Source organism: Cupressus sempervirens, chromosome 3 (assembly GCF_028749045.1).
Source record: "Cupressus sempervirens isolate cs-2001-9-10 chromosome 3, ASM2874904v1, whole genome shotgun sequence".
Taxonomy (NCBI): Eukaryota; Viridiplantae; Streptophyta; class Pinopsida; order Cupressales; family Cupressaceae; genus Cupressus; species Cupressus sempervirens.
In genome coordinates this window covers 547,846,470-547,918,558 of record NC_143120.1, presented here as the reverse complement: position 1 = coordinate 547,918,558, position 72,089 = coordinate 547,846,470, and the positions used below count along the sequence as shown (strand labels likewise).

At 35.0% G+C, this 72,089-nt stretch overlaps 1 protein-coding gene across 5 annotated transcripts; it reads left to right on the top strand.

Annotated features, from left to right (window-relative positions):
* The first annotated feature begins 22,411 nt into the window (after positions 1–22,411).
* On the top strand, positions 22,412–61,837 carry LOC149567589 (FAM63A-like protein (DUF544)). Of its 5 annotated transcripts, none has more exons than XM_089820829.1 (13): positions 22,412–22,951; positions 23,736–23,854; positions 23,969–24,075; positions 24,278–24,365; positions 30,695–31,811; positions 31,903–31,969; positions 32,081–32,162; positions 32,281–32,361; positions 32,753–32,857; positions 32,957–33,006; positions 35,264–35,405; positions 60,763–60,860; positions 61,374–61,837. In XM_089820829.1, exons 1-12 carry the CDS (start codon positions 22,807–22,809, stop codon positions 60,829–60,831), a joined length of 2,172 nt encoding a protein of 723 aa, XP_089676955.1. In that variant the 5' UTR covers positions 22,412–22,806; the 3' UTR covers positions 60,832–60,860; positions 61,374–61,837. The 5 variants fall into 5 exon arrangements, with proteins under 5 accessions (XP_089676955.1, XP_089676958.1, XP_089676956.1 ...); XM_089820832.1 differs by having other exon boundaries at positions 31,915–31,969; positions 61,374–61,708; XM_089820830.1 differs by having other exon boundaries at positions 61,476–61,708.
* Positions 61,838–72,089: the final 10,252 nt, after the last annotated feature.

Genomic DNA, 72,089 nt, shown 5'->3' with positions numbered 1-72,089 from the left:
TATTCAAAAAGCTTATGATATATTTGACTAGAGATTCCTTTGTAAATGCTTAGAAGCTTTTGGTCTCTCTTGGTGATGGATAAACAATATCTTCAATTGCATCTCCACACCTAAGATTTCGTTGTTAATCAAAAACACCCCAGAAGGATTCCTTAACATATCTAGAGGAATTTGGCAAGGAGACCCCTTATCACCCTTCCTTTTTATCAATATGGCTAAAGCCTTTGGAAGGTGAATCCAAAAGGCCCAAGCAGATGCCAAAATTAAAGGGGTTATAGTGACAGAAAACATCTCTAATATTACACATCAACATTTTGTTGATGATACCATCCTCCCTAGTGTCAGCACCAAGGAATAAACTTTAGCCTTTAAACAATTGATTCACAACTATTCTGCAACATCTGGCCAAAAAATTAATGGAGAAAAGTCAAAAATTAAAAATTCCTAAATACAACAAACAAAATGGAAGACTATATATGTAATCAAATGGGTTATAAGAAAGGTATCTTCCCATGTAAATACCTAAGAATTCATTTAGAAAAAAGAGTGAGAAATAAAAAAAGATTGGATAATATACTTAATAAAATTGATAAAAAAATGGAATCATGGAAAGGCAAGTGGTTAACCAAGGTAGGTAGAGCAACTAAAATTAGATCTATTCTTTCTGCCATTCCTACCTACCAACTTTCTTGTCTACCTTTACCCATAAATATCAACAAAAAATTGGAAGGAAAACTCATAATTTATTTATTTTGGAGTGGTATAGAAGACAAGAAGAAAAGGCACTTATAAAATGAGATAAGATCTGCTGCCCGAAAGAGCAAGGGGGGCTATGAATTAAAATTTTTCAGTTGGCAAAATGAGGCATTGGGTGCAAAACTAGTATGGAGAATATATCAAGAAAGGGAAACAAATGGGCAAAAATTATTTATAACAAATATCTAAATCCTAATGATCCAACATCAATATTCAAAATTAGGAACCCGCCAGAAGGTTATGAAACTTGGAATTTCATGGTAAAATGTAGGCCCTTAATTAACAAACATTTAACCTAGGACCTAGGTAGAGGGGAAGAGGTGCTCTTTTGGAAAGATTCTTGGGATGGGAAACTGCCTCTCCTCAATTCAAACATTCCCCTACATGTCATAGATAAGCTTACAAGCTTATGGGGTTCAAAGGTATCTGATTATAAAACTTTTAACAAGATCAAAGGGGTAGATGCATGGGAATGGAAAATCCTAGAGACTGTAGACATCTCTCCTATAAACAAAGTAAATCTAGTAAATATTCTTGAGGAATCAATGGTTAACCATAAAGCTAGAGAAGACAAACTTATCTGGGGTACATCCAAAGATGGAAATACAAAGTAAAGTTAGGTTATCATATCATAATCAATTCAAATAGATGGGACAATCTTAAAATTCATCTAGATCTATGTTGGGATGTAGCCTATCTACCAAAGGTTGGCATCTTCTTATGGGCAGCCTCGAAACCAAATCTTAATTGCAGATAATTTTACAAAAATGGGTTTTGAAGGACTTTCCAAATGTTGTTTATGTAAAGAAAATTTTAAAACCTCTGAGCATCTCCTTTTTTAATGTTCATTCGCTCAAAAAGTATTGGCTTAAAAATAAGCTCGATTGTACCTCTCCTCTGTCTAAAGACCTCACTAATCATCTCAATGGTTGGCCAACTAAGAAAAAAAATAATATTTATGACAAAATGTGGAGTATTGCTCTAGCCATCCTATTGTGGGAAATTTGGAAAGAGAGAAATAAACATATTTTTAGCAACTTTGAATTAAGTATGACATCCCTATTTAATAAAATCAAAGCATTTGTAATAGAAGTAATGAATAGTTATCTTAGAAAATGATTAAATTAGAAGGATCCTTCTCTGAATGGGATGGAATTATAAAAAAGAAATGGAAACACCTTATCAATCCACCATTATTTATGAGAAAAAGGACCTTAAATCTAGGAAAGAATGCATATGGAAACCCCCCACACCCCCCCCCCCCCCCCCCCCCCCCGAAAGGGATGGGCAAAATTAAATTTTGATGGAGCATCTAGAGGGAATCCAGGGAAGGTTGGAGTAAAATGCATAATTAGATCAGATTCTAGCTAATGGCTTATCAAGAAAGCCAAACCCCTAGGAATCATCTCAAACAATATAACAGAATTAGAAGCTCTTCAATAAGGCCTACAACTAATCTTAAAAAAAAAACTCACAAGGTTAAGTCTAATAGATCAGCTTGAAGAAACTAGGTTTCAACATATTTATCATAAAGGCAATATAGAGGTGGATGAACTAGCTAACAAAGGAGTAGAGGGAGAAGATTTCACCTATCTTTTCTCTATGTCTTCCTAGTTCGACACTAGCTCCATAAAATTTTAGCCTACACTTCTTATACAAGATATATTATCTATACATGACAACTTTATAGGATTTTGGCACTCATTTGACTAATACATAGAATATGAGGCACATTATTAAATTTCAATGTAGAGTTTTGCAATATGGTAAATTAAGAATAGGTAGGAAACAAAATCATAAGTTTGTTGTTTGGTTTCGAAGAGCTTCCCAAGTTTGTTGTTTGGTTTCTAATTCTTCCTTTTCATATTTATTGTCACTTTTATTCTAGTTACTAATCTGCAATTGGAAGTTAGCCATGTTTTGTCATGCAAATGTTGATCAGATCTCTACTCATAAGCAGGTCTTTCAATTCTTTGAGCCTGTTCTCTAATCCTTCCCTGAGCATTATGTTCCCCTTGCTAAGAATGTATCTTTGTCTTATATTGATTCATCAAATTTGTATAAATATGTAACAAAGAACTTATATATATTGGGGTATGCCCCTTTTGAAATGTATAATATAGGACTTCGGTCTCGAGCAAGACTGGAGGTTTTCTTACTTCGTTCTTTCCTACCAGTGCCCGTTTGAATAGAGAATTCTATAAACTCAATTTTATTTATCTAATATAATACAAGGTTTCAGCCATTTACTGATCAAAAATAAAATTAAAATAAAGTTAACTTAATAGCATTATTTAAATGCCAGTAAATTTTAAATCTTTATTAATTAAATAATAATACTATACAATATTTAAAGTTTAATATTTAATATTTAATATTTAAATCCTTTCAATTAGTTTTTTAAATCAGTTTTTTTATTTAAAACTTTTAACTTAACTAAATTTCCATATAAATCCAATAATTTCAATAATGAAAAATTATCCTATTTTTAACATTTTTCCATTTTAAAATTAAATAGCATTTAATAATTCAATATCAACGATCCATCCAAGAATCATTAATAAGTATTCTATCAGGAAAATCACAAAGTCAAACCACATGAACTACACAAATAAATCAACCAAAGTGAAAATCAAACTACACAAGCACATAAATACTCATGAGTTTAAAGAGGGTAGACAATCTGTTATGAGTCCTCCTTGTAGGACAAGTATTTAGGCTATGTCTAGGATTGGACTTGATCATTATCTTTCCATTCTCACCATTTGAGTATTGTAATAGGGTGTTTTGCTTCACAATAGGTGTGTGATAATCATGCTCAAGGCCTTACTTAGGAATAGTATATTCAATGGAAAGATTATTCTCCCCACCATGAGGTGCATTTAATTTGTCAACCCAAGGACGTATACTTGAAATGGTCAACATGGTATGTACACTAAGTTTCTTAAAGAGTCATTATGCTTATGCTGCAGGAAAGTAAAATGTAAAGAAAGAACCTACACTAGTACTGCAGGAAATTAACACACTTAACTCTTCACGGAAATGAATGTTGGAAATGCAATTAAATGCTAACTTATATTCCAACTCAGACCATCCAATATAACTATTCTCGCAAATGTTGCAGGAACACTCATAGTATGATGTTGTAGGAAGAAACTTACAACTTCTACTTGAAATACTAGAAATGTTTGAAGTAAATCTACACTACTCTAGTATAATCCACCTCCCAAGTGGGCCCCCTTGGTCGGCTTCTGCTAATCTACTAACATAGAATGTAAACCAAGAATTATTTCATTATATTCCAAAATTCCTTACATAAGAACAATACATAATATTGTAAAATAATTCACTATGAGAGTCAACAGTTTCTTTTCATAAACTTTCTTCCAACCTTCAAAAACTATCGAACCAATCCCTATAAATAGAGGATCGACACTTATTCTAAAATAGGAAAGAAAACAAACTAACTACAAATCTACCAGAGAAAAAGAAGTAACAGTTCACAGTACAAAAAATAAAGTCTGGATAACCAATTCGACACAATAGTAAATGCAAAGGGAATATAACAACTTTTCATCCCTTCATTCCTACAATAATAGCTCCTCCTTTGTAGTGGTCATGTCTCCTGATACCATTATGGTTCTTCCACCGCGACTGGACTTTAATGTTCCTCCTTTGAATGTTGTCGACCATCTCTAGCTTCTTCCCTATTAGGTTAGTTATGATGCAGAAATATTTGTAAATAATCATAATCAAATCAAATCCAAATATTAGAACACACATTTTGATGGTTATATGAAATATTGCATTATATGTATAATATTGGCAAAATATGACATATTATCTACCCATAGGTTAACGGTTCTATCTAGACTTAATCATAAGTTCAACTAAACATAAGTTCATAAATATCTTGGTAGTGTTAAAATAGAGTATTTAAAATTATCATAAAATAGAGGCAATAATTAGCCTCATCATCTGCCCCCTAGCAATTTTGATGCTTGTCCTCAAGCATTGCATCTTCTACTCATTGATCAGAAATCTCCAACTTCAGTCCTCCCTCTCCTACTACTTTTGAAGGTGTAGTAGAATCCTTGTGTTCTCTCCCAAACTTCCCTTCTATGGTCCTCCTACAACCTATCAAGTCATTCAGAATTGATATCATACAAGGGCCACATGAGCATTGCTGGTTGCATTATTAGTGGGCACCACAGTTTTGATCTAGTCTGCCTTCCCAACTGTATGTATTTTGGAGCTTGGTGAAGGGTTGCCTCTAAGTTGACAGGGTTTTTTGGCTCCAATCTTTTGAGTCCTTTAGGTAGTCTCCCCCATCTACTTCTAACACCAACCATTGCTCTCTAAAAGGTAAAGTAAGGTAGGTTATCATATTCTGCATATGCCTTTGTCCTGGCCTCAAAGACTCATTTTCTTATCTCCTTGTGCTTATCCCCATAGGTCATTCTAAACCAATCCCTAAGGATTTCTTCTGGTTTATCACTTTCAGCTTTTAATGATAGGGGTTCTATTCTTTCCTCATCTTTGTAATTGCTCAATTTTCTATCATAAATAGCTTCATTGTGCATCCAAGACAATAGGGCCCTTAGATGTATATCTGCTATGTAAGGTAAAGGATTCCATTGAGTTTCTACAAAGATAATGAAATTGTGCACATACAATTCATAAAGTAAATTTTGTTATCAGGATGGAAGAGTTTGGTATAAACCATAGAATTCCTGAGCTAGCTTGAATTTTGCATTTATGTCTTTGAGGGTCAGCATAAGTTGGAATAAAAGAAATTGTTCTTTTAAACAAATAGCATAGTGTACACTCAAAAGTGTCCCACTCTAAACCCTTCTATCCAAATAATTCCATGAGTTTGGAATGCTTGGATGCTGGCTTAAAGCTCCCTATCCACGGAGTACAAGAGAGTGTATTTCAAGTTCAAGGGCTCTCAGTTGAGCCTTCAAAATACTCTTCTTGCTAGTAAACCATGCAATGGGAGGTTCCAAAGACAAGATGCAAGAATGCAAATGTCCCAAGGAGTTCCTCAAGAATGCAATGCAAATGAAGATTAAGCTAGAATGAGATGCAAAGTGTAGCTATGCTAAGCATGTATGAGAGTGTTACAATACCGTTATTTAAACTATGTGAGATAGAACATTACAAGAAAATAACTAAACTAGCATGTAAGTATGAATCTAAACTAGTGTGCAATGGTAATGAGAGAATGAGACAAGAAATGAGAAGTTCTCCACAAAGCTCCAAAGAAACCTGTTAGAAAACCTATAGCATAACAATATTCAAAAGATGGATGGATCCTTTGAGGGGGAAAGCTCTCTCCCTTTTAAATTCGTACGGATGGTAGAGATCAAGATGAAGATGGTGGATGATCAACGGTGGAATTTGAAAAGAGGAGTGATCCATGTGCACACACAAGTCGACCAATAGAATATAAGTTGACTTGTCATATAAGACAAAAGTCACAAAGCCTTTTCTTTTAATTGCAAAATAGAAAAAGGACTTTATGTATACACTTTAAGTGGGTTACAAGAATGGAGTCTTTTATTTAATTAAAAGGGGACATATTCTTTTAATCAAATAATGAACTTAGGATAGCATAGTCAAACTATAGGTTATAATCAAATAAATTGATTATTAGCAATTTGGTCTAGGTAAATGATTAAATTAATTTAGCCAAAATGTTGAGAAGGGGGCTAATAGTCTAGATGACCATTTTTAGGTGATTACACATAGAACCTAGGTGGTGGTTTGCAAGCAATTATTTGATCACTCAATTTGAGGGAATGATCCATCTTCTATTTATATTTTTCCAATTGCTCTCTCAATTCTGCAAATTCACCTTGATATGCTATGACTTCTTCATCTCCTTTTTCTCCTCTTTCCATAGGGTTGCTATCAACACATGTTTATTATACAACCGAAAAAGAAGCATTTGTAGGATAATTGGTTCACTTTCTTCCTCATAGTTATTTTTCTTCCTCTATTCTCTCCATGATTGTTCTTAGAAATTTGTAAACCATGTTCACTTATAGGGAACTAGGCCATTTTTTTGAATAAGTTAACTAATGCATTATTAGGGCTTTTTCATCTTTATAGCGTGGAGTATCTCGTTGGCCTACTGGGGAATTATTTTAGCTTTCATTCACCTCAACCCTACATTCCTCATCAAGATTTTGAGGAATGTTTGGACTTTCAAGTTGATTGGTGGAATCATCCAGGACAACTTGTAATGGGGATTCCTCATTAGATGGTTAGGGTGAAGTAGACTGAGTTTCTACTGAGACTTTAGAAGTTTGTCCTTTCATTCTAGGGCTTCTTCACACAGGGGTCTCCTTAAGCACCATGACCTTCTTCCTACTACCTCTTTTTGGTGTCTTTGCTGCAAGAGTGATTGTTGCAGGACCTGACTTTGTTTTCTTTTTCTTTGAGACTGTAGGGTTTTGTTTTTCTGCTACTAGAGCTGAGGTTTCTTCTTGTAATTTTTGTTTTCTCTTTGCTTGGGCAGAGGTAGGTACATTTCTCTTTTGAGCAGGTAAAGGCACATTTTATTGTACATTTCTAGTTTCAACACCTTGGGTGCTTTGCTCAATAGTGGTGTCAATGGGATTGCATTTTCTTTGTTGGGTTGTTCATTAAGGGTAGCCTAAGGTTGCAAGGTTTAACACTAGACAAATTATGCCCATGACATGGAAGAGGTATCCCTAAGAGATCTCTTTATGAGCAATTTGATTAGGGCATGGTGAGTAACATATTTGTCCTTCCCTTTCTAGGTTTCCTCAATACCAATGCATAACATATTGTACAAGAAATTGGGAACATTCATTGGAGAATTATGTCTTACATAACTTAGCAACTTAAAATGATGTGCATGCAAATATGAAAATCTTCCTTCATAGGTAAAATACCTAATAATATGTATGACCAACTCATTGTATGGTGATAGAAGAGATGTTATTTTGCAACCCTACTTGGTTATATCCAATGGAGGGTTGGTATGAAAAACTAGGCCCTAGCTGACCTTGCATAGGGTAGTGTTCTCCCACTATTGCTAACCCGATTACTTTTTCGATTTGCTCTTCTGTGGTAACAACTGTCTATCCCCATATTTTTGATTCACCTTCCTCAAATGTACATATAAATTTAGTGGCTACTTCATCATCAAACTCTGTTAGTTTTTTAAAATACCCTAACTAGCCACATGCATTAAATCTTCTCACTACCTCTACATCTGAAAGTAAAACACTATGCTCCACCGGTTCTTGTCGGTACAATTGTCCTCCCATTTGTGCTTGCCAATTTCAATCTCTACTCTGCTTGCACTATTACCTTCTTCCCTTCTATAAATTCAAGCTTTCTTTTGTTTTTGAAAATCACAAACCCTTTTCACATTTCACATTCTTTTCTGCTAATTTTCGTCATGAACAATATATCATGAGCAATAATAATGTGGTTTTAATGAAAATAAATCATAGATATGTGAGAATCATCCCAAAATTGAATTTGGGTCACATTATAGCCTAACAGTGAGGAATTGTTTGGGAATAAGGGTACGACACATGACACTTGCATACTATGACAACTGGGTTTTAATCAATCAAAGAGAATGTACAGATTTGAGGATCTTTAATAAATAAATAGAAATGTCATTGGGAATTAGTAACCTTCCCTTCCCCCTATGAAACATGGACAAGTGTCCTCACTTGTCATAATTGGTGCGAGGTATGGAATTGGCATAACGTCACAATAATATATTTAATGCAATAATAGATATAACCAATGAAATCTATGTACTATAAATGAATAAAATTTTGAAAATGTTATACCTACTAATTTATCATTGCACATGCCAAAAGCTGGCGATAGTTGAAGGTCAACAACGACAACATATGTCAATGAACTCATCGCGTTATTGAAAGCATTGTAAAATGATGACATGGAAGATGGGTGGGTGGTAGAGAAAGAAATGAGATGAGTTGAAAAAGAAGAAATTAGAAAGTGAATGAAGAATGAAGAATTTGAACTTTATGTGGACATAAAGTGTTTATTATGGGCATGCTTGAAGGAGTTGTTATTGAAGAGTTGTGGGCAGGAGGTCAACACCTTCTACTATAGGAAGTGTGTCAGCTGGGAAACTATGTAGTTGGAACTACTACAGGAACTCATCTTTGGTCTATGGTTTATGATAGAGGCACAACCTATGGTCATTTACAAGCAATTTGAAGTGGACTAGATCAATGGTTTTGAGTTGGACTACTCCATCATAAAATACATACTAAATTTCATAAGGCCCTAGCCATCGAGTCTACAACTTCCCTGTATTCTCTTTGAAATGAGAATCATATAGGAGGGTCCAATCTCCCACTTGGAATTGTTTATTACTGATATGCATATCATGCCACTTCTTTCATTGCTATTGAATGATCTCCTTTCTTTCTAATGCTATCTTTCACATTTCATCCAATGAGTTCAAGTGGAGAAGTCTCTCTTGTTGTGTTGTAGAAAGACTGATGTTCAATTCCAAAGCAGTGCGTAGGGTTTTATGTTCAAATTCAATAGGCAACATTGTTGCTTTTCCATACACAAGTTCAAATGGAGTAAATCCATTAGTTGTCTTCCATGTAGTTTGGTATGCCCATACAGCTTCAGTTCATCTGTTGCTCCAATCCTTCCTGTATATGTGCACTTTCTTAGTCAAAATGGCTTCAATTTCTCTATTGGTGACCTATGCTTTCCCATTTGCCTGAGGGTGATAAGGACTAGATTTTTAGTGCCTTATGTTGTATTCTTTCATAACTTTAGTGATCAAGTTTGACGTCAATTGAGTGCCTTGATCTGTGACAAGTTCTCTGGGAACTCCATAGCATGTGAATATTTCTTCATATAAGAATTTAGCTACTCTCTCATCTCTTGCATTTTTCATTGCCCTGACTTCCACCCATTTAGTTAAATAATTCGTGCATATTAAGACGTAGTATTTACCATTTGATGGTGGGTCAATTGGACCTATAAAGTCCATACCCCACTAAGCAAAGGGTGTTACAATAATCTATGGATTGAGTGGCATCTCAGTTGACTTGGTTGGTCGGCCTATCCTCTGGCATTTGTCACACTTGGTGGTATAATTTGCTACATCCTTATGTAATGTTGGCCAATAATATCTAGTAGTAAATACCTTTAGTGCTATTCTCTTTCCTCCAAAATGGCCTCCACATGGTTCATCGTGACAGGCATGCAGTATGTCATATATCTCATCCTCTCTGACACATCTCCTCATGACCTGATTTGGTCTAGTATAGAAGAGATTGTTATCTGTCCATGAATAATGAAAACTTTTCTCTGCTAACTTCCTTTTGTCCTTGTGAGAGAAGTGTGGGGGCATTCTATTTGTAGCCAGATAGTTTGCTATGTCTACATACCATGGTGTATGAGTTGCTATGTGGAACAAGTGCTCATCTAGGAAGGTATCGTCAATTGGAGTTGAATCTTCATCAACAATGTGTAGTTTGGACAAATAATAAAAAACTATGTTGGAATTGCCTAGCTTATCAATAATGATAACATCAAACTCCTACAACAACAAGAGCCATCTTTCCAATCTACCCATTATGACAGGTTTTTTCATTAAGTACCTTAAAGCTAAGTGGTTAGTATGAACAAAAATAGGATATCCAGTTACATAATGTCTAAATTTGTTCAATGCATAGACTACAGCTAAAAGTTCTTTTTCAATTACTATGTAATTTAGTTCAAGACCATGAAGGCTTTTACTAATATAGTAGATGGCATTTTCAAGATTATCAGGCTTTTGTCCTAATACAACACCTACAACATAGTCTGATGCATCAGTATGGATATGAAATGGAAATGACCAATTAGGTCCCTTTAAAAATGGTGCCATAGTGAGGAGTTTCTTAAGTTGCAAGAAGGCTTCATGATATGTGGGTGTCCAATTGAATTCAGCTTCTTTAGTCAATAGTGTATACAAGGGACTACCTATTTTACTAAAATCTTTAATGAAACACCTATAATAGCTAGCATGACCTAAAAAAGATCTTACATCCTTTGGTTTTGTAGGTATGGGTAATGTTATAATTACTTCTATCTTAGCCGGATCCACTTGTATTCTTGTAACTGATATAAAATGGTCAAGCACCACTCCTTCCTGAATGAGCATGAAACATTTTTCACTATTGAGTGATAGATTATGTTCCTTGCATCGGACAAGAACCTTTTCCAGATTCATCAAGGCATCCTCAAAGGTGACTCCAAACACTATGAAATCATCCATGTATATTTCTATGCAGTCATGCGATATATTAGCAAAAATGTTAATCACAACTCTTTGAAATGTCATAGGGGCATTACATAGGCCAAATGGCAAGATAAAATATGCAAAAGTACCCCATAGGCATGTAAATGTGGTTTTATCTTGATCTTCAGGAGCTATACTTATCTGATTATAACCATTGTACCATCTAGGAAAGAAAAATATTTCTTACCAGCTAGAGTGTCCAAAACTTGATCAATGAAGGGTAAAGGAAAGTGATCCTTCTTGGTTGCCTTATTCAATTCTCTGTAATCTACAAAAATCCTTCATTTCCCTCCCTTTTTAGGCACTATGACCAGAGGTGAGACCCATCTACTATCAAATATAGGGTATATAAAACTAGCAACAAACAACTTTTGCAGTTCAGTTTTAACTATTTTTTCGAGTGCTAAACTAATCCTTCTCTAGGGTTGATGGAGTGGTAGGCACCCTTCATTGATATATATTCTATGATTGCATAATGTAGGACTTAACCCTTTCATATCCCCATAATCCCATGCAAAAACCTTTTCATATTTTTGAAGAGGTTCTATTAACTGTTTCATCTATTTGGGAGGCAGTTTGTGATTGACATGGAGATTATGACCTTTTGACAACTCAACAGTAGTTGTGAGATGAACCATAGTAGCTTCAAAGATTGGACTTATATCTAGTTCACATGGTAAAAGCTGATGAATAATATCTAGTTCCTTAGGAAAAAAATAATTCTCACTAAATTCCTCATATGTAGTTAATTCCAATACAGAACTGTTAGATACATCTTTTTCTACCACACATGTATTATTAAGAATACTTTGAATTACTGAATCTTCTTCCTACATCTTCAGAAAAGACTGTCTATGTAACATCATAAGTTGTGCTATAGAGTTTGACTCTTTTTCTCCATCCCCTAAATTTGGCCATATAGATGTACTTAAATCTGGTTGTGGTTGTGTTGGAGGATACATATGAAATTTCTTTGTTGCCTGTCCATCTGATATGGTCATACTCTTTAACCTACAACTTATATTTGCATCAGTTGTAGCTAAACATGGTCATCCTAAAATGACAGGGTAACTAGATAAATTGACTTTTGGGGACAGAATCATGAAATTTGTTGGGTACTCTAGAGAGTCTAGGGTTACTACTGTGTCTTCTATCATCCCATTAGGAGTGACAATAGAACCATCTGCAAGCTGCAAAATTGTTGGGGTAGCTCTTAACCCTTCTATACTAAACTTTTTCATAGTATCCTTAGTCATAATATTTATAGCAGCACCAAGATCAATCAAAGCATTTTTAATAGACTGACCATTTATAATCATATTCACAACTGGACTTCTAGATTAGAGTATTTAGGAATAATCAATTTTCCTAACATAATTTTAGCCAATTGTCCTACAACATGGACTGTAGTCGAGTCCTTTTTCTTTCTCCCAGGCTTTTTTAGATAGGCTTCTGTAATGGCTTTGTTATAAATAGGAACATCTTTAATGGCTTGGAATAAAGAAATTTGAACATGGATGTTCTTTAGCTAATCGATGATGTCAAAGGATTGTTCCTCTGTTTGTGCTAGTTTACTTTTACGAGCTTTTGTGGAAAAGGAGGTTCAACTACTATTTGAGTTTGAGTTGAGCTAGTTACATTGGTTGGGTCAACCTCTTGTGGCTAAGAAGTTGTGAGTTTTGATGCTGCAGGAGTATCTGGTATTTCAGTTATGAGAAGCAGTTTAGGCACTGGTAGGGTTGTACCAGATCTCAAATGTATATCTACAACATTTAGAGCATAAGCATGGTATTGCTAACCATCAACAAAATACATGGGTTGTTGTGGTTGTTGGTTATTTGGATTTAGCTGAGGTTGTGCAAGCAACCAAGTTTGCTTTTGAGGTCCATTTTTTGCAAGTGGTGGCATTAGTGCAGGTTATTGGACTGGAGGTGATAATTGTGGATTACCAGCATTTTGGTTAGGCCATTGTTGAGCTCCTCTCCATTGGTTTGTAGACTACCAATTCCCTTGGGGTGGTTATCATTGGTTCTGTTGATTTTGCAATTGATTATTTTGCTGGTTAGACCACTAGTTGTTTTGTTGGTTTGGCCAGGAAGGTTGGGAATTCTAAGGCCATTGAGGTTGTTGTGGATTATTTTGCCAAGCATTATTCCAATTAGGCTGACTATATTATGGAGGACCTTGGTTACTACGGTTTTTCCATTGATTATCATATAGATTTGAATTTTGTAAAGGTTCTTGAGGCATACCTTGACGTAAGGCCCATGGTTAGCATTAAGCAACAAAGAATACTTGCTCATCCTCTCCTTCTATCTTGATGTACTCAGTTGGAAGATGTTGGTTCTCCACGCTAGCAACTAATTTGCACTGACAATCTTTCTTCTACTTATGACAATGTGGATAGTACTCAACTAATTGTGCCTCAACCTCTACATGCTTCTTCTTTGCAATCATTATGTCGAGATGTGTGGCGACATCATTTATGATTTCGTGCTTAAAATCTAAGAGTAGATTAGATATCTCGAGCTTTGAAATACCCTGACTGATTCCTTCAGTGGCTATGGTTCGATATCCTCTGCCTTTCTTGATTGTTCACCTTGAGTAGTTAAGACAGATTTTCTTGAGGTCATCCCAAGAAGATTGATATAGATCACCACCAACCATTAGGTCTAGTGCTTCTAGATAATTATCATTCACCCCTCTCAAGAAGACTAGTTTCTATGAATCCTCTATTAGTACATGTTGGGGGTTCTTCTATAGTGTATACAAGAAATGTGAAACATAGTCTTCCAATGTTCCATCCTCCTTTTGTGATATTCTAAAGATATAACCTCCTCCTGGGTCATTTGCCTTTAAATACTCTTTACATTTCTCCAGAAACAAAGTTTTCATTTCATCCCAAGTACCTATTGCATTGGCTCCTAAACCCATGAACCATCGTAAAGTTGATTCTTTTAGTGTTGTTGGAAGCAACTTGAGCTTATGGGCATTAGTGTTAAAGTCAAAACTATGACAAAGTATGTCAAAATCAAACAAGAAAGTATTAGGATCTTTAGTTGCAAGGCCATGGAACTTTGAAAGAGTAGCTGCAGGTATATTTTTTAGATTAGCATTGGTTATGAGACTTGGGAGAGAAAATGGAAAAGTAGGTTGTGTCATTACAGGAGGTATTTGATTATGTGGTTGCTTCTGAAAAGGAACATTAGGTACTAGATTGTTAACAACAGGTGGATATGGAGCAGAACTACCAAGAAAGCTGGCCAAAATTTCAGCAAAAGGTTGAAGACCACTTGTGTCCAAGGGTTGTGCTCTAGAGGAAGATTCTGTAGGAAAAACAGGGCTTGTATCCTCAAAAGGCAACTCAACTTCTTCTTCAATTTCTTCGTTCAAATTAACAGACTCCCGTGGAAGAAATCTACCATATTCATCTCGTTGTCTTCCTCTTCGATGCATGCAATTGAATTCTTCACACTTGTGAATAGACTTTTAGGATTGCAATTTTCTAAAAAAACTTAACTAAAAAAAACTATGACCCAAAAAGATGTTCCCAGCTTGACACCATCCCTGACAACAATGCCAAAAATGTTCCGCCTCATAATAGGTATGTGATAACCATGCCCAAGGCCTTAGTTAGGAATAGCATATTCAATTTAAGGATTATTCTCCCCACCATGAGGTGCATTTAATTTGTTGATCTAGGTACATATACTTGAAATGGTCGGCATGGTATGTGCACTAGGTTTCTTAAAGAGTCATTATGCTTATGCTGCGAGAAAGTAAAATGGAAAGAAAGAACCTACACTAGTGCTGCAAGAAATTAACACACTTAACTCTTCACTGAGATGAATGCTAGAAATGCAATAAAATGCTAACTTATATTCCAACTCAGACCATCTACTATAACTATTCTCGCAAATGCTGCAGGAACACTCACAGAGTATGATGCTATAGGAAGAAACTTACAACTTCTACTTGAAATACTAGAAATGTTGGAAGTAAATCTACACTACTCTAGTCTAATCCACCTCCCAAGTGGGCCCCCTTGGTTGGCTTCTGCTAATCTACTAACACAAAATGTAAACCAAGAATTATTTCATTATATTCCAAAATTCCTTACATAAAACTGTAAAACAATTCACTACAAGAGTCAATAGTTTATTCTCATAAACTTTCTTCCAACCTTCAAAAACTATCAATCCAATCCCTATAAATAGAGGATCGACACTTGTCTAAACTAGGAAAGAAAACAAACTGACTACAAATCTACCAGAGAAAAGGAAGGAAATATAATAGTTTGTGGTACAAACAATAAAGTTTGGATAACCAATTTGACACAATAGTAAACACAGAGGGAATATAGCAACTTTTCATCCCTGCATTCCTAGAATAATAGCTTCTCCTTTGTAGCAACTGTGTCTTTTGATACTGTTATGGTTCTTCCACTGCAACTGGACTTTAATGTTCCTCTTTTGAATGTTGTCTACCATCTCCAGCTTCTTCCCTATCAGGTTAGTTATGATGTAGAAATATTTGCAAACAAGCACAATCAAATTACATTTAAATATTAGAACACACATTTTGATGGTTATATGAAATATTACATTATATGTATAATATTGACAAAATATGACATACTATCTACCCATATGTTAACGATTCTATCTAAGACTTAATCATAAGTTCAACTAAACATAAGTACACAAATGTCTTGGTAGTGTTAAAACAGAGTATTTAAAATTATCATAAAATAGAGGCAATAATTAGCCTCATCATAGGGCATGCTCATCCACATAAAAGATGAGCATGTACATGTACACAAATATATCTAAACTAAACATGCAACGATAGGGAGTGGTACATCATGTAGTTCCCAACTAGCAGGTGACTATGACTCCCTCCCTTAACCACATCATACATGTTAAATCTAAAGCTAAAATAGACATGTGCACCATACACATGCAAGTATGGGGTAAGTATCATAGTAAATCATAAGTCAAACATAGAATGCTCATATATAACAATGCATCATTACGAATATAAAATAATCATCACTAAAAAATAATCTAACATTGTTATGAAAGAATCACATTTATTAACTACGAATCATGTGAAACATCATTAACACATAAGTAGTCATAATTGTTAACAACACGTGAAATATAATCGACTAATTAATCATTAGTGATATATTTGTAATACAAGTCGTGAAATAATATCATATTACTGTAAATCAAATATCTCTAAAATTAACCAACGCATGAAATAAACCTAAAAGAGTTTGGCAATCATAATAGAAAAGAAAACTACGGGTGCACATTGCAATATTTTTCTTTCATTTTCCTATACTTCCAAATCTATTTGCATCTTAGAATGCCTTTGTATTGTTTTGCATTTACAAGTTTCTCACCTATGCTACCTATGTATTCAAGAGTATCTATCATAATAGGGTCCCAAGCTCCTGTTAGAATTTCTAAAGTTTACCTACAATTTGATTCCAACTTTACTGATGTAGAAGGTTTACCATTTGGCCTATCATTTGAGTTGGAATATTCTAGTTAAAATCCTACACCTTCCCCAATATTTGAATGAAAAATATTGTTTTCGATGGTGAAAAGGGAACTCCTCATACTAGGTCCACGTTATGCAACCAATAGTTTTTTTTTTTGTTTGTCTCAACAAGGTTGAACCCTATAATGTTTAAAATATTTTTATTATTATTGGTTTTGTTTTCATGCATGCTTTTTCAATTGGTAGAGATTGTAGTATTATATGTGGCTTGACTTTAAAAGTGTAAACAAAACAAATGTGAGGAATAGAAAAAAGATAGGCAAAAACATTAATAGCCCACCTTGCCACTATTTAGGGTCAACAAAAGCACCAAAATTGTAATTGGCACCCTAGAAATACCCAAGAACTAAACCAATTGCTGAAAGAGATTGTAATGTCTTTGCATAGATTTAAACCACATAAAAGGAATTCATGCAAACTAAAAATTGAACTACTACTGAAATAATATTAATTCTCAAACCAATAAAATTAAATACATAGCAACTCACTAATTACTCCAGCATCATCAAATACATAACAAATTGTTCAACTCACTAATTACACCCAATCTGCCTGTAGCTGGAAATGCATCCAAGCTGCCTATTAATGAGTTGATAGCAATGAATTCCAAAGGCCAAACCCCAAGGGAATGACATCTAGAATGTCACAAAAGAGGATGAATGTCCTCCAATGCCAAGAACAGAACTGTACATCCAAGTTCCTATCAAATGCAATTCACCATCATCTAATACAATAATCTGATGCTAAACAATGAAGCTCCTACCTTTATTTATACTTTCCCAATCAACAATAGCCCTAATCTTTTCAGGATCTACCCAAACTCCATCTACGCTAATGATATGCCCAAGATATAGTAGCTCAGTCATTCCAAACTCGCACTTAGATTCCTTGGCATATAGTGACTCTTTCTCCAAAGTGGACAACACCATCTCAAGATGTTGTAAATGCTCCTCCCAAGTCTTACTAAAGACTAAAATGTCATCAAAGAAAATCAAGACAAATCTCCTAAGCTGCTCCCTAAATACTTGATTCATGTAACTCTGGAACGTAGCAGAGCCATTGGTTAGCCCAAAAGGCATAACCAAAAACTCGAAGTGGCCATAGTGACAACAAAAAATTGTCTTCTCAATGTCCTCCTCCCTCATCCTGATCTGATGATACCCTGACCATAGATCAATCTTTGTAAAAATTCATGCACCATGTAACTCATCAATCAACTCATCTATTCATGGCATGGGATATTTGTTCTTAATGGTCTTCTTATTTAATGCCCTGTAATTGATGCACATGCACATTGTTCCATCCTTCTTCTTTACCAACACTACTGCTTAAGCGAAGGGGCTCTTACTAGGCCTGATATGCCCCATCTCCAACAACTCCTTAATTGCCTTCTCTATCTCATCCTTGTATTTCTTAGGATGGTAATAGGGAGTAATCATAACTGGTTTGGCTTCCTCCTTGAATTCAATAACATGCTCTGTCCCCCTGTCAAGAGGAACCCCTTGCAGAATCTCACCAAATACCTTAGTGTGCCTGTCAAGTATCTCCTGGATATCTGGTGGATGACTCTTCACTTGTGGCTCCCGTGAAGCTTGCATAGTCAAACATTTTGCTGCCCACTCTATATCATTATGTTGAAAAAGTCTCTGCATTCTCCTCTGGGAGACTACTCTGCAACTCCCATATGAAAGTCCTCTAAATACAACAGTTCTTCATGCTGAAACCTAATCTCCAATTTTGCTAGGTTGAGTGTGAAGTCGACTAGTGAGACCATCCATGTCATGCCGAGGATGACATCATATTCTCCCATATCTACTGCATAGAACTCATCCTCCAACTCATAGCCATCTCCAAACTTGATGTGAAGATTAGATATCTTTCGAGTGCATAATAGTTTGTCACCATTAGCTACCATGACTCTAAACTTGGCATGCTCCTCGATTTGTAGGCCTCTCTTGGCTACTAATTATGCATCTATGAAATTATGTGTGGCCCCAATGTCAATGAGTGAGATCACTTTCTACCCCTGGATAGTACCCCTGACCTTAAATGTGATTGCCTTCTGAGCCCTCGTTAATTGTGCCAATGACTTCTCATCCTTAGGAATTATTCTCTCATCTGTAGTGTTATTCTCATCTGAATTAGAGTGCTAATCCTCCCTCTTTGACTGTGACTCCTCTGTTGAGAAATACTCCATTTGATTTGCCTTAGCCTTGAGAGGACACTTATGAGATAAATCCCAAGGCTCTCTGAAATTAAAACATAACTTCTTCTTTCTCAAATCATTCAGGGTGTCATTATCCAACTTATCTCTTTTTGGCTGAGCATCCTTGTGAAAAGATTTTTTATCCTTCTCCTTGTCCTTTTTCACATAAGAATCCCTGTGCTGAAATCTGCTTCTAAATGAAACATAGCTAGGTCATGCCCCTTGACCTAACCTCACAAGGGATTTGAGAGTCCATCCATAAACAACACTACTAACCTCCTCTCTGAAATATCTGTGACCAACACAACTAACCTCTGAAATTCATTGATATACATCTCAATTGATCCCCATTGCTTGAGTTGTGCCAACTCCTTAAACTGTAATTCAGGGTCCCTAGTATTAAATCTCTCTATGAGCTTCTCAGTGAACTCCTCGTAAGATGTGATCTGATTATGTCCCAAGGTTACCATGCCATGGTGGCACCACTCATGCGCCGGTCCATCCAAGTGAATAGTTGCATACTTTATAGCCTCCTCCTTAGGCATATGATTCAACTGCAAGTATGTATCTATCTTCTGCACCCAAGCTCGTATGGTCATCTTCCCTAAAGCATCATAATAAGGTAAAGAAAGTTTCCCAACTTTCTTTCTCAGCTCAAGGTTTTGACTTCTTCCTCCTGATCTGGGCATGTGTCTTATCCTCAAATCCATATAATCTCTGAGGGAAATATCCGCTTGAAACTCTAGTCCACTAGCCTCCCAATCCCTCTTGAACTGATCCTGTAACTCCGTAATCTATGGTTCATTAACTGGTTGAACTGGATCTCTAGGTGGGAAGGTGGGTAGAAGAGGTCTTGAGCTTGTTGTTCGAGCTGGGTGTGTAACGTGTCTAAAGTTATCAACCTCATTCCCATTGTTGCCATGTCCATTATTAATGTTATTCTCAAGTGCATTATTGTTGCATTGACCTCCATTATATCATTGCCCCTATTGTTGTCATTTCCCCCATTGTTATTATTTCCACTGTTGGCATCACCTGGATTAATATGGATGCCCATCTATCTAGCCATGAGCTACAACATCATATCCATTCGCCTATTCTGCTCCTGTTGCATACGCTGCCCCTCCTCTAATGTACCCAGTAACCTGAACATTACATTTTCCTGATCTGGACCAGTATTCCTGCCTCCGTCTAATCTTGTATTCTTGTCATCTTGGTCACCCATACTATTATCTCGTTCAAAGAATATCTCTTCTATGTCTGTATGACTGGATTGTATGTCCCTGTGCACAGATGAACTAGCCTCTTCGCTCTGCAAGTTTGAATTCCTACATTGTCTTGCTCTAGTATTATGGAAATTATAAAACCCTTGTCACATGCTCAAACATAAATGTTGTTTCAAACTATCTATAAGACCTCCACAGGATGGCAAGACTTATAGCTCCGATACCACTATAATGGGCACCCATTAGTTATAACTTCATGAAAGACTTTGCAAGAAAGCTCTGATACCATTGTAATGGGCACCCTAGAAATGCCCAAGAACTAAACCAATTGTTCAAAGAGATTGTAATGTCTTTGCATAGATTTAAACCACATAACATGAACAAAAAGAATTTATGCAAACTAATAATTGAACTACTGCTGAAATAATATTAATTCTCAAACTAATAAAATTAAATACATAGCAACTCACTAATTACTCTAGCATCATCAAATACATAACAAACTGTTCAACTCACTAATTACACCCAATCTGCTTGTAGTTGGAAATGCGTCCAAGTTGCCTGTTAATGAGTTGATAGCAATGAATTCCAAAGGCCAAACCCCAAGGGAATGACATCTAGAATGCCACAAGAGAGGATGAACGTCCTCTAATGCCAAGAACAAAACTATACATCCAAGTTCCTATCAAATGCAATTCACCATCATCCGATACAATAATCCGATGCTAAACAATGAAGGTCCTACCTCTATTTATACTTTCCCTTCACTCTTCTAGAAGGAAACAAAATATTAATTAATTACATTTACTAGAAGCTTCCCCCTTCCAATAATTAATGCACTCTCTAGAAACTCCTCCCTTGCAATACAATAATTAATTGTGCTTCTAGAAAATTAAATTACTAGAGGCTTCCCCTTTTCCAATAATTAATGCACCGTCTAGAAGCTTCTCCTTGCAATACAATAATTAATTAAATTAATTAAATATAAAGTCACCTTTTAATTTTAATTTATTTAATGACTTTATAAGAAATTAATTTAATCAATTTCTTATTTCTCCGCTTAGCTGTTGGAGAACATAAAGGCTAAGAACTCCACTAAATTGCTAAAAAATGGGGACATTACAGAAATTACTGTAGGACTCGAATCTCATCATTTCCCATTGCTGCAAATAGTAACCTCTTTGTTGATAAAGTTGTTCTATGTCTACATTTGCTTGTACCAATGATCTTTAAATGCATATAACTCTCACTCAGTGGTAACAAGAAACCCTTTGTCATTGGTGATAATAAGCCTCCCTCTCTACAACCCGTATAGTTGCTAACCCTTAGATAACCCATCGTTGCTCTTCAAGCACATGACACAATAAATCTTCCTAAGTGGTCCAAATTGATCTAGGGTATGCAATTTTAATTGTTCGACTACTTAATTCTAAAATTAATTAATGTTAATATTATTCTTATTTAATGAATTCATCAGTATCATCAATTGATAAATATCTTATATTTATATTTACATTTACACAACATGAATATTATTATTACCTTATAACAAAGATTTTTGTTATGAATAAATTCTATAAGAGAAATTGGGGAAATAAACTTGGAAGAAAACAAACTTATTATATTAGCAAGCTCAACCCAACATGTAGTCAACTCGGAAAGCCATACATAGGGGCCAACATTTCTTGGAGAGTTAAAGGTTTTATTGCACAACTCATAACCAATTCTCATCAATTGGGATGTGAAATTGGGTGATGCAAGACACCAGAAGAGTCTTGGCAAGAAAGAGTTTGCACGCTTTGCAACTCTCGAAAGGTGGAAACCGAGCAACACTTTATGTTAGAATGTGAGGCGTACAAGGATATCATGTTCAAATTTACGAATGTTATATCTGACAGCTCTTGACACAACTTATTTAGCGAGGAGAACATTGAGAAGTTAGATGGGATCATCTTCAGCTTACACAAAAAAAAAAAAAAAAGCCAAATTATTTAAATTTGTTTAGTTGAAAACTATATTTAGCATGATAGACGTTGAAATCATCTATCTATCTTTATATCTACCATCAATTTTACAACTATATACCTACTCCTCCTCACACATAACTTCAAAGACTCGTGACAATTATTTCTCCATTTTTCCCTTTCTATTTGCCAATTCGCATTACTTAAATCAGCGTGGATAATTTATTTATGGAAACCTTTTTGGTATTTCTTTGTTGTGCCTAAATTTTCACAAAGAGTCGAGAGGCGAGTAGCTAATGTGACCACGCATTTAAGAGGAGCAACTATTTAAAGCTTTAAGCAGAGCAAATATTTCAGCGGAGTAAAACATTTGGGCGAAGCGAGCTCGAGTATGACGATGCTTTAGAGAGTCCGCCATTAACCATTCGCGCCGGCCACTCCCGTTGATCGTACGTAGCACTGCCTTAGATACTGGCGTTCAGGCGTAGTCAACACCTTTGCTCCTTTCTCTCCTTTCCCTGCTCTGCCTTCAACTTTCAAGCAAACACTATATTTTTGTTGTGTCCACCTTTGCTTGCGCGATTGTGCGATAGACTCGCCCTCCTCGTTGGCGTGTTTATTGTTCTACTCAATTGCAGATTCTATTTATTTCCACCTCAATTTCACCTGCAATTTGAATTTTCCGACCTCAACAACACTGGAGCATAAGAAGAAATTGAAATTTAGCAATCCAATTTATTCGTAGATCTAATGGCGGTAGGAGGCAAGGAAGAAGAAAGGGCGGAGGAGGAGGATGTTGCGATAGTATACAAAACTAAGCTGGTACAGTTTCTGGGCCGATCCATTCCCATCATTCTTCAAAACGATAACGGTCCTTGCCCTCTATTAGCAATATGTGAGCTTCACTTCGTAAACCCTAACACTTTACTTTTTTTAAATTACAAATTCGTCTTTAGTTTCCTCTTTTTCCACCACACACACACTCTCTCATTTGAAAAGCATGACCTTCATTTCTATGCTTATTGAAAAATAATTTCCATCACTGGTTCTTATTTATTATACAAGAATTGTGTTTCTTGTAGGTAGCATTTCTGAATTCTAAATTATCTAAATTAACTATTATAAATTCTATCATCTTCCGTTGTCGGGCTTTAGTTACTCATTTCTTTATCTTTTGTTTATGATTATTATTTCCGTAGCTTAGTTCTGCGAAATCATTTTATTGATGAGATCCTCGAGGGTTTTGCTTTCCATTATTATCTGAAAACAGGCTTATGGTTGGTAGCGTTACAATTTGAAAAATACATTGAAAATGAATTTGTAAAGCTTTTTGAACAAAAAACTGTAGAATTTAATACATTGGTTTTCGATCGTACTCTGTGGTCCATCTTCAGTATAGAAAAATATTCCCCACGAATTTATCCTAAAGCCCTATGGTTACCGATACAAAATTCTCCAGCTATGCCTGTGATGTTTGTGCTTGCAATATAGAACAGGGCACGCTTTGTCATGTATTGGGCACACGGCTTTTGTGAATTATTGATGGATAAGGTCAGGGGGTCCTGTTATGCTAATCGACCAATGAGCAGCTTTGTTCTGTTGAGTGCGTGCTTGTAGACAGGGGTTTCTTTGATGCATCATTTTTACATAGCTTGCTTTCTAATTCATGTTGATGGCAGGCAACGTACTTCTTTTACGAAATATTATAAGTTTGAGCCCAGAAACCGCAGAGATTTCATTGCAAAGGTTGCTTTCCCTTGTCGCAGAAAGACTACTGGATGCAAATAGCAGTAGTGAGGTAAACTTTATGTATAATGAATTTAGCTGTAAGAGATAAAGAGCAAAGTTGTACGCCTATTAGATATATATAGAGTTTCTGGAATGAGGATGACAACACAATATGACTGTGCAGAACAAAGATTCTGGGTATGTGCAAAACCAGCAGCAGAATATTGCAGATGCAATTGATTTACTTCCTCGTCTTGCAACTGGGATAGATGTGAACGTCAGGTTCAGACAGTATGTTCTTTGCCCAGCATATTCAATCTGATCAAAGGATATTATTATTGAATTCATTAGAGTGCAGGGAATTTATCGGCAAAATGTTTACCAGTATATTTCCTGGATATATATTCTTTGTATCGGTCTATCCAGCTTTTGACTTGTCAAATTTGGATTCACATTATTATGGTCAGGTTTTTAATATTTATAATTTTTTCAGCATACATGATTTCGAGTTTACAAGAGAGTGTGCAATATTTGACTTGCTGGATATCGGGCTTGTTCATGGTTGGATTATTGATCCCCAGGTACAAATCTAATGAGGAAATCTTCAAAGATTAATCATTCCCTTATTCTTTCCATACTTTGTGGTTTATAAGGAGAAATATTTAATTAAATAATATATTTAAATCTGGAAAAGTCAGTTTTATACTGATAATGCAACATCTTTTATTAAACTAAATATTGACCTCTGTAAGTTTTATGTTCATAAGACCTTAGAATATTTGACTTAATATTTAGCTGGTGGAGATTATCTAGGAGGCAGTTGACATTTGAAAATGCCAGTGCATTTTATTTTATTGTACTGCAGGAGTTGGTAATGTAGTTATACTTGAATTTCCAACCAACAGTTAAAGTTTGATTAGTTGGGGGCATGTGGTCCTTGTGCACCATCGCTGTTGAGTTTAACATGGAAAGGACTGCCACGTTCAAAAGTTCCAAAACATTTAAAAGATAAATTTTGAAAGGAAAAATGGATAATATGTAGTGGTTTTTTTTGATCTATGATAATATGTTGTACTTTTACTCTTTAGGATAAGATTGGATAAGTAGAACACTCTAAGTAACTTTTTTCTGCTACGTAATTTTTTTGAAGATTGAAGCAATATCAGTTTCGGATGTGATTAACTTAAACATGTATTGAAGTAGGCTTTCCTTAGGTGGGCCTTGGAGATTGATGGTCCTACAATATTACTCTGTAGATGGGATTTCTCTATTCTGTGTTAGGAACCGTGTAATAACATGTAATAGATACCATCGTAAAGCAATTCAGAAGAAATTTATACCCACATTGAAGGAGAAATGAAAGCATACTAGTGTTCATGAGTGACCAAAATAGGTAAATGGGACTCAAGAATGGATCCACATGCAATAGACAAGAATTAAAAGAAAATTAATGTAATTGAAAACCCAATTCTAGACCATTTTACTGAAACATGTTTAGTTTAGTTGAATAAATGTTTTGGTCTAGTGTGTCACCTCGTGAAGCTCCGAGTAATCAAGCTGCTAGGCTAAACAAAGCTGCTGCTAGCCTTGGAGATGGATGGTCCTTAAATCCTAATCTATAGATGGGATTTTTCTATTTTGTGTTATGTATCCATATAATAACATGTACGAGATACCATCATAAAGCAATTGAGGAGAAATTTATACACACGTTGAAGGAGAAATGAAAGCTACTGGAGTCAATGAGTGACCAAAATATGTAAATGGGACCCAAGAAAATGGATCCACATGCAATAGACAAGAACTAAAACAAAATTAATGTAACTGTAAACCTAATTCTAGACCATTTTATTGAAACATGTGTGTTTTAGTTGAATAATTGTTTTGGTCTAGTGTGCCAATTTGTGAAGCTCCAAGCAATCAAGCTGCTAGGCTAATCAAAACTGCTAGCTTTGGAGATTGATGGTCAAAAAATCTTAATCTGTAGATGGCATTTTTCTATTTTGTGTTACGGAACCATATAATAACATGTACTAGATACCATCATGTAGCAATTGAGAAGAATTTATACATATATTGAAGGAGAAAAGAAAGCTTACTAGTGTTTGTGAGTGATCAAAATAGGTAAATGGGACTCAAGAATGGATCCACGTGCAATAGACAAGAATTAGAACAAAATTAATGTAACTGAAAAGCCAATTCTAGGCCATTCTGCTGAAACATGTTTATTTTAGTTGAATAATTGTTTTGGTCTATTGTAGCACCTTGTGAAGCTCCAAGTAATCAAGCTGCTAGGCTAATCAATGGTAGATTTGTCAGGAAATGAAGTTTAAACCAGTGTAAAACTCTTTTTGATTGCTTTCGAAGAATGTGTACAAGCTTTGGAATTCTAGTACACATTTGTAAAAGTTTTGGAATTCAAGCTTCGAAATTCTAGTACACATTTGTAAAATGAGCTGTTGTGTCTAATGTTTGAGTTGGTGCTAGAATGACACTTGTAGATTGACTTGAAACTTGGAGACAGAACATGGTTACCCTATTTGATTGTAACTCATTGGGTCTGTGACTCGTGAAGACTTAAACGAGTAGAGAAATATTTTATTTTTTAAGAAATTTCTGACTTTCTTGTAACTGTAATTTTTTTCCCATTACTGCAGAATTTATTATTTGTTGGTTGACTTTTCTTTCTTTCATGCTAGATTGACTTGATTTTTTTTCTCTTAATGGGGCGTTCTTTTCAAAAATGTTTTGCTGGGGTAAGTTTGATGATGTAGTTGAAACTTGAATGTCATTAACCATGAATTTTTTCATTTGTGATTTATATTGATAAACAAAAAGTTATTGTCACACTTCCTTCAATGGTGTCGTCAACCCTTGGGAGTGGCTTCAATGTGTCAATTTGAGTCTGTAACTCAATTTCTCCACATTTTTGGACATTTTTGGACATTTTTGGCCACTGACAGTTGCTTGAAAATTGCTTCCATGAGTGGTAGTTGTTGTAAAATGGTTTGTTTTACTAAACTGTGAATATGTATCTTGGGCTATGGTTGTTGCCTCTAATTTTTCTGGTGGTTGTTATCATGTGTGAGATTTGATGATGATCACAGACACTTTTTTTTCCCTAGTATCGAATAAATACTTAATCATCGATATCCATAGTTTTGTCTGGGCAGGATATCATTGCATGCTAACCTTTGGGGAGAGGCATCTGGCTTCAATGTCCATACACAGGCATAAAGAAAGCCGTCCGTCGCAAAAAATAATTAATGAAAGATTTAGATGTATGGTTAATCAAAATATTTTGGATTACATATCACAATCCATTATTAGGCTGGAGAAGCATATATCATTAGGCTGGAGAAGCATATTTGTGGATTGCACTATACAGCTTCTTTTAAAGATAACTCTAGTAAAGCATATCAATGCCATACAGGGCCACCTATGTTAAAGTTATTAAATGGAGTAGACATTACCTACTTCAAATAAGACACAACCATTAATCTGAATATTAAATGCTCTACTATCTATTTGATTCATCTTCAATATATTAACTGTGTTTCATGGCATTGGGATCACATTCTACACCTCTCAAACTCCCTCATCTCTGCCCCCTGAGGCATTTTGGTGAAATGTGGAAACGTTCTGGAACATATCCCTGAATTGGGGATGGCACGGAATACACAAGAAGACACCTCGATGTTCTGGAGGTGGCTGGGGAAGTCTCAGATGTCCCTTGACCACCCTGGGGATGTCCAGGGGTCTCCTGATGTAAAACAATTTTTAATAATGATTGAAGTTTTTTGAACTCATAACATAATATGAAGACAGACATATATCTTGACAACATTATAACAAGACAGCGTTTTAACAACAGCAATAAATATACCATGACCAGTTATAATAGCCAGTGGCCACAATAAATATATCATGACAGCACTATTGTAGCAATCAAATTAATGATGACAGCAGTGACAGAAACAACTGTAGTATAACAGCAGTAAATATATCATGATTCAGATTCATAGTTAACGATATAAGTTATGTAACAATTAATGTTAAGAGCAATTATTTGGATATTTGATTTCTTTGTTTTGGGAAAATAAGCTTCAAAATTCTTGTTATGGCATTAGAGTCAGTTGCAAGAGAGATTAAAGGTGCATTTGCCACAAAAAAATTCTCTTTTGGAACATGTTTAGTATGCAGATTTTATCCAACATCATTTTATACGCACATGCACACTCTCACATAAACATATGTAGATATAGTTCTATAACTTAAACCTGCTGTGGGCTTTTTTCAAGCATGATAAAAAAGTTTTTTTAGTAAGCCTGGCATGCCCAGGCATTTGCTTTTTGCATTTTGTCAAATTGCTCTGATATATCAACATGTTGTGTTTCATTTATGAGTAGCCAACATCCTACACAAAAAAGGCAAACCCTCCCTCCAATTGGCAAGCTTTAAGTTGGCCTGATTCAAGCAAAATAAAAGTGGATTTAGCTTATTTAGCTGTTTTAGGTACAATGGTGAATGCAAAATAGCCACAGCATCCATTAGATATGCCTAAAATGCAGATGTACTTGCATTCTTTATCTAGAAAAGGACTTATGATGTGATTTCATGGCTCTTATACCAAGTTAGAAGTTGTCATATACACTATAGATTTACCCAGGACTTAATGCGTATAAAAGCTAATCAATGAATCAAGAAATGGACAAAGAATTTTAATATTCAATATCTCTCAAATCCACAAATCAAGGCGACTACATGTCTAAGAGTTTAACCAACAAATTCTCATTGGGAGGGGAACTGGAGATGGAATATAACTCAACCTAGACTTGACAAATGCCAGTCAAGTGCATAAATTAAGGTTCATGATTGATTGACAGAAGGACAAGAGTGTGCTTAATTAGGGGAATAAATAAAATATAAATGATAATTATAGTAGCGTAGTTAACTAACATGAACCTAGACTAGTGAGATTTTATTTTATTCTGATGCCATAGCGATTGAACCCTTGCTTAGTAGTTGTAGAAGTCAATTTTCAGCACTTTATATGTTTTCTTCAACTATAAGGTAAACTGTAGTACATATTATCATCCTGCTGGCAACTTTGGTATGTTAGACTCCAAATATACTTGGTAGTCTTGCAGAACTCTTACATTGACTGGCCCTGTTACATAGATTATTTGGATTGTCGATGCCAAGTTTTAGGTATAAATAAGTAGGAAACTGTCTCCAAGGTAGCTAGTGCAATTTAAGCAGCAATAGCTAAAACTCACATCCCTAGGGAAATTAAAATAGCTAGAGCCCTGTTCTTTGAGTCAATTTCAAAGGTTTCATTAAGCACAAAGGGAGTTAAACTGACCATAGAAAGGTTAGGAAAGGTGAAGAGACGAGACGTGTTATAATTTGATATGCATTAGTTGGTGAGTGTGGCTTAGCAAAGCACTAATTAATGCTGTTATTGGTTCATTAGTCTTATTCATTTGAATGAGCAAGCTAATCGAAGATGATGGCTAAATGATTGGTTGAGTCTGTGGAAAATCCATTTAACTCTATTTTGAGATCTGGCAAAGTTAATTTGGAGTACATGTGACAGGCTATACTTTGATATTGATACAATCTTTATTATAGTCAGTGGTCAATTTGCTAGCTAATAGTACATTTGATTGAATTTCATTGAAGAACTTAACCATGTGTATTCTTTTCTAGCTAGATTCATTTTGGCAATACAAAGGCTAAAGAATTTTTTGATAGAATTCGCCAACAAACATATTTTTTTTCGTCTTGTGGTAAATGTAGTTAATAGTTGTCTCAAAAAGAAAGAATGCATATTGACTAGGTAATAAATAGCATCTTGCCAATAACAAGGTCTTAAATGTCTTAAGTTAACAGTTGGAACTTGGAACACCATTAACAAGTACAAGGTAAAGGGTAATAATTCTATGTGGTTATGCTTATTAACTCAAAGTCTATCCTGTTAGTACCATTGTTTAACTTTGGAATTTTGTAGGGCTTTCTTCAATGCAGATCTGGGGATGCAAATCATAAATGAGCTGTTGCTTGATTTGATAGGCACGTTGTGTGCAAAAATACTACATTTCTATTGATATCCATATGCACAAATCGTCGGGGCAGAGTGCCTAGAAGAGGGCACCTACCCAGTCACCCAATTTAGTGCTTTTATGATTAGTTATCCCTCTGTGAAGTTCGTTTTGAGTTGTTTTTGTAGATCATCATATAAAATGAACTGTTTTCGGGATAAATTTTGATAGTCCTGAAGTAGGTCTAGCCCAAGTTACACGATTCATGTTTGGCAACATGATTAATCATTGAAAGGTAAAATCATGATTTATGTGTGCAAAGACCAACTAAATTCTTGGCAAAGAAGAAAATGACTTCCCTTTCATTCAATAAGAAATTCACTCAATAAACATTAAAATATGTATCAATGAGGCAGCATCCTTGTCATAGAGTGCCCATGATCAATATGAAGGCTTTTGTTTATTTGGCTATTTCATGCATGTTATTTTGTTCTATTAAGCATAGTCAGGAAATATAGAGTTGATGATAACCTGACAAGCTGAGGGGTGGTATTAGATCTTTGTAAAAGTGTGGGAAAGACTTTAATATGCTTGTGTCACTAGAGTAAAACTGTGCAAGTATTAGTTCAATTGGAAGATAATTGTTCTTATGATTAATAATTGAAGGGTGCTTCTAGGAAGTCAACTAGAAATGTATGAATCTTAAATTGTAGTTGTTTTTTACTGTTTTGTAGCACAATATTTATTTTTCTGATTGCGATGATACATTTTAGTTTTCTGTGCATTACATTGCTTCAATTAATATTGTTTATTCGTTAGCGTGATTTTTGAATGTTTAATCTAATTCCTATTACTGTTTTCATAAGGATGAAGAGACTGCAAGAGTAATAGGATCAAGTTCGTACAATACCCTCCAGGAAAAGCTTGTAGCTTTGAACGAGAGAAAAACACATGAGTTGAACACTAGAGTTATTGAAGAATATTCTGTTGATTTTGCTGCGGCTACAGCGGCAGCATTAGGGGTTCCTTCTCCATGCCTTTCAAGAGGAAAGTCATTTGAAGATTCTCCAGTTTCAACTCCCCGTGAACAAAAGGGAAGAAAGGGTGATGTTCAGGAAGTTGAAGAGCTTATAAAGGTACTGAATATATCAAAATCTGATTCATTAGATGGCACCCCAATTGACATTAAAGAAATCAGCGAATCTGCTACTGTGAATCCTTATGTGGGATTTGATAAGGCTGTACATGAAAGTTCATCTGATCCATCAGAGCGTTATGCTCAAGATGCAGATCAATTAGGTTTTGTGAGTGAAGAATCGATAGGAAATCACAATACAGCTATGGACAGTGAAAGTGGGGTTTCTACTGTTTATTCAAATAATTTAAATGATTCAATTGATAAGGTTCTCGAAAACAATTATACAGAGCAGTCCTTGTTGGACAGAATTAGTGCTGACAACACAAAATCTGAGGATGATGAACTTGCTAATGTAAAAGATATGGATACACAATTTTTCTTTGTGAAAACCTCATCCTCATCCCCTGAAATGCACGATAAATTCAGTGTGGATCAGAGTTGTAATGAGGAAGTAAAGATGAAGAGCCCTTGTCAGGAAAATATCATTCATTCCGACTCTGGTAAGCCAACTGAGGGTCTTCAGGAACAAGAAAGTAGTGCTAGCAATAATGCCTTTTCTCAATGGGGACTTCCTCTCTCAGACAATAAGAGAGAACCAATTGACAGCTCAGAGGATGTTAGTTCAAGTCTAGAAGGCAGTGAACCTATATATGAAGGGGAAGAGTGCATTTTAGCTGATACTGTGCTTCCAATGTATGAAAATAGGGAGCCTCTCTATGAGGGCGAAGTAGCTTTGGCACAACAGGCTGACATTCAGGCAGTTTTGCATGGTAATGGATTGGCATCGGAAGATGTAACTTTGCTCCAAGAATGTGAGGAGCCTCCAGCTACAGAAGATAGAGAAGGTAAGCATGTTGTTGCATGCTTCCCAGGGGAAACTAATATATATTTTTGATCAAGGTTTTCTGTTTCTCATTTTTGAAAAAGTAATTGCAGCTCAAACTGCAGGAGCCCTGATTGACCATTTTCTGAGGAGTAACGCAAGTCAATTGACTGTTTATGGGTGGGTTGCTGGTTGATTTTGAATTTTGATCAACTTTATGCTGCTCATCAGATTTTTTCGTAGTGCAAATCTGAAATTTTACAATTCAAACTTTTTTGTATGTGCCTCTAGGCTTTTCTGTCTGCAAGAAGGATTGAAGGAACGCGAACTCTGTGTTTTCTTCCGCAACAATCACTTCAGCACAATGTTTAAGGTCCTTGGCTTCTATTAACTTTTCTGCTTTTCCCATTTGTGTGTTGTTAAGGGTGTGTTAAAGTCTGCTTCAATATAGGAACTTCTATTCAGGGTCTAATGGGTTTCTCAATCTGTAGTTGAATGGAGAAATCTACCTTTTAGCAACAGATCAAGGTTATATTAATCAGCCAGATCTGGTCTGGGAAAAGCTTAATGAGGTATGAAGTAACTCTTTGTAGCTCCTAGGTTTTCTTTTGTGTAGATTAGCATTAATATGCAAAGGACCTTGTTTGTTTGCTTCAATGTATCACTATTCATTATCATTAGGCAATAGTCTCTGCTTAAAATCTTTGTCCATAATTGGGGTTGATTCTTCATTGCAATTGTCCTTTCTTGTTTGATCCTAACTTTTGATGATTGGAAATTTGAATGGGTTGTCAAAAGGACAGACTTGAGAAAAGAAACTGTTCATTAATAGTTTAAACTAAATGCCTTCTTGATCTTGTCTTCGGTGACGTTTTTGAAGATTCAAAGAGTAGGGTTCGCTGATTTTTCTATATTGAACAATCCTCAATTTCTTGATTATGCTCATACAGTTTCATGTATCAGGTCCATGGAGATACCGTGTTCATGACTGGGAAGTTTAGGGAATTCAAAGCAGAAGAGCAGGTTAACAGCTGCTGGAATCAAAATCATGCTGCAGCTAGCACAGCAGTAAGTATTGGAAAGTTAATTAATCTTCATTTGGGATGAACATAAATAAAATTAAAATCTTCTTGTCATTTTTCATCTGGTATTTTTCTTGGATTTCAGGATTATATTGCATCTGTGACAAGTACACAGCAGTTAGATTCAGCACTTAAGTAAGTCTTCAGTACTGGCTTTGGTATTATCAAACTTTTCTTTAGCATTGTCTTTAATAAAAGCTTGGCAGTGTTGAAGTTTTTTTCTTTCCATTTAGTAGCAAACACACGAATCTAATTAAAGGCTTAGAATCTACTTCACATCGCAGAAATGCATTCATTTAGAAGCTAGTTTTACTTTTAAGGCACTGATCTCTGAATGACATACCAATTAAGAGCATGTAATTATAACGAAATACTTATTGCCTGGACTTAAAGTATAAGGATTTCATGAAAAAATATACTGAAAAGGAGTCTGTGTTTTGTTTTGATTATCTCTGTTTATTGAATACATAATAAGCTCGAGCCTAGTTGTGATGAACTGTTTTGCTTGACACTCTAGTAAATTGATGATTAAGTGCCTGAGAAAAGCCTAATGGTGAGTTAAAGGAGCATTAGCTTTATTTCATGACTTATTCGGGAGCATTAGCCTTATTTCATGGGTCTTTTCTCTTACCTGTCTGTCACAATTTCTTCACTGTCATCTAAGGAAAAATAAGAGGTCCAACAACTTAATTATTCACACCAATACCAGATGCTTGAATGCAATTTGCCAACCTCCATTGAAAGAGGCACCACTTCATACAATCAAGAACTGCGCATGCACATTTGACAGAACATTTAATGATAATGAATTTTATACGTGAGAAGTATAGGAGCTATCTTAACCCCCTTCTGTGAAGGTGCTCTTCCAAATTGAAATCTCCTCACAGTCAGACAAAACACCAATAAAATCACTAATTTTCCAACCTAATTTACGTGCCTTGTCTACCTTTAAATGGTCATAACAAAACTGATAAGAAGCTCCAATAGCAAGGGAGGTAACCAAATTCTTCAAGCAAGGGTGCTAATCAAAGATAAGGCTGATGATATAATTGAGTCTCTGATTCTGCCTTGGATTTTGGGGGTGGCTGCAAATGGCAGTTATTGGAGATTGATCCAATGCATAATTTGCTTGAAAATCTGCAGCCGTGTTCAAAATTCACTGGCAATGTGATAGTTTACCTTCTCAAGTTTTGCCACTGTCTCAAATGAGTCATCCACATAATGTTCAAATCTCCAATTTGAATTTGTTCCATCTTGAAGGCCATTGATCACTATGGTGGGTATAGTGGTATCTTCCACCACAATCAGGTATAAACACCAATCTTGCAACTAAAGCTTCTTACTCAGTTTCATTACATTATTTTATCCCTAAAAAAATTGTTACTTACATACATGGAGCTCCCTTTTAAATTTCTGAGAGAATATCCTCCAGCGAAATTTCCTAGATTATCCTGTAGGCCCTATCACAAAATTCAATCTAATACAAATATTTTAGGAGCTGGAATCCCTTCTTATTCACCTTGTTTTTATGAGATTCTTGGGGCATCCAATTACTTCTTCCAATTTTATTTTTTCACTACACTTGAAATCAAAGCTCAAACTGGCAACATAGATTATATATTGAAATGGGTGAAAATAGACTCGTAGCTCAATATTTTTTTATTCATACGGTCAAGTCTAGCCATACCAAAGCTGATCAGAAATTTCTTCCTGCTAACTTTCATAACTTAAACCTGAACTCACAACATAGATTATACACGTGATATGGAGAAGACAGACTTGTAGCTTAATATTGAGCATGTTTGAACATGTGTACACATGGAATATTGTTACGAATGTATATATATTTTTAAAACAAAGGTATGGTCTAGGAACTGATGAATGTGTATTCAATTGCCTTACAACTACATATTGCAGTGATTGAAAGCTGGTATATTGTCAAATCATTCAGTTTAACACTCTCATCCTTCCACCTTCAGTTCAATCTTCTGGTCAATGTGTGTTCCCTTTAGAGAAAGAAGTTGTATTTCAGAGAATGCTTCCAATGTAGGGATCATTATAAACAAAGCTGATAATTATATTAATTAATGATATGTGTTGCTGGATCTGTCAATTTGTTCCCCCTAGGCAAACAAGTGTTTGCTGATTGTACTGTTAATTCTGAATTATTTAGGACAATGTTTTGCAACCAATTATTTTCTTAATACAACTATACAGAAGTTGCGACTGTGAGTTAATTCAATCTGTTAGGGGAAACAAACTAAACAGGATTTATTATTTGTTTCAAACTTAAGCTTTTGGCTTTTATGTCATGTGCTTTGTATCCCAAACATAGGCTTTAGATTAAAGTTCGCATCCTTTCTTGAATGACTAATTTATGACTCTGCTGTAGTTCCGATCTTCAACTTGCAATTGCACTTCAGCAGCAAGAATTTCAACAGCAGCAGCAACAGGAGAAACATTTGCAGCAACAACGACAGCGTGTGACACATTCTTCTGTGGCAGCTAGTTCCAAGATGGTAACTGGTCCTGAGGTATGGATTTGAATTTCATGACTGCATTTGAAGGATTTATATGTGTCATCTTGTGGCTCACCTAAATGTTTGCACAATGAGCATACTCTGCATGGCAATAATGTTTGATACCAATAGATAAATCTGCAAGCTTTGTTAAATTTCAGTCAGAAATCAGTTAGAACCCGTACTGGACAGGATAATATTAAATAGTATTACCAGGCTTGCATTATTGTGTGATGTCTGAAAGAAAGGTCTAAATGATTTTTGTTGGGGTATAATGTATTTCTTATCATTAAGTGGATGACATGGCATGCTGTAGATTTATTTTAAGTGGTCATGTTTGTTGGATCTGATCTGAAGAAATTTCATCCTTGAAAAATTTGGATAAATTGTGATTTAGAAATGTAAGTAGGATGTGCATGCAATCAAAGCCTATTTGCTGCAGGTCTGTTTGCTTTTCCAACTTCCACTTGCGTTAATGAATACAGATATTTGTTTTGAAAAAGATGCCACCAACCTTATAAGATATATGTATATTATTACTCCTTATATCATTGCAAATCATACATAAGGGATGTGGGATTCACCATCAGCAGTAATAGATTTTTAACGTTAGGGTTTTACTGGTATGATAGTATCAATTCAATATTTTTTATCGTAGTGAGTTACCAGATAAGCATATTGGAGGTATCATCTTGGAAATTATGGTGATTTTTGGTGCCTGATTTTCTAGGAGAGTTTGTTACGAGGGTTTTGTTGTCACATTGCCTGGTCAATGTTAAAGTTTAAACATTGTATGGTTGAAAACAATTACTTCCTACAAACGAAGTTGCTGCTTCAGATTCGTGTTCAAGATTCAGATTTGAAATTTTTTCAAATATTTTTGGTTTGGCTTTGAATTTGTTTTCGGTTCATCTGTACAAAAATACATGTTTTCCTTTCTATATATATATATGTTGAAGTTGATGAAATCTCAACCCCACAACTCCCAAGAATCACTATATGCAAACATTGTTACAGGAAGAAAGAAAGAAAACTATGGAGGCTTGAATTTGGAGATCCACAGATAGGAAACATTCTTGATGCAAAAAAAGGAATTGCAATTGTATTGAAATGAATGAATAGATTTACAATTACCATCCTTATAAAAGGAGAAAGGTAAAATCTTAAAGGTAAAAACCCTAAAAGGTAACTAATTTAGGTTGCATGATAGTAATTAATAAAGAATTAATTAGTACATGCCTAAAGTTTAGCTAAAGAGAACTAGAGATAATAAGTGACTTAATAATTAAATCAAAATAATTTAATTACTAAGGAAATACTTTATCACTGTAACACCCCTTTTAAGATAAATTTAGGGCCCGTTTGTTTGCTGGAATTAACTTGGAATAGGGAAACGGGAATAGGAAAATTGGAATAAATCTATTCCAATTTTGGTCCAATGCAAGAATAAATCTAATTCCAAAAAAAACCTGGAATTCGATTTATTCTCATTTTGGGCCAAAATTGGAATAGATTTATTCCAATTTTCCTATTCCCGTTTCCCTATTCCAGGTTAATTCCAGCAAACAAATGGGCCCCTTAGGGAGTAGCTAAAAACTTAGAAACTACTGCTGAAAGCAGACTTAGGTTCTGCCAACAAGGCTTGATGAGGTATCCAATCACAACCAAATCTCTGTAAAGAGGAGAAATAGAGAAAAACAAATGTGAAAAATCTTACTCCAAAAAGAGATGGAAAGAATGTCATAGAAGTTAGGAGCATAAGGATGATCGTGAAGAACACCACTGAAGCACGAAGTTGCAAACACCGTCAAACTGCTGATTTGAAGAACCTCCATTGTATAGAACATGACTTGGTAGAGAAGACTTAGTTTGAAGAGCTAATCAAACAAAGATGGAATATATCTTCATGACTTCCAAAAACAAGAATAAAAGAGTGCCTATATGGTAAATGATCTGTCTCACCGAAATGCATAGGTATCCAACCGCTGCAATTGCCTAGTACATAGGAACGAATACTGAATACATAGATCACTCCATCGAATCAAGAAAGCAATTGAACCAACATAAACCCCTTATAATGCTGAGAGGTAAGACAAGAACACTAAAATTGAATGTAATATCTCATGCATAAAGGAACCAAAAACGTCGAGTGTAGAAGAAGTACAAACACTTATAATGACACGTGTCATTGGCACATCATGAGGCTAATGTTGTGGAAAGAACGCTCATTTGACAAAGGAAAATGGCGAATATGGCCAACATGGGACCCCCCTAGGCACTTTATAATGCAGTGGGAGTACAACAAAACACAAAGATGTACAAGATCTCAAAGTGTAATAAAGTAACACTTTATCTCATTGTGTTTGCAAAACTGCTATAGAAGGATATCAAAAAAGATCATAAGAGATATAAAAGTCATACAATAGATAATAAATCCCATGAAAAATCATTTGAAGCAATGAAATCAATCTTCGGACCTGAAACAACCAAGATATCCTCAGAATGCAAAAATGCAAAAAACTGAATAGAATGTGCATGGAGTAGAATCTGGACATCGCTGGATAAACCTTTCTAACGATATAAAGAATTTCCAAATCGAAGATTGGATGCTTAAGGTATGTCTCACAGAGTGCAAAATAGAACCTTGACTTTAATAGCAAAAAATGCCATAAAAAAATGCAAAAATATAAAACCAAATCTACACCAATGTGATGGGCTTGAAACGAGCTTTTCAACGATATCTTGTTTGCAAAAAACGGAGTCCGTATGAGCAAATTATGACCAAAAAACCTCAAGGTGCTTGGTAAGGTTCAAAAGGGCATTGAAGGCATCCAATGATGATGCCATCAGTTTTGATAGCCTAAATTTGCCTATCATATGATTGTCAATGGCAAAAAAATCTTTGTTGATGTGTCACTGGGTGCTGATGTGGCATAACATGTGCCATTGACTGTGCACATTGCGTGGCAGATGATGTGTCCATGCGTGTCAACTGATGTGGCATGTAGAGGACATGCCCCTAACATACCTTCCAATGGGCTTTGACCTGCACATGCATGCTGACTTGCACATGCATAAGAAAAGTATGTACCTTTTCAAGGTAATTAACACTTTAAATAAAGCCATTTATGGATAAAGCTTGCACTTTATGCATTAAAGCACATTTTTTGCTTTTGACTTTTTTAAAACAAGCATGCATTTTAAAAAATAAGCGCTCTTATTTTATTTTCTAAACAAAATATTTTATGAAAAAAATAAATTGCCCTTGTCGATTTGCATGCCCAAGCCGTACGACACGTGGGCAAATTATTTTTCTCAAAAGTCAATGTCATCCAAACTTGACAAATTTTATATGAAAATAGTGATTTTTGGGCACTAAAAATTCAACGGTGAGGTCTATTTGGGCTTCAAGTGCACCAAAAAGAAGTGACTCCCCATATCCAACACAAAAATCCTCTGAAAAATAACATAGCCGAAAACTAAAGCCATACCTCTTATGAACTCCCTAGATCCAATACAAAAATCCTTTGAAAAAAATAGATCTGAAAACTAAAGCCGTACCTCTTATGAAGAGAACAAGGGCTTGAAAGCTTGAAACTCTAATACCATGTTGAAGTTGAGGAAAACTCAACTCTACAACTCCCAAGAATTACTGCATGCAAACACCTACAAGAAGAGAGAAGAAAAACCATGGAGGCTCGAAGTTGGAGATCCACAAAAGAGGAAACATTCTTGATGCAGGAAAAGGAATTGCAATTGTATTGAAGTGAATGAATAGATTTACAATTACCATTCTTGTAAAAGGAGAAAGGTAAAACCTAAAAGGTAACTAACCTAGGTTGCATGATAATAAATTAATAATTAGTAAAAGCATTAATTATCATGGTTACCGGGAGACCCGTCTCCCCCTTAAAAGTCGCATCTCGGAGACTTTTCGCATCTTCGGAGACCTCAAAAAAGGTTGGAGACTTCATGACGAAGTCTCTTGAAGTCTCCCCGTCTTCTAATCCAAAAAGTGAAGTTTCCCCAAAGTCTCCAAGTAAAATATAAATGTAAAATATAATGTTAAATAATTATATATTTTAGCCCTCATTTTAATGTTTTTAATACAAAAATTAAGACCACCGACAATTTAAATGATTAAATTATTTAAAATATTTTATTTAATAAATTAATAACTTTAAAAATATTAGAAACACTTTTCAAAAATTATGTTTATTTAACAATTTAAATGATTAAATCATTTAATATATAATTTTGGAGAGATGATTTTTTGGAGAGCATGATCGTTGAAGACCTTGAGATGGATGATCACAATCTTATGGAGTAGATGATAGTACCATCGACATACTAATACTAGATATATTTCTGTTTTTTGTTTATTGTACAAAGTGTTCATTTTTGTTTGCATATCAGCAATTCAGCATCAAACTATATATTTTTGAACTTAAAATTTGAATATGTAATGATAATCTCAGCGATTATCAATCTGATATGATGGTGATCATATGCAATATTCGAAAAACAAATATGTCTATGAGATATAATATTGTGATCATGTGAGTTTTGAAATCTTTGACTCTATGAGTCTATTTTAATTTTTAATGTGACATTACTATTATTATTTACTTTAGTCTTACAGTACTACTATTTTCAAATTTTGTATTTACTTTTAGTATTAGACTCTTTAAACTATTAATTTTTTTTTTTTTTTTGAAATTGCCGTCTCCAAGTACCCCCATCTCCTATTTGAAAAATTGCCGTACTGTACTGGAGACCTCGAAGTCTCCCTGTCTCCCGGTGACCTTGTTAATTATATATGCCTAAAGTTTAGCTTAAGAAAACTAGAGATAATAAGTGACTTAATAATTAAATCAAAATGATTTAATTTAATAAGGAAATACTTTATTACTCTAACAATATATATAGATACACACACACTTGCATGCAACAACAAATAAGTTAGTACACCAACTTGCTAATATTAAAGCAACATAGCAAGATAGCTCACAAACAAAGTCAGAGAATGCAACGAAACAAGAATGTTAAGCAATGGAGGCAAGATGTTATCTTTTTCATTCACAAATGCATAAATGACATATAAAACTTTATTAGCTGTTTAAGTGGTCATTTTCAGGGTTGCATGGTCGAGTATACTGGCAAAAAACATTTAAAAAAGTCAAAAAAATTGTTTTTTGACTGAATTCGCTGCAAATTCTTCCAAATTTTTCCTGGGTTTGTCCACTGGAAATCAAATTTGCTCCAAATTCTTCCAAATTTGTAATAACCGTCTGGTTATAGCTTAAAAACAACATTAATCCTTTCTCAATTCAAAGGTTTGTCATTTTGTTAGACACTTGTCAAGCATCTCTTTTGTTACTGTATATGATGTTTGTTTGTTTTGGGTGTTTTTGCATATGAGATATAAGTGGAAACAATACTGAGATAAAGAGTTTCTTGAAACTGAACAAGCCCAATTTTGAAATTGATAATCAAACATGTAATTTTGAAAATATCAATAATAATTGTTGAGAATATAAAGAAGTAATTAACCTGTATGTTGCTTGACAAATCCAATTTGCAGCAAGATTAATTGACTGCCCTGGATGGGTCCTTTGCAAACAATTTTCTGCTCCAATTAGCTCACGTTCTGGTAAGGAAGGATTTGATTGCAATTTTGCTCACATTAATACCCACATTAGCTGAACTTAGATAATGTCGCCTGCTATAGGTGTTTCCAGGGCAGAAGTAATGATGCCAAGGCTGACATAGGTGGCAGGTACAAACACCTGACAGTAGCATTCCATTCGCAGCCAAACATATCACTGACTTTCACATTTTGCTCACCCAATGCAGCTGCCCAGATATCTGTAATACCACCCAGCTATGAGGAAAGATTAATCACCAAATTTGCACTGATCTGATACACTGTAAATAAGAGCCATACGCTAGGAAATAACAGGCTGAACGACCACCTTGAATGCTGTTAATGAATCACACCAATAGGCAGGAATCCTACCAATTTCCAGAATTATCCTCACATCAATATTCACCAAAAAGCCTTACCAATTTCATAGATTGAAATGCAATTGAATTCCCACACAACAATGTCTTCCAGCTACAGTTAGAAACAGAAGGAAGACTCCACAATTCAGACTTAAACACCTCACAAAATTAATTCACAATACCTCAGTTGTGAATTATAAGCACTTCTTAGAAACAACCCTTATACCTCAGCAAGGGCCCAGAAAATTGGAATTTCAGAAAAACCACGAAGGCATCAAAAGCAAATAAAATATCCAAGCGTATGCTTTTCCATCAAATGGGCTCATATTTATAATCTCCAAATGGCACAAAGTTTCCCAAATGCAACTTCACTTAAGAAGCTTCCTCAACACAATATTAAAATATAACAAAGTGCCACATAATATAATTATTGATTATTTTTAGCTCCCAAAAATGACCCTTTCCACCATAACTTAATGTTTTGACTCACAAGGCCATAGTTTCTTGTGCCCACGATTTAAAATTTTTCATCCTGGTTCCAACGAGCTATGATACTGAGGTGACCAACATTAAACACCAACAAAAATAGTAACCTCAACATATTTAGATGAATAATAATAATAATTCACCCATTGTGCGAAAACAATTAAAGAAACATCAAAATTGAAATCTGACAAGACCAGAGTGATCTTGATGATGAAAGACAATGAATGAACTTGACGAGGTGACTTACTATAAATAGACGCTCTCTCGAAGATTCTTGGAGCCCAAACCAGAAGCCCGAAATAAAAATTGAGAGCATTACTCAACTCTTCTAACTCATTTGAGCTCATTGGAACCAACAAATTGACTTACTATAAGAGTAAGTATTTCAAACAGAGCCAAAACACACCATAGGCTTGTTGGAAAGCTTATAACCACACAACTGAGACCCTCAAATCCCACTATCAGCGCATGAGAGTTGCGATGGTGAACTAACCAAGCCAATTGCGGGAACCTGCTTAAAATGGGGACATTACAAAATTCTGTCAGCTCATGAGAGTCGCGATGGTGAACTAACCAAGCCAACTACGGGAACTTACTAAAAATGGGGACATTACAATATTTCTCTTGGGTTCTTCTATCAAAATTTGCAGCTAATTTTAATCTCTGCAAGAGAATTACCTACAAATTTGACAAGGACCAGAATTTGTGCTGAACTGACTTTGCCAGGTCTGGAAGTGAATTTGGTAACTTAACCTAGAAACTAACCATAAATTGAGTGCCCAATTTTGGTAGTTGAGTAATCTGGTTGCAACCCACATTATCCTATATTATAAATGCTTGGATTTTTCAAGGAGCTTTGGTATTTGATAACCAACCCGGATGCTCTAGTCAGGGTGTGAAAATGCTATATAAGTAGTGCTTGAGGTGGCTAGTATTTATTGTAATTAGCACAAGTAAACAAAATTGTTTGTAGGTCTTGAAGGCTTGAAGATAGAATAGGAGAAAGCAAGGCTTGTAATTTTTGTTTTGAAGATAATATAGGCTTGGATATCTTCTTTTGGTGGTGATTTTTTGCAGAAAGGGTTTGTATATGTAAGCATTGGGTTGTGTGCTTTCTCCTTTGGCTCATTTTTTAATGATGATAATTTATTTTCTTACAATTTCTATTTGGTTTTACGGGTAAAACTAGTTCACCAATTGAAATCAGATTTCTATTTTGTAGTTTTCACCTTTTTTTCTATCATTCTCAGCTTCCCATATTTCTTTCTTACAAACACAAGTGGGATTAGGCACTTATGCTATTCCTATGGTACAATGATGTCATATTCTAGCAGCTTATCTATCTTCTCATTGATTTTGTTCTTTGGGTGATGTGAAATCTGCCAAGGCCCTTGTTGCAAATGGTTCGCATAAGAGGTCATTCCATTGAGGATGCTTTGAAATCTTAAATTATTTATTAAGTGTGATGAGCCAATTATTTTATTCCTAGGGTACAATGATGTCATATTTTTGCAGCTTATCTATCTTCTCATTGGTATCATTCTTTGGGTGATGTGAAATCTGCCAAGGCCCCTGTTGCAAATGATTCTCATGAGAGGTTATTTCATTGGGGTTGCTTTGAAATTTTAAATTGTTTATTAAAGTATCCTTGAATTGTTTTCAAATGTGTTAGGCATGGTTATTGGGTTATAATGGGAAGGAACTCTTGTTCTAGTTTTTCCATTGTCCATTCGTGTAACATATACTGTTTTATGGCCTCATTTTTAGTGAGTGATGTACTAGCTTTCATGAACATAGCGTAAGGGGTACTGTAATGCTTCATATGTATACCATAATGCAAGGGATACTGTTTTATTTGATTAACTTATTTAGGGTCATCTGTACTGCACCTTGGCTACTCATTGACCCCCATTTTACAACGTCATAATAAATTGTGCTCATTTTGGTAGGAGTAAAAGACTTTTCATAGCCACTGCCCTATTGTTGTGTGAATCATTGAGCTATGAATTTGGCCTTGTATTTATCTAAAGAATCATATCTATGATACTTGATGTGATAAACCCATTTACAACTGATAGGCTTCTTCTTAGGGAGGAAGATTAGAAAGGACCTAGGTATTTTTTCTAGAAGACTTATATTTTGCCTCCATAGCCTTTTCTCACTCTAGTATGTCTTTAGCCTTTAAATGTGTGTGATGCTCATAGATATTGTGGATGTCATCCATAAGAGAAAAGCTGATTGTGTTTAGCTGCTTGCACTTTTTGCAAATAGATCTATCCTCAATAAGCTCATCATCATTAAGATCTTCTATAGTCCTGCCTACCACTAAGTCAAGAGGGTAGAAGTACCAACATCAAGTACCAACATTTGGCAAAGGAGAAACATCTTCCGCGGAGGTTGGACCAAAATCATCTAGATGTGAATTTTGAGCAAAATTGAGTGGTGCTATATCATGATCGGTAGGCTCCCCATCTTCAGAGTTTGGATGATTCAGAGACCTCCCATTAAAGTAACTAAGAGGAAGACAAACACCCACATCTGAAGCCTTCACAAGTTGATCCTCAGGATAAGTATTTGAAAGAAATAGACTAATTGTCTCATCAACACAACATCCCAATTGAATGATGATATTTTTCCAGATTAATCAACCTATTGTTGCCGCCACCAATAAACATAAGTTATTGGCTCTTGGAATCTGGTTTGGCATGCTTGGCTTTTAAATTCACACATGAATAGTAGAATTGAAGATTGATTTGTGTGTGTTTTTCTGATTGATTTGTGTGTGTTTTTCTAGATTCAATTGTTTAAGAGTTTTTAGCGTTAACGTTATGCTCACACTCCGAGATCCATCAGGCTGATAAAGGGCAAGGAAAATTGATCATTTTTCCTTGATCTTTGTCATCCTGATGATGGACTGCGAAGTGTGATTTGTAACATTGACGCTAAAAACTCTTTACACAATCAAATGTAGAAGCACATACTGATTAACACTTACGGATTGTGAAAATCTACTCAAATATAATCAAAGACTTTTTGATGGCCCATCTTAGGCTTGCATTTTCATTAGGCTTCTTAAGGAGTCATCTTCTGACAACTTGTGTAGGTGATTGATTTAGAAAATAGATTTTAGCACCAATATTTCTTAGGAACATATTCATGTTTCATTATAGAATGAGCCATTTTAGTAATGGTGTGATTTCAACATTCTAAACAACACCATTCTATTAAGGGGTGTATGGTTTGGTGACTTGGCATTTAATGCCATGTATCATATAAAGTGGAGAAGTTCAGCTAGACAAAACTCTCTCCTCTTATTTGACCTTAGAGTAGCCAATGCCTTACACTGCTGAAATGTTTTGAACATATTTGATTTATTTTTAAGATAAAAGTATTTGGATCTGAGAAAAGGAGTGTTCATTGGCTGACATACAACGACATGAACCAATTGATGTACCTTGGAGGCTCGCGAAGATTCACCATACAAGAATGGCATCGGATGTTTCTTCCCAACTTGATTAGCTTCACAAACTCCATGATTTTGGGTTTGCATCTTAGGTAGATCTACAAGCTAAACCCTCTCAAGATAATTGAGAGAAATATTGCACATTCAAGTGTTTGTACTGTTAATGCAAAAGTTTGCTAAGAGAAGTATTGATAGTTGTCATGGTGTGCTCCTACAAATCACTCCTCAAGATCCATAGCAATCGTAGTGCAAGTCTCCATATCAATAATGTTGCAAGTGTGCAAACTGAAAACAATATCTAATTAGGGAGAATGCCTCATGACTTCGCTAATTGAGAGAAAATTAAAATTCGTACCTGGAACATAGAAAAATGTAAAATTTCTCCGGTTAGAGGGAATCTATAGATTGCCTTTACATGCAATTGTATATTGCTTTACACCAAAGATCACTAAATCAGAGGATGGTTTGAACGTTGTGAACCAATCCTAATGACGACTAAAATTCCTAGAAGCCCTTGAATCTACATACCAAGCAAAAGATTTCATTGGATATGCAGTGCTTTTCAAAATAAAATAATTGAATGCAAATTCTTTCTGATCAGAGTGCTCTACACCATTTGTGGCAATAGTTGAATTAAAGGTTCTTTTCCTTTTTGTTGTTCTAAGAATAACCAAAACCTTTTTAGTAGAGAAGATTGAGCCTTCTCTTTGTCCTTAGCATAAGATTTTGTAGAGAATGCTTGTTCTTTAGATGTTTAACTGGTACTACTCCCAAATTGCTGCGATCCTGTTGTAGAAGCTTGTCGCAAAGATTAGAAAATTTTAAGTCAACATTAGTTGAATTAATGCTATGAAATGCTCATAAGATTTTTGTAGACTCTTTAGGGTAATGACTACATTTGGACTTTGTCAAATGATTTTGCAAATATGTTCTCTTGTCCATCATAATTGAAAAGATAATGCATCGTAAGAGAGGATGCATGACTCTGGGAGATCCTGTTGATGCTTAGAGATCTTAGCTGTTGACTTGCCTAAAGACACTTGTGATAGTTGATCGCTAGTGACAAAGAGTTTGATGAGAGCATGTCGTTAGTGACAGAGTTTGATGAGCATGATAGCTTCCCAGTTGTGTTAATCCCATTTGTGCTGATGTTTACCAGTAGTGGTAGGATGTGTAGACATGCCCAAAACAACTACATCAGAACTCTGATACTTAAAGATGGTCAACATACTCTACTTGCAGTGGTTATAATTTTTTTCTCATTGAACTTTTGATTGCTTATAAAGATGATATTTGCTAGTGATATCGTTTTGCATGCTATCCAAGACATGAAAAACAAGGGACTTTTTTGGTCAAACACGGTCAAATGGCACAAAACCTTAGTTACTGGGTTCTGACCTTGTTGCCTGGATCTGGGTTTGCGCCTGGGTTTGTTGTGGGTCCAGGCAGGGTCCTTATTTTGGATTTTGGGTCTGCCTACGTTCGTGCAGTTGAACCAGGATGGACCCAAGGGGAACCCGAGTGAACCCATGGTGAATTCAGGTGGACCCGCAGCGAACTTGGGAGGATCCACGATGAACCAAGGAGAACCCGTGGGTTATATATATACACACACAAACACATACACACACACACACACACACGAACCCACCACGAACCCAAATAGGAAAAAGAAAATTACCCCAAACCACGAACCTGCACCCCGAACTCGAATCTGTCTTCGAATCGGAATCGACAACTTAGCACAGAACTCAAGGCAACTGATTCCAAAACATTGCATCCCACTCTTTGGCAAACTTTGACACTAGGACGAACATTTGGAAAAAAAACTTTGCTTGCAGACACCTATTGCTACAAAAGAAGTAAGAATTTGAATCTGATGTTAACTAGTGACTTTCAGCATTTTGTTTCTATTTTCTAAATATATTCTTAATTTTTTTTGGAATTGATTTGTATCCATTTTTCCTTCTTCAAAAAGTGGTTTGTGAAAAATTAGCATTTCTAAGGAGTGACATTCACTTTGATCAACATAACTTTTTTTCTGAAAATGATAAAAACATGATTATTTGGAAGTTAAAGTGTGTCACACCAATATTTAGATAATACAATTGGTTTCATTAAATTTGGTTGAATATTTTTTAGTTTATTGAGTTGTTAAGTGACGTGAACTTTAATTTGGATGTAGATTCATTTGGATCTCTCTAACTTGAGATGTACATTTTGAAATTCATTTTTTCCATTTTTGATTGAAATGTAACATAAATATCTATTTCCTAGATATTTTTCCTATATTTTTTCCCCTAATTTACAATTTTTTGAGATGCATCAAATAGAGAAGTTGCTAAACAGTTAGACAACCTATCGTAGTAAAACTAAAAAATCAAAGTCATAATAAATTCAATATATATAAAAATCATAATCACTGGAAAACTTTATTTGAGTGGGTTTTCAAATGAATTCATTTGATCCTCTGAAAAGATAATGTCGAAGTGATTTTTTATTAGAATTTTGATGGGTGCAAAGGAGTTTCGATTACAGATGTGACTGTGGAGTAGAGAGATTATATTAAAGATATTTTGATCTAGGAGGCTTTTATCTAACCATTTTCAATTTACTCCTTGAAATAGAACCTTTTAAGGCTTGAATCATCATAACTTCTCAAAAATATGCAATTTCAGCAAAAAAAAAAAGACATTTGAAAAAGGACTTGATATTGTTTGTGCACTTAGGCATGAGTTTTAATGCACAAATACTAATGCACTAGTTGCAATCATAAAATTTCAATAAATGTCTGTAAATATCTGAAAGTTTGAGGAGTTCAAATGGGACCTTTTAAGGCTTAAATCATCATAACTTCTCAAAAATATTAAATTTCAGCAAAAATTAAGACATTCGAAAAAGGACTCACTATTGTGGGTGCATTTAGGCATGAGTTTTAATGCACAAATCCTAATGCACTGGTTGCAGTCACAAAATTGCAATAAATGTCCGTAAATATCTGAAAGTTTGAAGAGTTCTAAACACATTATAGAAGAACCCAAAACTTTTGCAAACCTTGGAGCAGGTCTAAGAAAATGCTCGAGCCACATACCAACAATGTGAGCTCTAGCTAAGAAGAAGCAACAAAAATAATCATGTCTGCCAGGAAAAATGAGCACAGAAAACACCAAACATAAGCTTTTTGCAAAGAAATTGTACCATAGCTTGAACAGAAAGTCGCAAATATGAAGAATTTCTCCAAATGCGAGATGCACAAAACCCTGTCACAGAGGGAAGCCAACAAAAATGTGGGCAGGAAAATGCCAATCAAAGTATGCAAAACACGAACAAAAATAATCATAGAACCATCTACCACACAAGGAGAATCACGTCTAAAATACATGTCCAGAGAGTAGGTTGTGAGCAAGAATGATGTGTCCAGAGCAAACACCAACAATATGCGAGCTTCATCAACTGTTAGGTGAGCAAAGAAGTAGTGTACAATGCTACAAAGGCTTAAAGAACTCTTGTGTGGAAAAAGAAAAGAAATCACTTTGTGCACATTACAGTGGTTGTGAGTAAAATGGTGGACCAGGAAAGTTCCATATCAAACCAAGAAAAAATTATGTGCTAGACCCACCATATTCTTTCCATCAAAATCTTTGCAAAGAGAACATTTGTAACTTTGTAAATATGTCAGAATTATATTTACTAAAGAATTGTATTATATGTGTAACTATGATTTATGCTTCAAAGGGCTTGATTACTTTTGCCTATTCCTTTGTTCATTTTCCTTTAAATATAGATTGGTGAAAAAACAACCTTCCCTTTTTGCTACAACAATTTCTTAATAGTTGTGTTAGTAATAGTTTCCTTTTGATGCACATGTTGATACTTTGTCCATTTTCCTGAATGCAATTGAAGAAGAAAAAATGTGGTGCAAGTAGTAGGCTATTGCATACATATGTTGATTGGTCTACTTCGACTTGAGATTAAGGTTAATATTTTGTTTTATTTGAGCCATTTTAATGTTGGATGGTCTTGTGGGCATTTTTAATGGCCTCTTATAGGGAAATTTGTGTTTTTCGCCCATCTATCAAGCATGGAACCTTAATCAAAAGCTGGTCATCTGAAACAAAATGTTCTAGATTTTTAAAATTGAAGTTGTCAAAATTTAAATGATATCCAAAATAAATAAATAAGAAACAAAGTAAATTTGTTAGGGTAAATAATTAATTATTATTACACTTAAGTTTACTTAGGTTAATGCATTATTTTATTATTTATTAGTTAGACACCTAGGAGTATGCATATTCATATGAGTTGTTTTGTTGACAACACGAGTTAGCAACTCTATTTTAGCACATGTTGTATACAACACAGGAGTTTGCATATTTATCTGAGTTGTCATGTAGACAACACAGTTGTTCACACTCTAATTAAGCACATGGTGTCTACAACATCTTTTTACATGACACACCTATGTAAGCTTATCCTTTCATCATCGCACTAACTTCTGTGCTTAGTGGAGGATAATCCACTCTTGGTGGACATGTGCTTAGTTGTGAGTCTTATCACTTTGCTGACTCCTAGTCATTCTAGAGGCCTTTATATTTAGGCAATCCTAGTGTGTATGTATATCAATTCAATTTCATATTGTTATATTAATCATACTTTATTGGTCCGTATTGTGCTAGTGCTTGAGCTTCTTGATTTTGGGTGATTTTGCCCTAAGGCAAATTCTTACATGGTATCAAAGCGGAGGGAGCTTCTCTTCACATAGGCATTGGAGACCATTTTTGCTTCACATCTAGGAGGACCTCAATTCAGATCCAGAGTATCATAGTCATTGGGAGCATCTAGAGCCAAAGCGGACCTCACCATTGCATCTGGAGGATCGATTCGGTGAATTTTCACTATAAATTTGCCTACTCCAAGCCATAGTCAAATCTGAGGCAAAATCTTTGGCAAATTGGTACCCGAAGGCCCGATTTGTGAAATTGGTATGATGTCTTAAGATCTGTGCAATTAATTTTTCAAATCTGAATATTTTTGCGTCTCTACATTTTTGCTTTTCGGATTTGCATTTTATTTTCGAAATTTTGCGAAAAAGTTGGCATTTTAGGCCAGTAGGAGAGATTTATTGTAGGACAAGATTGGAGCTTGCTAGTGCAAATAAGATATTGGCATCATATTCAAAAGGTCAAAAACCCCCCAAATCGACTTTTGTTTCATCAAAATCGGACATCTGAGGTGAAATCTAAAGTCAATTGATTTTTGGAGGTGCGACGGTGGCAATTCAGGAAAAATAATTACAGAGGTGATTTTCAAATAGCAATATCTCCCTCACACGGACTCCTTTTACCAAGTAATTTTTTTTTTGTTTTGGGGTAGAATTTTTGATCTACACATTGGTGTAGGATGTTTGAGATCTTTGTTTTTGAATTTTTTTGCAAATCGCAAATCTTAATTTTTGCAACTTGAAAGGCTTAGTTTGGGCTCATTTGGACACATTTTCAGATTCCGTTTTTTTTTTTAAGTATATATTTTTTCGTCTACTTTCCAGATCTGCAATTAGATTATAGGTTTGTGTGGACAAAAATACCACTTTCAGAAATAGGTCCTTGTTTGCATTGTATTGCTTTGATTAAACTTCAAAATTGTTGAATATCTGATCTACAGTGTTTAGTACCAGATTTGAATTCCAAAAGTAGGTTGTAAACAACAAAATCAGAAGCCCACTTTTGTCCATTTTGACAAGTGGCCTATTGTAATTGCACTACATATAAAGTGCCAATAGCATCATTTTTTTGGGGGGGGGGGGGGGCGGGTGGGGTTCTTTGATTGAGTGAATAGGGTGTGTGTCTTGTGTTCTCGTGTCTCTCTTTCTCTCTTGTGCTCTTTAATTTTGCATTATGGGTTATCCTAAAGCTCCACTTTTAACTTTTCACAATTATACTACATAGAAATATATTATATGGAGTAGACTAATGGAAAAAGGTATAAATCTAGATGTTGATGGTACAATTGTAAAACCCACTGATGCTGCTGCACAAGTTGATTAGCAAGTTAAAGACAACTAGGCTTTAAGAATTATTAGGAGTTGTGTTCATAGAGATTTCTTTTTCCACATTTCTAGCTTTAAGGATGCCAAGGGTGCTTGGAAAAAACTTGAAGGGTTGTATATGCTAAGGTGGATGAGGAAAAGGGATTCCAAATTGAGGATGATCTACTTCTATTAGATCCTAAGAATTTTGACACAATTCAAGACCATGTCAACAAAGCCAATGAATTGAGAGCACTACTTAAGGATTGTGGTAATCCCATGAAGGATGATAGATTGATTCATCACATCTTGAAGAGGCTACCTTCAGAGTATGCATCTTTTGTTTCGAGTTACAATATTCATAGATTGACCATGGGAAGTGCCTTCACTAAACCTTCATTTGATGCATTTGTAGAAATGTTGATGTTGGAACAATCTAAGTTGATAGATATGGGAATTCTCAAGTCATCCAAGTCTACAACATTGGTGGCTAGTAATGAGAGCCAATCAAATCAAGGCGGCAAAAGTTTCACCAACAGCAAGAAAAAGCAGTGGAAGCCCAAATCACCATTAGAGACACAACAATCTTCCTCCTCACAACAAGGCAATTCTTCTTCCAACAAGAAGAGAAACAACAACAAGAAGGATAAACTATTTTGTGCATATTGCAAGAAACCAAATCAGGATGAGCATAATTGCAAGACTAAGAGAATAGATCAGTTGGAAAACTTAATTAGAAAGAACAAAATCAATGTGCCAAATGCTTCCAAGGATTCAAATCCATCCACTTCATGGGGAAAAGGGAAAGCATTTTGGAAAGTTCAAGTTCTTCAAGGGAATGGATTCTTGACTCAAGTGCCTCATATCATATGGGTTCTTCAAAAGGACACTTTTCTTCATTGAAGCATTCTAAGGTACCTCACGTCTTTATAGGGAATGATACACAAGTGGAAGTTGAAGGGAAAGGACAAGTTGAGATGGAAAATGGAGAGCTAAAAGATGTTCACTACGTTCCTAACCTTAGCACTAATCTCCTTTCAATTTACCAAATCACTCACTATGGAGGTGGCAATAAAGTTGAGTTCCTTCTTGATTTAGTAATGGTGCGAAATCTTAAGGATGATTTCTTGGTTGCAGTGGGTAAAGTTAATGATGACACAAGGCTTTATTCTTTCTCCCACTTTGTGCCTAAGTCTCCTTCACATGCCTTGTTGACATATTGACAATCACAAAGTAAATTATGGCATGAGCGGTATGGACATCTTGCTTTCTGCTATCTTCATCAACTTAGCTCAAAAAATATGGTCAAAGGTCTACATACAATCAACTTTGCTGCAGGTGAATGTTCAACTTGTTCAATGCATATGCATCTAGAAGAAAAGTATGACAAAGGGATGTCTTGGAGGGCATTAGTTGTTCTTGAGTTGGTTCACACCGTTCTAGCAGGCCCTTTTGCAGTGACATCAGTTAGCAAGGGTCGCTATGTCCTCACTTTCGTTGATGATTTTTCACGCTACACATGGGTCTACTTTCTTCATCACAAGAATGAAGTGTTTGATAAGTTTCTAGCCTTCAAGAGTCGTGTTGAGAAGCAATCAAGTAAAGCCATTAGGATTCTTCGTATGGACAATGAAAGTAGATATGTGAACTCAAGACTTAGAGACTTTTGTGAACTTGAGGGTATTGATCTTCACAATCCAATAGCATTTAGTCCACAAAGGACAAATGTTACAGTGATGAGGATTAGAACACTTAAGTCAATGGCAAGTTGCATGATTCAAGCTAAGTCTCTTGATCCATCACTTGAAGTCGAAGCTATAAGCAATGCCAATCACATCCTTAATAGGTCTCCTCATAATGTCTTAGATGGAATGACTCTTTTTGAGGCATGGTGCAGAAGAATCCCAGTTGTGGAACACTTCAGAGTTTTTGGTTGTTCATCATGGGCAAACATATCTTGAAGGGAATGCAAGGCACCACCACCAAGGCCTTATACTTTCATTGGATATGATGAAAGTGTTAAGGCATATAGACTTATGGATCCTGAGATTCATGAGATATTCATAGAGAGGAATGCTCACTTTGAGGAAAGTTCAACAAGCTTATCCTCTAATCCTCTCCATACTTCATACATTGTGGAAACTGATAGTGACAATAATGATAGTGATTCAACAGGTTCACTTGTGGGGGATCCTATTGACAGATGTAGTATGAGGTCACAACATCAACAAATTCCACCATGCATACATAGCTATAGTGATAGGTCCATGTAATTCAGTACAGTTGGGTACACCTTGTCTTCCAGTTCCAAAATTAGGGGATGACTATATGACAAATATTTCAGATTTGTTTGTGGAGTCCTACATAGTAGATTTGGGAGACATTATTGATGATAGACATCTTCTCTTTGATGAAGAAGATCCTTCTTCAGTTGTTGTAAGGGAACACTCTGACCCTCTTGTCCATTCTCTACATGATTAGTCTTACAAGGTTGATATGATTGTGGATCCTTATGTACAACAGTTGCAGGAGGTCTCTTTATCATTCGAGGAGACAGTTGGTTCTTTGGGACATGTTCTACATTTGTCCTTGCTAGATGTGAACTTGTTTAGTTTAGTAGTGTTGGAAGGGGCGACTGTCAGTAGTGACACAGGGATAGTTGAGCAGGTTTCAGAGACACCATTCATTTTCAGGATTCTTTCTACACATTGGGGAAGCATCTCATATGTACCTATGACATTGTTTTTTCCTAAGGGGAAGAAAATCATTTAACAGTCATGGATCAGCTTCTACATTCATCTTGGAGCAGCTATCACTGATCGACATTCTACATTTTGGTGGGGGGTGACTACCTTGTCTCCTTTCTTCTTCTTCTTCTTCTTCTCTCTTATGGGGGGAACTTTTTCCTATTATAGGGTTTTGTCTTTCTTATACTTCTTTATTATATATACATGATGTATGTTGTAATGGGGGGATCTTAATTACTCCATCCATCCATGCATCTTGTTTTTTCATCTCTCTTTTTGGGGGAGTGTTTCTCCCATGAGGTTTTCCCTCTTTTTCCATTTTCAAAGTGATTGCATTGCATTTGTACATGGGTACCTGACATGGCCTAGTAGCCGAGACCCATCATGCATTTTCATTATAGCTTTTGTAAGCTTAAGTGCATTCCCCTAAGTCGTACTTAAGGGGGTGTTAGTGTAAATAATTAATTATTATTACACTTAAGTTTAGTTAGGTTAATGCATTATTTTATTATTTATTAGTTAGACACCTAGGAGTATGCATATTCATATGAGTTGTCTTGTTGACAACACAAGAGTTAGCAACTCTATTTTACATATGGTGTTTACAATACAAAAGTTTGCATATTTATTTGAGTTGTTATGTAGACAACACAATTGTTCACACTCTAATTAAGCACATGGTGTCTAGAACATCTTTTTACATGACACATCTATTTAAGCTTATCCTCTCTTCATCGCACTAACTTTTGTGCTCAATGGAGGATAATCCACTTTTGGTGGACATGCGCTTAGTTGTGAGTCTTATCACTTTGTTGACTCCTAGTCATTCTAGAGGCCTTTATATTTAGGCAATCCTAGTGTGTATGTACATCAATTCAATTTCATATTGTTATTCTAATCATATTTTATTGGTCCATATTGTGCTAGTGCTTGAGCTTCTTGATCTTGGGTGATTTTGCCCTAAGGCAAATTCTTACAAAATCTAAAAATACAAACTTAGAAATCAATGGGTTTTGATTATTTATAAATTTCTTATTATTATGTTTAAAACCACATTGAGCATCTTGTTTGTGCACTTGGCAAACACATCATAAAGATGCTCTTCATGAACCTTCTAGATTTAGAGTGGATTATTGTTATACCAGAGGATTAGCTCACCACTATGTGGGGTGAACCAAGGGAATTGACAATATTTGTTGGACATTGCCCAATTCAGCCACAACTCGCAAAAGTCTAGTGCGAGTATTCACTATTCTAGTTGGCAACTAAATAGCATTGACTCCACATACAATATTTGGATGTGGACTTTGGAGTAGTTGCGTGTTTGAGAGAATGGAATGCTCTGATCGATTTGGCATTCCATCACCTCACAAAGGTGAGTGACATGATGAAAAGGCATTCCACCACCTCATGAAGGTGTTTGACACAATGAAAAGGCATTTCAATGCAGATCAAAGCCCATTGGAGTTCAATGTGGGAGACTTGGTGTTTCTTAAGATGGACTTAGATTTGATGGGCCTAACTACTTAAGTACATCCGTGATCTGTTGCTTTGATGGGCCCTTTGAGGTAGTTGTCCACATTTGTTGCAGCATGTATGCTTAGACGACATGACTTTTCCAAAGTTCTTATTGTGGACTTTGGTTGGGGCATGTCGTTCTAGATGGTCCAGACAAAAATCGCTACAAACTAAATTATTGAATTTGAGGTGTCCATTTTGTACAAGGCCTCTTGGATTCCTCTCTTCCCAATTGTTTTATTTCTAGCTTGAAAACTAAGAATGCATAACTTAAAATTGATGTTAAATGTTGTTGCTGCAGCTTAACTAACCACCTCTAGTTTCATAGCCCACAAAAATGTTTTTGACTTATCTTCTCAAAAATTTAGATAGAAGATGCCATAAATAGAGGAAATTAATTCACCACTTTTCGTAATTTTTTTCAAGAACAATTAGTTTAGGAAAAGGGCTAATCAATTTGGTTTATTAGATTGATGTTATGGAATACATTTTGGTTCTATATTTGTTATCATTGTGCTATTATTAGTTGTTTCACATATGCCATAGGTTGTTGAGAACTCCTAGATAATTGGACTGTTAGTATAAGTCATTAACTTACATAATGAGCCATTCTACAGTACAATATTCTTTGGCTCAAGAATGTAATGATAGCATGTATGAATTATTAAAAAAATGGAAGAGAAACCATAAATGTTGAGAACAATTTTGCATGGGTTCTTCATTGATTTAAGGAGTATTCAAAAGATGAAGAGGCTACTTTATCTATGTTGATTCAGCAAAGGAAGCTCAGATCTCTATAAATGCTCATGTAGATTTCTTGGTTGATGCAATAGCATCTAGGGGTGTAGGGAAATCCTGCATATCCCATGTCTTTTTTGGTTATTTTTTTTTTTTTTTAAGTTTATATTGTTCAAAATAAATGCAAGCATCTACAGGTTTCCATTTCCTTTAAGAAAGTATCTAAAATGATAGAGGAGGTTGAAAATATTTAATATTTATGGATACTGTGTAAAGGCAATAGTACTTTTCAGAAACTTTTTTCTATCATTTATAATGTTAAATTTTTTGAAATGCCCTTCTTGACATGGGGAACAAGGAGGGGGAAGAGTCATGCACTCAAGTTTATTAAATGGTTACTGTAAGAATTTGCTTGAGGACAAAATAACACCAAGATCAAGAAGCTCAAACACTGGCACAATATGGACCAATAACGGATGATTAGAATAACACTAATGAGAATATAATATGTGTACATACACACTAGAAGTGCCTGTATATAAAGGCCTCTAGACTAACTAGGAGTTAGCAAAGTGATAAGCCTCACAACTAAGCACATGTCCACCAAGAGTGGATTATCCTCCATTGAGCACAGAAGTTAGTGCAATGATGAGAGGATAAGAATACCGATGTGTATCTCATAAAGAGATGTTGTAGACACCATGTGCTTAATTAGAGTGCGAACAATTGTGTTGTTTACATGACAACTCAGATGATTATGCAAACTCTTGTGTTGTCAACAAGATAACTCATCTAACTATGCATACTTCTAGGTGCCTATATGATAAATAATAAAATAATTCATTTAACCTTAGTAAACTTAAGTGTAATAATAATTAATTATTTACACTAACAATTACATACAAAGATTGGACACCTTTTTGGGCACCCACTTTTAAAGAAACAAAATACGCGTTTTAGAAGCCCTCCTTGGGAAGTTGAAATGTCATCTATTAGGTATAAGTTTGTTTTTGTCCATGTATTATTCATTTAGAGGGAGAGTGGGATATCCAAGAGAAGAAGGATGCTATAAAAGTGAAGCTTGGGATAGAGGTAATAAATTTGAAGTTGAGCTCTTCTCTTCATAGATAAATAGTAAGAGGTATAAAAGAATAGCTTGTAGCTCTATCTTGCAAAGTTGTAAAGCCTAAGTGACAAATATTTAGAAATCGAGGAATGGTATTTCATTTTATTGAATAGAAGAGCATTTGTGCATTTTCATTTCATTAAGAAATAGAGGGCAAGTTATTTATTACAATTTTTTTGATTTATTCTCTTTGTTATTGTGTATGAATGTTTGCTGGAGTAACCCTTATATGGCATAAGAGACAAAGTGTTTTGAGTGGGTTAGGGGAGTCCCTTATATCATTGTTTCCCAAAAACTTCAAGTTATTGGCAATACCAAGCACCGGTAGGTTGTGGTTCCAATTTATTGTAGCAACACTCAAATTCATTAGTAGGAAAATTGCTGGCTAATTTCATTGATATGTCCATCTTTGCAACAATTTGCAAATTTTGGTGGCCAAAGGGAATATAATGTTCCATGGTGGCAAGTATTGTAATGTCAAACAAACAATGGTAGAATATCACTTGCCTTTGATATGTGTACTCCCCCTTGAGTGGTTGTGAGAGTGCAATGCTTGTGAACAACTGGGTTACTTTGATTATTTTTTAATTTTGGATGAAATTTAGTCCTAATTTACAAGGTATGAAAGCTAGAGATATTCACCTAGTCGATATTATTTTGATTAGCATAGCAATGTTTTTAACGAATCTTAAGTTTCCTCTAAGCAATAGTTGTAAGACCATGCAGTCTCTTTATATGCAACAACTGACCTCAAATATATAATCATATTGCTATTCTTTTGATTTGGAGGGAATTGGGAAGATGGTTAAGGAGCCAATGACTGCAAACATTGTCAAACCTAGAACAAATAGTAGTTTGTCCAATGTGGTAATGGTTCCTAACTTCCTAAGAATTTCAAGAATTAAATAAGTTGAATGGAAATTCTGAATTCCTGCCATAGATAGTTTGTTGGATATCTTCTTGGTATATAACCCAATTTAAGACAAGGAAAAAGACATTCCAAAATGACTTTTTAGACACATGAAGGTCATTGTGAACGCTTGGTGATGTTTTTTGGCTCGAGGAATGCTTCTCTAGCATCTAGAATCTAATGTTTAAGATGTACAAATGCTAGCTTTGTACTTTCATCTTGATATTCTTTGATGCACTCTCATTTATAGTGACATTGTACTAATTATCTTAGGTATATGAAGCTCACCCTCAAGATCTCGAAGGATCTTGTTTTTTTGCAAAGAGTTAAAAAGTGTTTCATTAGGTTGAACTCCTTGAGTATCTTGGGACACATTGTTTTGCAAGAGTGGTAACAAGTGGATCTAAAATATATTGAGGCATTCTTGAAGGACCCTAAACAGAAACCCTGAGAGTTAGCAGGGTTTCTTAGGCTTGACTGACTAGTCTCACAAGATTGTTTGATATTGGTGTAAAGTTGTAGGCCCTTTGACAACATTGCTAGAAAGGAATTCTTTTATGTGGAGCTTTCAAGCAAAACAACCTTCCATATGTTCATGGTGCTCATCTTCTTTGCCTTAGTTTTAGACAACTCTAATTCTCGAAACCTATTTATCTTTGATGGTTCATGGCCTGAAATATTTCTTGCAGCTTTAGTCCTTTCTTGAACAATAGAAGTGGTGACTAGGATGCTAGATTATGATTATGAGATTATTGTATAAAATGGTAAAGAAAATATGTAATATGCAGACCTGTTGGTCTATATTTTTTGCTTGTTGGAGTGCATTTCAATACTGAAAACATTTTTACGAACTAGTCTGATGCCGAACAATTACAAGGAAGTAAAGTAGCTTGTGGTGGCATTAACAAATCAGAAAGTTACTTCAATACATAATAGAAGTGACTGAAAATTTCTAGATTTAATTACTGATTGATAATGCAATAGTTATCCTAAAGAGAAATCAACATACCCATTTGCCAGAATAGAGAAAGATGATGTGTGGCAGTAGAAATCAGCAAGAATGACAGTCTTCAAACTCTAGGTGTGTCACTAATCACCTCCAAATTGCAAAAGCTGATTGAAAACAGCCCATTCAGCCTCGGAACACCCAAATAAGGAGCTGAAACAACCTCAAAACCTCAAAAATGACAGTCAAGTCAGCTATAAAGGCAGTGACCAGCAAAAAGAATGAGTTGGCTGCTCTAACCTTCTCCAAATCGTTCCCAGTGTACATTGTAGCTCGCTGAAAACTGAGATATATTTGTATCCGTCAACTCCTTTGTGACTCGTGCAATGAACCTACTCCGAAAACTTTAGATTGTATCACTCAACAAGGAGAATGTTGCCTATGAGGGTTTTTGTAATCACAAACCAACCAGAAGCAATTTCCTTCCGGAACATAAGCATCATCAATATTCAGCATGCTCAAATGAGAGCTCCAATCCTTCTTTTATATCTTTTTAGCTGCTTTTTTGAAAATTGCCCCTTTCACTATTCACTATTTTTCCAAAAGTGTTTTTTACTATTTTTCCGGGAATGCTTTTGTACTTTCATATAATAAGAATCACTCCCACTTTTTTAATCTCCTAATGTAGCAATGAATGATAAAAGCCCATCCATTAAAATAAATCACATATTGATTTAATATTTGGCCTGTACTCGCTTCTTTAAATAAATAAATACAATTGTGATAAAGTTAAAACTTAAATCCTCTTGACTTATTTAATAATTTAGGATTTTATCAAATTTCATCATAAACATCAAACCCGACTCAATCGACCTTACTAAAAATAGCAAATGACTTAGTCAGTGCTCATCACTTACTGAAAATGATAAGTGCAGGAAAAGTTTTTCTAAAGGCTCCATAGAAGGGGGATACATTAGCAAACTTATTTTGAATGAGATACATAGTTCACTAACATAATTTGAAATCTTCACCTGATCATCTTTCACATGACCAACTAGAACGGTGACCTAGTAGAATTCTTTTATGGAGTTGTTTTTAATTCGTGTACTTTTGTTAAAAAGTTTTTATGCTTTTTGAGTAAACTTGTCTAATAGTTTAATCAGAGAAGCTTGGTCTTCAATTCGGCAACTTTTTTTTTTTGATTTGGGTGTTTTTGCCAAGTTGAAAATTTTGTACCTGCCGAGTTGATATACTGATTTTATGCACTATGCTTTAAATATTGGATTGGGCCTGAATGGATAATTTGTGATATGATCAGGGAACATTACAGATCATGACCTGTAAAGGTAGTGTCAAGATTAATTGACACTTGGAGATTCATTTTAGGTGTTTTGTTGTTCTTTGCAGGCACCCAAGGCTAGTACGTCTAGCTCTAAGCAGGAAGCTAGAAGTAAGGATAAATGTGTTGTGATGTAAAATTATCAGGAATCCAGAAGTAAACAGAGGTGTGTTCTACGGTAAAATTTGCAGGAAGATTGTAACTGCAATTCTTGTCATTTCTAATGTAAATGATTTTCTTTTCCTTTTATTCATTTCAAAATCACTTGAAATAAACCTTTAGATTTCAGGCAAAGCTTCACATCAATGTTGACAACAGCAAAAGCTTAAACTAAATCTTATTATTGATTATATTTTGACATGTAAATATTTTAAGATCAGCAGGTAAAAAATAGCACATTGAGCTTCTGCTGTTGTACTAGAGGCCTCTCAAATTTTCTGATGAAAATTGAGGCATAAAGTGTTATGGTAATTTTAATCTGTATATAACAAAATTTAATGATTTCTCTTTGTATTTTCGGGTATTTACTATTTGTCCTTATCATTTTTTACATAACTGAGTTTAATTTTCTGATAACTTTAGATTTCACATTTAAATTTGCCCAGAAATTCATTTAAATGTATGTATGGTTCATATCAAACACGTTGCTTTTGATCATTATCTTATCTAACTTGTACAGGATATGTTTGGCCTGAAATGTTCAAGCTCAGTTACACGACCTAACTTGTGGCATCCAATTAAATCGAATACAGAGAAATTTACGAAATATGCATGTTTTCAGATTGCAGGGAGATGGATGACGATGCAGCCAAGTGAAAGAAAACATATTAGTATAATGTATTTAATCCTAACTTGTGGCATCCAATTAAATCGAATACAGAGAAATTTACGAAATATGCATGTTTTCAAAGATTGCAGGGAGATGGATGACGATGCAGCCAAGTGAAAGAAAACATATTAGTATAATGTATTTAATCACCAATAATAAATGAAGATTTTAGTGTGAGAAGATAATGTGGCCGGTGGTAAAATTGTTGTACACTGAGTGAGAAGTCTAGTTATGTACACATCAGTATTTGTTTTGTGTGTTTTTAATAACGGCATTGACCATGTATGTATATTAGAGAGCCACTCCATTCTTCACCCTCACGTGTCCGTCGTATTTTTCTATTTAATAACATCGTCCTATTAATCTTATTTTCTTGGATTTGTTAAAGATAGACACTGGTAATCATGTCGTTAATGACACAAACAATCTTTCACGCATTGACAGCCCCAAGTTGTTCAAACTTCAAACTACTCTTTTACTTGCACACAATTTAAAAACTATTGACTTATCTTTGAGGAGACACAAAGATCCAATTTTGACTACACGACTTCTAATATCATGATTTTAGCATGCAATGTAGCTTAACAGCTACTTCAAGAAGTTGTTTGTTTTGGCACACATTTCGTGTCAATGAGAAAATGTTTTGATCCATGCTAATTACCTAAATTCACTTGAATTCTGTCTAATGCTTCATTTTGTAGCGTGCTTGAATATTTTCTTATGATCAGTATTTATCAGATCAATAGTTGGCCATTGATAATAGGCTGTGTAACCTCTTAAAATGTTAAGGAAGAATGACCTACCCTGCATCTTCAAGCATTTTGTAATTTTCTCAATCAACAAGTGCATACAACTACGCCTATAAAGAAGAGTTAAAATAGATGCTTTCCCACAGTAATCTTTTGAAGAAAGTAAAATAGAAATCATATATGTAAATTTGGCAGTACAACGATGTTAAATTAAGATTTAAAAATAAAGAAAGGAGAAAAAAGAATAGTTAGAAGAGACTAAACTAAACTATACGTGGCCACAATAGTTTCAGTCGAAGACCTCTCTTCAATGAAAGAAGAATAGTTTGAAGAGAAGAAACAAAAAATATATGCACCACATTAGTTTCAGCCGAAGATCCCTTTTCAAAGCACTAAATCAATGTATTTATATACAACACAAACATTCTAGAAATATACTTGTAAGCTTTAATTGGGAGATTTACAACTCTTCCATTGGAGCAAATTTGAGAGACTATCTTCATAGTAACAACTCCTTGTTTCACTTTCGTGAAAGTACCCAAATAAAATGAGCTAAGTACCCAAATGCTTACCTCAAATACGAGGTAGGACTAACTCCATAGTAACAACTTCTCCTTGTTTCACTTTAGTGAGAGTACCCAAATAAAATGAGGCAATTACCCAAATACTTGCCTCAAATAAAATGAGGTAGGGAAAGGATCAAATAATCCACCAATTTCAAAATCACATTATAGCTTATCAAATTGATTAGCTATAAATAAACTTATCATCTATTAATTCATTCATGTTAAAACTTGTGAAACTCAATCATAAATCAACTCATAAAAGCATCCACACAAATAACACAATAACAAAAAATTCTATTATGAAAACCATTGGTCAGAAGGAAAAGCTAGGATGAGAATTACTTACATGGAAATCGCTGGTCAGAAGGAAAAACCAGGATGGGAATTGACACCTTTAAGTATATTGCACTTGTCTAAAATTTGCCCTTTTAAAGGTCTAGCCTATTAAGAGCTTACAATAATATCTAGTTAAGAATAAATCTTGCTATGAGTCATGCGGTCAAGGGATTAAGTAAAATAGGTTTTGAAGGGGCCTTGAAATCAAATTACAGAATAGGTGTAAAGCTAAACAACTTGCAATCTAGATCGAAAGATAATCAATACGCTCTTCAAAGAGACATGAGCCAGAGACACAACAAAACTTAGAGAGAGAAGGGGTCGCCCCCATCAAAATTTATTGGTCATCAAGGAAAGGATAAACATTTAATAAACAAACCAACCAAAAGCAAGAAAAAGAAAACAAATTTTAAGATTTCCCCTTAACCCCCTTCTTGTGGGAATTAGGACAAGACCGAGAGGGAAATTTCTTAGAATGTTTCCTTTAATCGTAATCAAACCTTCTTCAATCTTGGCTACCATAGAGTGTCAGGCTAACGAATCAAGATAACCAAAACCAAAAAAGAGAGGGTCAACAGTAGCTACCCCAGCATCACAAGATGTACCCTTCACAAAGTCATTATGAACATAACAATATTTATCTTGTCCATGGAAGCCATAATGCTATTACATCCACTTCCAACCTTTACAAACTCAACAACACCAAGTTGGTCTGAGCTAGCAACACAATCAACAACATTTTTGATCAACAACAACATTAAAAATAACATTAGAGGCTCTAGTGATAGAACTAGCCAGAGGGGGGACTACAACAACAACCTCCTTTTGACTGCACTCAACATTTGGAATAGAAGAAGGAACAACATCAACATCTTGATGCTGAAAAACAACAATAACAGTTTTGGGAGACTTCCATTTTAGATGCAAACCATTTGACCACCATATAATGTTGCCGCAAAGCCCCCAGCCAATATGTGGAGGATTTTTTAGATTTGATATTTTCAGCTTCACACTCTGTCGCAACGTGCCTAGTATTAAAGCATTTCCTACATCTAAACAAGAGACCCTCATAATCTAAAGACTGGATCCACGGGCCAATAAGTTTACAAAACTTAACCTTCGCTAGAAGGCCTTTAGAAGCACCTATATCAACAAGTATCCTTTCATAAGTAGAGTTCAATATATCATTGGATTATGAATCCACCATTACGATATCACCTAAAGCGTCACCAACTTCCTCAAGAACAAAATCATGCTAGAGATGAAGAGGGAGATTAGAAAGTCGAACCTAGATAGACAATTTGCAAAAAGATTCAATGGCAGGATTAAAGTCCTTATGCCAAGGTTTAATCGTCAAAGGGAAGCGGTTTTCCCAAGTGAAGAAATGATCACATAGAATCACTTTTCTACCATCCACATGATCAAATCTAGCAATAAAAAACCCTTTACAGAAGAAAGATCTGGACATAATTTGTAAGATATGGATACCATTGCTTAATGATCTAAGCGTGGAGCTCCTTGAGAGAGGGCCAAAAGCCCCTACATTGACAAATGAGCACATCCACACCGAGGCTTCAACCCGTTGCTCAATCTCTGAAATTGTATCTTTGTCCAAATTGATTGAAATAAGGCAACATGTATGAAGAGGTTTAGAGATTCTCAACTTATTGATATTCCCCAAACCGCCACCATTACAAACATATTGGGCATAAGAGGGCCCTATTGTATCCCCAAGACATCCTTCCATGCTACAACTTGTAGTAGGATAATATCATCAACAACAAAATGAGATCCAATTGAAATCCCCCCAGTAAAAGAGGGCTCCCAAGGCCCACCCGTAGCTGTTGAAACCATAAGGACCAAGGGAACGGGATCGACCATCCGCCCCATACCTGCTGAGCCATCTCATCGTCAATAGTGCAAAAGGAAAAGCCAACGATTTGGGGCCATAACCTAGCAACTGCTGAACCATGCTAACACATTGTCGAAGCAAATCCATCCACACTAACACCACCTTAAAAAGAAACATGATCCACATCGAAAGGACTTCCAACACTCGTGAGTTGCAAGTCCTTCACAACCAAAACCCTGACTTGCGTGACAATGACAATAACAAACATTTCAAATTTCACACTATGTCAAATTTCATGTTTTTTAGGGACTTTACTATGTTTTAGATTAAGGTAAAAGAAAATTTTGACAGGACCCAAAACCCTTCACCAAAAACTAAAGATAATCATTTGCACCGTCAGGTTTGACAAGGACCTAAAACCTACAGTTCTAAACATAGAAACTGGGTTTTACAGGAACCTGAAACCAAAAGTTTAAACCATAAAAAGAAACTAGGTATTATAAAGACTTGGAACCTAAAGTTTTAAACAAGTTGGAAAACAAAAAGCAAAAACCAGTAAAACCACTCGGACCATCAATTAACACACTAGCTTTGCAACCAGTGCCTAAAACAACTCTTTGATGATTTTTGCCACCTCTTTACCTGCTTCTGCAGTACTTTGGATAATGTCCACCAAAGCTAAAATAGGAGCCTCAATGGCCTTTTTCCTCGCGCTCTACCTAGTTCTCTTACTATGTCCACCTGGACTCCCCAACCACACATTACCTGGAGACATTATCTCCCTGTTACTCTTCTTACCCAAGTTGGTTGCCACAACACACATACTATAAGTGACCTATTCCATCCTATGACCACTTTCCTTAATTAACAAAGCTTCTGCTCATAATCCTTGAAATTTTCAAGGATGTTACCAATTTATATTTCCATCTGAGCTCTCATGGTGCGTTCATAGTGGAATTATTTTTGCATAACCCCCATTTTCTTCTTAAGAACCATAATTTCATTGTAATGCCAAGAATCACCCTGAATGGAAGACTCTATTTTAAGCTTAACAGTGTGAAGAAATGATAATTTACTATGTTAAGAGTAACCTTATGAGATGATTTTTTGACTCAAATTAATAAATTTCCTAGCTAAAGGAATGATTTTCAAATTCTATTAAAGATCTTGCTCACCTATTAAAAGTGACTTTGTTAGAGGTTTTTAACTTGTCAGCCTGTTAGGATTAACCAAGTAGATTGATTTGGAAACAACACTTCATAATTGCTTAAATAGATCCTTTTGAATTCACCATTTGCATCACCTAGCAAACATTTAGGTACCTACTTGATTGCACAACCCTTGCCGATTACACCTATTGATCTCTTTGCACACTTGAAAAAGGACTATTTTCTATATACATTTACTTTTCATCATTAGGTAACCCTATCCCTAAATGTGTTATCCCATGAGATCTATCAACATTTGACTGAAATGTATTACACAACCCTAATCCTTCATCAGCTAATACCATATGATCAACATCTTTTATTGTGCATCCATCTAACATTAAACATCAAACATCTGCCCATTTCACATTTGCCAATAAACAAGACACTTTCAAGAAATTCCATCACAATAGTTAACGTTCTTGATTTTTCTTCTTGAGCTCCGTTCAATCAATCCTAAACATGCTTTCTTGCAAACTAAGTCAAACATAACCTTGATATTGATCCAACAACTTAGTGAACTTCATGAATCTTGGATTTCATCACTTGAAACAATATAGATTTGATAAACCAATAAAATCATTCATTGACTGTCATAAAGTGATCAACTCAATAAGATTGTTTTATTTCAATCATTCACAACTTACTCAATCGTGATGTGCAATACATGAAATTACAAACATAACAATTATAGACATCTCTTAACCATTATCATATAAATCAACTGCACACTTGATTTTTTACACAATAAAGAGCTTGACCACTTGATAAATAGTTCAACACAAATGATCAAGGTGACATAATGACGATACAATAATTGACTCAATCATCATCAAACACATGCTTTGGGACATCACCAAACTCTTCTATAAACTCTTGAAGAACTCTGCATCAGTTATGCCAACAATCTCCCCCTTTGGTATTGACGACAACACCAAAAAATACCAACAACAATAACTAATACAACATTGATTGATTGCACTAGCTAATATCTTAGTTAAGGGTTTTGGTGTATCTTTCTATCTGTACTTAACATTTATCCCCTTGGGTATGTAATTAATAATTTGTTGTTGTTTTGACCTTTGTATCATTCTCCCATTTAGTTCTTCTCCACAATGTAGAGCTTGTTGTTTCCTTTGCCTTTCTTGCTCTTCTCCTAGTTCTATTCTTTCTATTTGTTGTTGTTTTATTCTTCTTCGTCCTTATTGTTTTTCTCCCTTTTTGATAACAACACCAAAGGTGCTTCATCCATTTTTGAGTCCACTTTCATACTTTGAATCTCCAACAAACTTTCTAACAAACTAACCATTAAACCAACTCACTACTTACTCTTGCCCGCAAATCAGTACACATTATACCAATTTAAAGAAAGATAAAACATAACAACTTAACAAACATAACAATTATAGACATCTTTTACCAATCACACTTACTAACTTATGATACAAATCAACTGCACACTTGATTTTTTTACACAATAAAGAGCTTGACCGCCTGATAAATAGTTCAACACCAATGATCAAGATGACATAATGATAACACAATAATTGACTCAATCATCATCAAAATATATGCTTTGAGACATCACTAAACTCTCCTATAAACTCTTGAAGAAAACTTTGCAACAGTTATGCCAACAATCTCCCCCTTTGGTATTGACGAAAACACCAAAAAATACCAACAACAATAACTAATACAACATTGATTGATTGCACTAGCGAATATATTAGTTAAGGGTTTTGGTTTATCTCTCAATATGTACTTCACATTTATCCCCTTGGGTATGTAATCTCCGTGTTCTTATGTGTTGATCAATAATTTTTTGTTGTTTTGACCTTTATATCATTCTCCCATTTAGTTTTTCTCCACAATGTAGAAATTGTTTTTTCCTTTTCCTTTCTTCCTCTTCTCTTAGTTCCATTCTTTCTATTTGTTGTTGTTTGCTCTTCTTTTTCCTTATTGCTTTTCTCCCTTTTTGACAACAACACCAAAAGTGCTTCACCAATTTCTGAGTCCACTTTCATACTTTGAATCTCCAATAAACTTTTGTAACAAACCAACCATGAAACCAACACACTACTTACTCTTTCTCGAAAAGTAGTACTCACTATACCAATTCAAATGAAGACAAAACATTATGTTCAGTAGATTGACACAACCATTGCATCTTATTTTTGACCCGATAAGGGATGATTACTAGCATACTTCTCAGATACTGAAAAAAAATCTTAGGTAATTGCTTAGTGAATATGTCGGCAAATGCTCCTTTGATGTACATAATCGATTCTCATTTCCTTCTCACTTCCTTCCCCTGTACCTTTCCTAAAAAATGATACTTAATAATGCTTTGTCTTGAGAGGTTGAACCACATTCTATGATATATTAATAGCACTTGTGTTATTACAGTAGATAGTAGCCAACTCAATTGCCTTCTCATTTATATCTTCCAAAACTTGTTTGATTGAAATTGCTTGTGAACAATTATTTGAGGCAATTACATACTCAACTTCAACCATTGATTGAGATATACAATTCTATTTTTTATTATCCAAGAAACTAACCTTCCTCCAAGAAAGAATGCACTGCCACTTGTTCTCTTCCTGTCATCAACATTTCCTACCCAATTTGTATCAGTAAACACCTTGAAGACCAAATCATCACTATGAGAATACAAAAAACCATCATCAGTTGTTCCTTTGTGATAGCTGAGTAGGTTCTTCATTGCTAGCATATGTGCCTCCTATGGATTAGACTAAAAATTGTAACTATTCCAATTGTATGAGCAACATCAGGTCTGCTATTGAACAATATAATGCATCTTTCCAATCATGTATCTATAAAGAGTCTCTATAACTGAACTTGAAGTATCACCATAGGTGTACCGACTAGTTTGGAATCTTCCATGCCAAAAGCTTTCAACACCTCCTTGACATATTTGGACATGTTCCATTTGCATTACTTTTAACCCAATTTTTTTATATCTAAACAATCATTATCTAACTCTTTCATCTCTTCAACAAAATCCATATTCTTATGATCACCTCTAAAGATAATTTCATCCACAAATACTTCAGCAATCAACAATCTTAAACTTATTATTAAAATGTTCTCTCTTTTCCACTAAAGCTTTTAAGATCTTAAACTTATTAAATGATTGCATCTTTTTCTCAAGAAAGTAACCACATCATTCTATAATAGTCATCAACATAAAACATGAAATACTTGTCACCATAGTGACTTTTAGTTCTCATTGGCCCTAAAGATCTGTATGCACCAAATCTAAATTTTCTCAAATGAAAAAGATTTGCTACTTAAATTAGTACTTGTTAACTTATCCAATCATCAATCTTTACACATAACATTTTCTAATTTAACTACAATAGGAAACCACCTAACTACGTTAGTCTTGTTTATCTTTATCAAAATATCAAGTTCACATGGCAACACGTTCTATGCCATAGCCAACTATCCTTAATATTTGAATTAGTATTAAAATGTAATTAAAAACTTGTACCACTGATTTTCTAACTTATAATATCAACTTCCAAATAGAAAAGCATTATAACTAATGCTAACAAATGGAAGATAATAATAGTAGGCTACCACATAATCATCATACACAACACAATGATTTTGGTATCATTAAAACCCTTGTTAGAGGGTGAAAATCACAATGGGGATGATACCCTCAAGCTTACTACTGCAGTAATTGAGTTTCAATTAGGAACATACAATCACCCATTTTGAGGATTCACTCTATTAGGAGTGATTTGTTAGAAGTACAATAAGATCTGCTAGGTTCTACCTTGTTAAAGGATTTCAACTACTCTTGTAAATGCTTACTTAGTTAAGGGATTTACAATTAGAACCTATTAGGCTTCACCCAACTTAGGGAAATTAACTATTGGAACTGTTAGGGAACAACTAAATCACTTATTTGGATATTGCCCTCCTTGTTTGTCATATTCGATTAATTCTCTGCTCTTCTCAAGCAGTTCTTTTCTTTGGGTCTTGATTGTAACCTTCATACACTTCACTAATCTTCATAGTTCACTCTCTTCTATTACAAACTTTCCTTAAGAACTATTAGGTCAGACATAACTTTTTCCTTTTAAACCTGACCATTCTTTCTAACCTTAAGCTTCCAACTTAATCTCCTTAATCACATTACATATCTCTTTGTCTCAGCATGTTTTATTCTAATCACATCAGCCTTCAACTAGATTTTCCTATCGATTACTTAGAATAATCAAATGTATTACTTTTCCCAATGCATTGCCTTCAACATTATCTTATACTATTCCAATGGACTAATTGATGTCAACACATCATCTCATTACTTTCACTCTTGATTATCATAATATCTAATAGGATCACACATTCTTTACCTTTCAATGATCTTGGATATTCTAAGATTCCTTGAGTGTTCTTCCTTTGCTTGACATCTGGAATAATTCAAACTATTTACACCAATAACCCAATTAGGCCATGGTTGTAAGTATGAAATGATATAATCACTTAGAGTCTATGCATGTGATCACATTTCTTGATTCTTCTTCTACCTCGACCACTGTGAAGGTGCACTGTAAACTACGAGTTACTGACATAGGCTCAATTATCGATTATTATACCTTCACTGATCATATTCCTGTTTTGAATTTGATCCCTTCACCAATCAGAATAGATGCAAATAGTTTCCATGTTGCTATCAATGAGAACCACATATCATCATTATGCTTTATCACTCTTATATCATAATGTTCCATCATAATGCCAACAATCTCCCCCTTTAGAATTGATGTCAAAACATGTTTATCCAAACAAGCTATGCTCTCCCCCTTTCTAATGTACTCCCCTTTTACTCACACTTATTTATTTTCTCTTTTCTTGTCTTCACTTTGAAGTCACTTCTCTATATATCATTGTATCAACACTTTATCACTTCCCCCATATAAACTTTCACTTTCTTTTCCCCCTTTGACAACAATGCCAAAGGTGTAATGCTTAACAGTTTGTAAAGTATTTATTAACTGTCAAATATTACCTTGTAGCATCCTTAAATGTTTCCCAAGTCATGAATTAGAGAAATAATCTTCTCAGAATATTTAGTTGCTACCTCATCTAGCTTGTCTATGGACTCATTATCTAGTATGTAATGTCCCTACTAGCTAGGACAAGAATACCTGCAAAACTAATGTTTGAATTTATACAACAATAAATTATATTTTACTATTCTGCCCTCTATCCTAACCCAACCTTAAAGACGCCTCCACATCGAGATCAATTACCCTCTTGAGGATCCTTAGATCCCTGATTACTTCTCCATCTTCTATGAAGTGCTCCCTTTAAGGTCCTTCGTAGAAGAGACATTCTCTGTCCAGGGCCCTTGACACATATGCATATGTTAACATCTACAAAATATTTTGGCCTTATAACCATATAAAGGGACTCTCTTTATCTTAAACTATTAACCTTATTAAGATCACTCTCTTCCCTAAAAAGGGACTCTCTTGATCTTAAACCATTAGCTAAATGTCCACTGTGTAAGCTAAACATTTGGTTAAAAGATGTTTGTGCTCATCTTTTAATGGTTCATCTTCAAACAAGTCTTTGTATTCATTCTTGATTTCCTCTTCTCCCAATTCTTTGATTTTTCAATAGATGTATGCTTGAACATCCTCCAACAATAGTACACCTTGTGGAATAGTATAAAATCCAAAAAACATGTCTACATTGACCATTTTGACGGGTTGGAACTTGAATTCAAGTCATGGTTCCTTTGTATTGTTGATTAGGGCAAGTGTCTCAATATTCTATTCCATTTTTCTAAACTAGAATGATGTACAAATCCAACA

Excerpts from the sequence above, each read along its gene's own strand:
- LOC149567589 (XM_089820829.1), top strand. The coding sequence starts at position 22,807 with ATGGCGGTAGGAGGCAAGGAAGAAGAAAGGGCGGAGGAGGAGGATGTT. Across the intron at positions 22,952-23,735 it reads TTGCCCTCTATTAGCAATAT|GCAACGTACTTCTTTTACGA; the intron begins GTGAGCTTCACT and ends TGTTGATGGCAG. Across the intron at positions 32,163-32,280 it reads ACTTCAGCACAATGTTTAAG|TTGAATGGAGAAATCTACCT; the intron begins GTCCTTGGCTTC and ends CTCAATCTGTAG.